Here is a 72,089-nt window from a genome sequence, read left to right as displayed (position 1 = left end):
CAATTGGCAATACGCTGCAGGCGTTGCTTTTTAAAGGAAGATTTGGTATGCAAAAACCACTGAATTATGTAAGAAACGCAGTAAATCGGGCAGCCGCAGAGTATTAACACAATATCATTGATGTGGGTTTTGTGGGCAATGACTGCAGTGTTAGTCTCTGAAAGGCAATTAATCCTTCTGATTGTTGGAGAAATCAGATGTTAGAAACAGATGAGAACTCTATGATGATTTCAGCTGGGGGAGCGTTGGATCGCTGACTTGTAAGCACAAGGCTTACCTTCCTGTTTGGATAGTCGGGGGTTTCCTAAATTGTAAATAAAACTTTGCAGCCATTCACTTCACTGCCTGATCTAAGCTAAGAAAACAAAACACAAAAAGAAATGCGCTGGGATAGTATGTAAAATATCTAAAAACATCTCAAATGCTTTATACATTTTATGTATTTCTGTTTATATAAAGTAAAAAAAAAATCACATGTTTTGATTTCTATTCGGAACATTCATAGTGATACAAACTCCAACAAATGACATCAGCTCTGGAACAAGAAGCGGTGATGGTTGGTTTGCGGATTAACTATGAGAAGACACAGGTTATGTAAATTGTACAGATAGACCACGTTTTACTGGGAATAGCAGCCTATATCTTGCAGATGAATTTAGAGAACAATGGGGAATATATCAATATATAACAATATATATCAAAACATGACGTCAATATATAACAATATCTGCCCAGCATACTTATCTTCAGTTTGCTTGCAAATCAAAAAAGTCAAAACTCAGATTACTTAAAGCAATTGTTATTTAGGCATGTGTCGCATGAGCGTATATGTATTTGCGTGTACATTTGTGTTGCGGTTTTGCGCATCGGACGTTGCATATTGCTGTCAGCCATTAAAAAGTCAGTTAGTTTAATGAGTCCAAGACGTGTTCTTTTCATGTGCAAATGCACAGAAAAATAATGCATGGTACGCTTTTTGGTGTAGCCAAAATGTTCTCGCAAAATACGTGCTTGTGAACGAACCCATTGAAATCAATGGGTTCCATTTCCTGCATATCACATGCACAGCATTTTTTTTTTGTGCAAATAGGCACACAAATACGTCTATCTGAAACAGGCCTTATGCAGTTCACTGATCTGCAAGACCTACACTGACACATGGGAATCAGGACAAAAAGCAAATGGGCACATGTGCTAATACACTCGCTGCTAGGGAGCGTATTAGTGCATGAACCGGGTCTTTTTTTTTTTTGGACTATTCAAATTCCGTGGTAGTGTGGCAAAGTTTGAAACAAAAATAGCGAGAAGATAGGTCCTGCCCTATCCTTCTCACAAGTAGTATTAATGTACACGAATCCTGAATCATATTGTTGCGCTATCAGGCCATGATTTTCAGTTAAAGGGGTTGTCCCGCGGCAGCAAGTGGGTCTATACACTTCTGTATGGCCATATTAATGCACTTTGTAATGTACATCGTGCATTAATTATGAGCCATACAGAAGTTATAAAAAGTTTTATACTTACCTGCTCCGTTGCTAGCGTCCTCTTTCCCATGGAGCCGACTAATTTTCGCCCTCCGATGGCCAAATTAGCCGCGCTTGCGCAGTCCGGGTCTTCTGCAGTCTTCTATGGGGCCGCTCGTGTAGAATGCCGGCTCCGTGTAGCTCCGCCCCGTCACGTGCCGATTCCAGCCAATCAGGAGGCTGGAATCGGCAATGGACCGCACAGAAGCCCTGCGGTCCACGGAGACAGAGGATCCCGGCGGCCATCTTCAGCAGGTAAGTATGAAGACGCCGGACCGCCGGGATTCAGGTAAGCGCTGTGCGGGTTGTTTTTTTAACCCCTGCATCGGGGTTGTCTCGCGCCGAACGGGGGGGGGGGTTAAAAAAAAAAAAAAAACCCGTTTCAGCGCGGGACAACCCCTTTAAAGAGTTGTCAATCTTTATCACAGGAAGCATTTAAGCATGAGGTCTATCCATATATGTGAATCACAGACCTGCTGCAATGCATCTGTAGGCTAAACAGACTAAATTGCTCTGTCTTCCAGACACAAATACTAAAGACACAGCACTAAAGATCGTGTGAACTAGACTGACCACAGCAGGTTTATGATCAGTGATACAGCTCCACATAGATCTGCCATATGATGGTACATAGAGCGCCCATGGTCTATTTTTTATATACAGTAGATATAAATGGTAACAAAATGCAACAGAAAATGCATTCTGTTTTTGAATTTACGCTTTATCTCTAGACAGCAAAAAAAATGGACAGTTCAAGTGAATGCTTGATGTGAACTAAGGGGTTAAAAGAAGTTGGGGGCCCCAAGATAAACTTTTGCACCCAGGCACATGAGCCTTTAGCTATGCCTCTAACTGGGCCTAAATGTAGTTCTAAAAATATCATTGGTAACTTTGCAAACCTTGGAGAAATGTCATTTTAGTAAACTCTGTTGTGGCATTCTGAGCAAATCTTGTGCTGAACCTGGGGACATACATTGCAAAAATCAAAATACTGGATCACCACTGGCTTTGGGTCATACATTCTATACTTTCCATCTTTTGCAGGTGATATAGAATTTGAATGGCTGACTAAGACTTCTCTGGTTTCCTAATGGTGCAGGCCTGATGAAGTTGGCATACCCAGCCTTGTTTCACAGTGACAATGAAGAAAGGGGATCTTGAGCTTGGGTCCAAATGCCCAATATCAGACAAATGTCAACTACAAGTGCTTGACCATACGGCATGTGCGCCCTTAATCTGTGCTGGTTTGCTCCAGAACTCCAAAAGTTGTATATTTAATTGGTAACACTTGCCTTCTAAATACTTTTTTAGGCCACTTTCAGACAAGCATATCTTAGCTTCATATTTGGGCCATGTTTTGCGGACCATAATATGGACCTACTGTAAATCTATGTATCTATTCACGTATTTTTCACGGCTGTTTTTTAACCTATTTTTTGTGGTTTTGTCTTCATATTGTTAATATTATTACTTGGGCAAATATGGATTAGTTTTTGCCCAGTAGATAATGAAATATAGGGAGGCAAATACTGATCAAATACTGATGACATACATTTGTGATGTCATCTGTAACAGGTTTGTAATACAGATCCATATTATGAACGTGCTACAATATGTTTGCCTGACACTGGTCTTAGGCAGCTTTCTGATTAGTATATTTCAAATCTGTATTTAATTCTTGTTTTGCGGCCTGTAGCATAGAACTAATGAGAAAGTATAGGGCTAGTCACATGTGCTTTACTTCATGACCATGCTCAAAATATGCAGCTACTTTGATCCAATTCCCAAAGAAATATGCCTATTAAAGTCTTATGAAAGAGATTCAAATATGGAATGCATCTATATTGCATCGTTATTTCATCTGTATTTACATTCGTTGGTGTTAATTTCTATAGGGCTGAATTTCCCTAAATCCCATTCAATCCTAAGGAACTCATGGTAGTTATGGAAATAGGATAAAACAGGCAGTTCGGATGTTCCTATAATCCAGTTCAACATTGGCAGTGGCGAATGAGCTGGTATGCTAAACTGTGTTTGGTTGGGATGGGAATAACACTTTAACGAATGGTGGTTAAGGAAGCACTTGAGTTTAGTGATCCGCTTTGCACAGCGTAAGTGTAAGGTTACAAGGGCTGAAGTGTCCTGCGCACTAAGATGACTGTCAGTTCACACTCCTTTGACCTTTAACTTTTGTGGAATTCTTTTTGGAGACAGTTAAAAGTCTGATTTACTTTTGCATACTTTACATTTGTGCTATTCAAATGCTTGGAAAAATCTCCTGCAAACTGAGGGATTTATAAGAGTCAGATGTGACAGACACTCACAGATCAAAGAATGACAGCATAGTAATTTAGAAATTAGAGAAGCTTAGCAGAAAAGCCATGGCATAGTGATTCAGTCAAATGCTCCTCGAGTACCTGGCAGCTTCATCCTAGGCTGATTTTGTGTTTATGTTGTTAAGGTGAGCATGTTAGCGAAGTTATTAACCTTTAAACTAAAACTTCACATATTTTTAAAGAATTGTGTTACACTTAAAGCAGCTTGCAAGGTGGTCTGGAAAACAATGTTATGTTCCATCTGATTTTACATGAAGAATTCTAACATACAAGACAAGATTATGGGGAGCAGAACTTGGTATCACTGACCACAGAGCATCTTCCTTTAATTGTGTTTGTGTCTATAAAATATTTAGATCTTCCATATTATTATTTTTTTTAATCTTCCCTCATTTAACGAATATTGTTGAAGAATAAAAACAGTAGGGATCAGTATCAGTACACCATCTGTGTGGTCCGACAATCTCTCCATCAGTGCAACATGAGTTCTGTTGAAGAATATGGGCCAAATTGAAACAATTCCGGGTTGGTGAAAAAGCTTATGAAATGATTTGCAAGGAATGTAACAATGAAGCCATGCCTACGTTTGCTAAAGGCCCTTTAACACGCAACGATTATCACTAGAGATGAGCACGCATACTCGGTAAGGCTATATACTCGAGAGGGCGTCGCCTATTTTGAGTACCTGCTGGCTCATCCCTAAAGATTTAGGGCAGGCCGCAGGGGTGAGTGGGGGGTTGCAGAGGGGATCTGGAGGGAGAGAGAGTGGGATCTCTCTCACTCTCCTCCCCGCTCCCCCTCGCTGCCACGTGCCGCCCCCGACCCCCACGGCTCCCTGGAATCTTCAGAGGTAAGCCAGCAGTTACTTGAAAAATCTCGAGTATATCGCCTTACCAAGTATGCTCGCTCATCTCTAATTATTACACAAAATTTGTCCAAATGGCTGAAAATGAGCTATAATCGTTTCATGTAAACTTGGGCATTGTGCAGTTTTCGTTTGACCGATGGATTTCAGTTCACTTAAAATCCATCGTTCATCTGCTGACTGACTGAGCAAATACATTCCATTTGAATGTATTTCGCTCATCCTTCAATAGACTACAGGATGGTCTCCAGGCGGCATGTATACACTAGCCACAAGGAGAACAATGGAATATTCTGGCAGCTGTTTTCACAGCCTGGCGTGTGTTTAAACACACACACTGGTACTGCAAAAAACAGCTAGAGGTCCTTTTACATGCAAATGAAGATAATAAAGTGTTAATGGCAATTAATGTTCACTAACAATTTATGCAAATAGATTGCTAAATCTGACAATCTTTCAGTTCTTTGAAAGATTATCTTCATGTGTAAAATGACCTTAAGGGCTCAAGCAGAAGTCCTGGTCGGATCGCACTGTGAGAATTCTCGCAGCGGATGCGACTTGTGCTCTAGCGGCGTCTCCTCCTCCGCTCTGCTATGTGCCGGCTCCACCCAGCTGCACATGCGCAGAGCAGAGCCTGCGCGTCAACGGTGATTGTACATGCTGCGATTGGTTTACCGCGTGAGTTTTCACGCGGTCAAATCGCGGACATCTGCATAGGATTGCATAAACTAATGCAATCCTATGGCAGCGTGCACAGGCGGAAATTTTGCAGGAAATCCCTCTGCGGAATTGCCGCCCGTGTGCATTCACACTAAGTCATTCACATGTTGGAAAAAGTGGAGCTGGACTTCATAAATATATTCAGCCTAAATGTTGTATTTCAAAATTGATTTATGCTAGAAAAGGGACATTTGTTTGTTAGAAAACCATTAGGAAATGTTTTCTTACTGTTTCTGGGTTTTTTTTCAACCAATGCACAGTGCCCAACGATCGCTGTGTATACAATAGAGGAGGCAGCAGTGCTTTTGTGCTGCTGTCTTTTTTGGACAATTAATCTACATAAATGTAATATCCATAAAACGAGAAACCAATTGCAATATTGACCCAGTTGGTCCACTTCCTGGTGGAATAGAAAAAAAGTTGAGTCAGTTTGCAAATACATGGATGGTACTATCTATCCTATATTGATACTGACTTGATGCCTGAATTATAGCTTAGTGTTGCACTCAATATTTTTCATGCTTCTCACAATTCTAATACTGTAGCTAAATCTCTAAAGTGCTTTAGTATCCACAAGATTCCTCATTCTGGTATTTATGGTATTGCGGTTATTGTGTGTGCTGATATTTTGCAAATAGTAATTGATTGCAATAAATTATATTTTACTGTTGTTTGATGTTTTGCACTCTATTTTTGTTTAGAATTCAAATAAGCAGCAAAGCAACACTAAAGTATAAAAATATTGGTGCAAGTCTCCTACATAAGGCCCGTAACAGATTTTGCCTGTGACCCCATCCGGTCACCCTGCGTACCTGGTTCATCTGTATTGCGGATGACTGCAATGGCTCCCCGCAGTCATGCGCAGTACAGGCTTTTTCATTGTTTGTATTACCCGTGCCATCGGTAAGAGATGGCTATGGATACCCGTAGTCCATACACAATGTTAATTGTATATGGGCTGTGGGTGGGATGCCTCCATTGACTTCAATGGAGGCTGTCCACGTGGCAAAATAGAACATGCTGCAATTTTTCTTTTGATTGCAGAATATGCAATTCATTTCCACGGGTGTGACGGAAAAATTGAATCTTTCAGTGCCAGCAAATTCTGTGATTAGAATCCGTTCATGTGAGAATCCCCTGTAGGTCAGATCACATAGTCCAAAAAGTAGTTGAGGTAAGGAGTAGAGATGAGCGAGCATACTCGCTAAGGACAATTGCTCGAGCGAGCATTGCCCTTAGCGAGTACCTGCCCGCTCGAGACAAAAGGTTCGGGTGCTGGCACAGGGGAGCGGTGAGTAGCGGCAGTCAGCAAGGGGGAGAGAGGGAGAGAGAGATCTCCCTTCCGTTCCTCCCCGCTCTCCCCCGTAGCTACCTGCCCGTGACTGGCACCCGAACCTTTTGTCTCAAGTGGACAGGTACTCGCTAAGGGCAATGCTCGCTCGAGCAATTGCCCTTAGCGAGTATGCTCGCTCATTGCTAGTCAGGAGAGGAAAAGCCAGGAGAGCTGTGTTGAACAAGTATTGGTCAAACCAAGAGTCAGGTACACACCTTTACATACCAAACTGGGCTAATCACCATTCAGTAGTGGAAGGCTATATATAAATATAAATAGCAAAAGAAGAATCTAGATTGGCCCGGGGATGTAAAGTTGGGTGTGCTCTTTGCCCCTATGAATAGCAGTGTGAGGAGTTGTAGCTGGCAGGAGGATGCGGCGTCTGTGGCATCTGACTGAGGACGAAAACTGCTGAATGAAACAGGTAGGAGGAGCCAGTGGGAATGTGCGCTGAGCGTGACAAAAGGATGAAAGTTTTTTTTGTCCACAAATATACTATTAGGAACATATGAAGCAGTGCTGCCCTGGTATTTCTCAAAAAAAATTCTAGCGCCTCTGGACAAGGAACGTTTCAGAGATCTCTCATTCAATTATAATTGCCATAATAATTATTTGGCATAAATACGTTCAGTAATTCTGACTTTCAACTTACATAATTGCGTTTTGCAAGCCCTATAACCCAAGATATATACAAGATATGTAAAGTTGCAATGAATATATGTTGGCAGCGTATGTAATGAGAGGAGCACAGAGTATAATCAGTAGCGAATTTGCAGCTGATTTCAAGTCAAAATTAACAACAATGGGGCAAATTTTGATTGAATTTTTGATGAGGAAACGCTGTGGATACAGTTACGCTACTCTATTAGATATTAGTTTACATAGGGCTCATGCAGACGGCCTGGTCGGCTCTAGCTGTGGGAATTCCTGCAGCAGGATGCGAACCGTGCCCCTGCAGTGACCCCCGTGGCTCACCTTCAACGGCGTCTCCTCCGCTCTGCTATGTGCCGGTAGCCGCCCAGAGCGCGTCAGAAGTGACGCTTTTTGCCATCCCGTGTGGAATAGATTTTTTACAAATCTCGTCCAGATGGACGAGATGGCAAATCCGCCCTGTGTGAACCTAGCCTCAAGGTGGCCATGCACATTAGATGTACATCAGTCAAACCTGCCTGTTCCAGCAGGTCTGGCTTATTAACTAATGCGTATTGGTTACTCCTGACTCTGCCTTGCAGGTACCTGTAATTGGGTAGTTGGATTTTAACAGCCCCATTTTTTTTCTTCAGCAGACAGGCACTGTCATTGGCTTTTTCCTCCCTCTACAATAAAGCGGCATAGGCTGAGATATCTGTCAACTGAATAAGTGTTTGGCAGACATCTATTGTGTATGGGCAGCCTAAGAAATCTCAGCTGCAAGAGTCACAGCATTTCTATGAGACTAAGACAACCATGATCCTATTCATACCAAAGTTAGTCCTCAAAGCTGTCAGATTTCTATGAAATAGGCTCTAGTGTATGTCTGCTACAGGGAAAATGGATTGTTAGCTTCATTGGTAAAGCTCCATTTACACAGGACGAATGTCAGGCAAACGATGCCCAACACTCGTCCCTGTGTCTCTGCTCTCCCATGCTTCTGCACGGGAGCTAGCAGAGCTGACTGGGTCATGGAGCAGCCAGCAGGGGGGCTGGGCAGTACAGGAGATTTCTCCCCTCTTCCTCCCCCATCCCTCTCCATTGAGATACACAGCGGCCGTTCAGTACTGAACAGCTGCTGTATAAACTGCACGATGAGCGATGAGTTTATTGCTGATCTTTTATGCTGCATAGTGGTAAACAGTCGCTGCATTATTTCAATGGAGAGGGGCGGGGGAGCGAGAGGAGAGAAATCTCCTGCACTGCCCCGCCCCCCTGCTGCCTGCTCTGTGAGCAAGGCAGCTCTGCTAGCTCCCATGCAGGAGCTAGGGAGCGAGGAAACACAGGGACGTGTGTTGGGCATCATTTGTCCGACATTCGTCCCGTGTAAATGGAGCTTAAAATTTCACACGGGCTCGTCAACATGAGATGTCCTCGTGGATGTGAGTTTTTCTTGTGTTAAAATCACTCAGCCTTTTAGCCATGGTGAAGGATCGCGGAGTGTTCCACATTGTTTTCAATAGGCAAACCTTGCATCGCACTCGCATGCACCTCACATGCCGTGCAAGGCTGTGCCGGCCCCCTTTGAAGACAAGGGCGATGTAATGTAATGAGAGACATTCCAACGGAAAACGCCCAAAGATAGGCCATGCTGCGTTTTTTTCCTGCTCCACAATGCAGGAAAATAATTTCTGCGGCAATTTCTGTACGGTGCTGTGGAAAATGTTGTTGCTGATGAAAAAGCAATAGAAAAGAAATATGGTTAAATCTAAACACTGATGTTCAAACTAGACCCAGATCCATCCAAAAACACCAGTTTAGTAATAGGTCCGGTCCAGATTTTGCAAAATCAGAATGGTTTTGAGGAAACTCCAAGCACTATAAGCTGACAGCAGATGGTTTAATTACTGAATTCAATGACCGCTTTGTAAATCAGTTTTCAGATAACTTCCACTAGTGGTTGCTGTAATTCAGAAAGCTGTATGGGCCGGCTCAGATGAGCGTATGCTTAAAACGCTGCTTGTATAATGCAGCATTTTACAGCTGTGTGTGCCGGCGGTGTGCAGGCACATTGCTGCGTAGGGCAGCAGTTTTGCGCTGAGCATGACAGCGTATCTCATGCATTCTGTCATGTGCACTCTGACTTGTTTCTTTTTTGTAAATTTCCAGCTGTGTCGCTTCACGACGTTGCATATAAACGCTGCACATATGTAATGTAACATATGCGTATGTACAGCATTTATTACGTACCCATAGAGAACAATAGGGCTCTATTGCCAGTAATACACGGTAGAATAGAACATGCTATGTTCTTTTTATGCGCCTATTTTTACGCAATAAAAAAACACTAGTGTGGGTGGGTCAATGAAAATCAATGTACTTTAGTATGGCTGCCTGCATGTTGAGGTGGTGCACATGTTTGCCCTCCTGTGTCGGTAAGTATATGGCCATTTTTAGTGATTGTTTTTATATTTCCCTTTCTATGATACATTTATATTAGTGTAGGGACTCACAAAATGTGAGGAGCCTTGACGATTGGCTTGTGAGCTCAAGTATTTTGGCCAAAATCCAACTAATACCTTGCATTTAGGGCTCAGTCAGACGGGCGTTTTTTCGCGCGATTTGCGAATGCGTCCGGCGATTTTATAAAACCATTGCTTTGCAACGGTATCGGACACATGAGCGCTTTTTATGCGCTCGTCCGATAAATTATAGAACAGAAATCGCAGATCGCACCTATCTGCGATCTGCGATTCCTGTTCTCTTCTCTATATGCGCTCAATAGGGCTGGCGGCAGCAGCACCCACCCCATTGAGAACATATAGAAGACAAATCATTCTTCTCTGCCACAGCTGTAACAGCTGTGGCAGAGAAGAACAATGTTTGCCCATTGAATTCAATGGAGCCGGCAATATAGCCGGCTCCATTGAAAGCAATGGGCTGCCGGCGATCGCGGGATGAATTGTCAGGAAGGGCTTAAATATATAAGCCCTTCCCTGCAATTCATCCAGAAATGTGTAAAAAAAAAAAAAAAATATATATACTCACCTGGTCTCGGCAGATGGAGTTCAGCGCGGCCGGCCGGCAATTCTCCTGAACTGCTCTCTCTAGTATTCAGCAGCCGGGGATTTAAAATCCCCGCCTGCTGAATGAGCTGCCTCTGATTGGTCACAGCCTGACCAATCAGAGGCAGCTCTCACTCACACCCATTCATGAATTCATGAATGACAGCTGAGAGCTGCCCCTGATTGGCTCAGCGCTGAGCCAATCAGAGGCAGCACTCACTCATCCATTCATGAATTCAATGTGCTGGACAGCTCCGGCCCGTTTCTATTGAAACGCGGCTAGGAGCAGTATTTTCGGGTGATTTTTCGGCTCCGGTCACGCGATTTGCAGATGCGCATCCGTCATGCGATCCGCAAATCGCGGGAAAAAAACGCCCGTGTGACTAAGGCCTTATTATGTATTATTCACATGCAGTGCGGCTTTAAACGCTGGGGTGCCCAGGGTGACAGTGCCAATGTGGTTCACTTTTTGAGGTGCAGGGCAACCCGCCGAACTATTATGGCGTCATTAATAGGTTACTTGTTTGCATGGTGCATTACATGTATCAGGATGGTCTGACACTTTGTATCTACTCTGTGTAGGAGTATACACCAAGCAGCCACCCCCTCTATATAGGAGGTTGTGTGAGTGGCTGTCTGATCGGTGTCCTCCACAGGTGTAACTGGCTCCCTCATTTGGCAGTATGGCTGCCTGCACGCTGAGGTGGTGCACATGTTTGCCCTCCTGTGTCAGTAAGTATATGGCCATTTTCAGTGATTGCTTGTTTTTATATTTCCCTTTCTGTGATACTTTCTTTGATTCCATTCACTGTGCGCATAATATGAGATTAAATTGCGTTTGTGTGAGCCTGCCCTAAGGCTGGGTATGGTGCAAACGTCACTGCTTTGCATATATGATCGCCCTATAACTTTTTTGTACATTGATATTTGATGTCATATTATCACAATCATAAATAATCATTAGTTATTTCAAATGTTTATATATGTTTTGTGCCAACACAGTTCTTTCTTTAATAATAAATCTTTTAATAATAAAGGGGTTGTTCAAGGTATTTATTTTTGTATATTAATGCTACCCAATAGCATAATAAGACATCCCATACTCATCTCACCTGGTTCCCTGCAGCCCCTGTACTGGTAGCTCTGATCTTCCCTGTGATGCTGTGTCTACAGGCTGTGCACAGGACATCACAGGCTGCTGCAGCCAATCACGGATTAGTGTTTGAGAACTAAGGGTTTGTGATTGGCTGCAGCAGTCTGGGATGTCCCCTTCACAGACTGCTTGTGCTACCTGTAAACAGACCCGGTAAGCTCTTCGAGCAGGACCCTCACCACTATTGTTCAATTTTTAAGTTAATTTAATACTGTATGTAATGTCTGAATATATCTCTTTACATACCCTCGATTTGTAAAGTTCTGCAGAATATGTTGGCACCATGTAAATAAAGATGAATAATAATTAGATGATATCTTAGAAGAGGGGATTAACTAAGGGCTCAAGGGCCCAGGTGCAAAAGTTCAGCTGGTCAACCCCCTTCCATCTGTGCCCATACCCAGGGGGCATAACTTGAAGATTCGGGGCCCCAATGCAAAATTTGTAGCAGGTCCCCCAACAATGATGCTTTATTCATACTACTAAGCTCCCTTTATGGAAAAGATAGGTCTTATGGGCCCCCTAAGGGTCTTGGGCCCATAAGCAGTGTTTCCCAACTCCGGTCCTCATGGCACCCCAACAGGTCATGTTTTCAGGGTTTCCTCAGTATTGCACAGCTGATGTAATTCTTCTGAATGCCTCAGACATTGGCACAGATGTTCTTACTATAGGATATCCTGAAAACATGACCTGTTGGGGTGCCTTGAGGACTGGAGTTGGGAAACACTGCCCTACAGTAATGCCCCTGTGACTTAGAACAATCATTATGTTATAAACACTACTTTGCTCTTTTGTCAGGCTTCTAGATCCCTTGGTACTGAAAATCAGATGTGTGATTAGAGCCTGGGGGCTCTATCCACAACTAGAAAGGTCCTTGATTCACCGTGTGTCACATGGTCATAATACGTGCCGAAATCACAGTCATGTGAGTCCATAGTGATCTTAAGGAGTCTGGCATATCTCCAGAAAAAAATGTATAAGGCCAAGAAATGGTTATGTAGGACAATTAATAACAAGGTTCCAGTATGCAGTTACTCATATCAAGGTGGTTACTGAGGGTACAGAATATCGTATAGTTTTGAGGGTCCAGAATAGGGACTTTTAGTGCCTGCTTGAACCAGACACTAGGATGTTCTTCAAATCCACTTAGACTTGGTAAGAATGTTCAAAATATAGAGTTCCATTGTACCTCCAATAGGTTTTATATGTAGAGATTGTTAACTTTTGAATGGATCATTAATTATATTTTAACAATCAACACTATTTTATGCAATATTGTGTGACAAGACTATGCCTCTACTTGGACTGGTTTGGAACAGTAGATGTAGTAGATTGCTTGGATCACTCTGCAACAACCAAAAGATCTGCAGCATTTACCAAAATTGCATATACAACTATTCCTGCATTCTGGAAGACAAGCTCATTGTTAAAAATACATTCAAAAGACCAGGAAATGGCAACTATTGCTTCAAAACCTCCCAGCATGTCTCATCTTGATTTCTTTCTTACACAGAAGACTTAAGTGCCTATAACTGCTTCATGCTCAGTGGCAAAGCTCTCATTCATGTCACTGGTTTTGTGTGTGGGCTATTTTTCCCTTTAGAAAGATTTTACTGACATTGCATTAGTAGCTATGCTGAAAACTGATTTCATGTCATATGAAGGATACATTGCTTCATGAAATATTTACCACTTTTCATGATTATTTCATAAAACAATGATTGTCAAGTTCAGTTTGAAGTCCTCGTTTTGAATGATTGTCAATTCAGTTTGAAATTGAAGTACAACCCCAATTTCAAAAAAGTTTGGATGCTGTATAAAATAAAATTAAATATAAAGAAAAAAAATAATGCAATGATTTTGATATAGTAGATAATATTTTACTCACAATAGACCATAGCACACACATCAGAAGTTGAAAGGGAGACATTTTTAAATTTCAGTTTTAAAAAATTAACTAATTTAGAAATCGATGGCAACAACACATCTCAAAAAATGTTGGGACGGGTCTATGTGTTCCATTGTGTAGCTTCCAATCTTTTTACAACAGTCTGTAAATGTCTAGGAAGTGAGCAGACCCATTGCTGGAGTTTTGGCAGAGAGGAATGTTGTCCCATTCTAGTCTCATGTAGGATTCTAGCTGCTCAACAGTTCTGGGTCGTCTTTGCAGGATTTTTCCTTTGATAATGCAAAAAATGTTTTCTATTGGTGAAAGGTGTGGACAGCAGGTAGATCAGTTCTGCACCCGGACTCTTCTGCAAAGCCATGTGTGATGGATGCTGTATGTGGTTTAGCATTGTCTTGCTGAAATATGCATGGCCTTCTCTAAAAGAGACATTGTCTAGATGGCAGTATATGTTGTTCTATAACCTCTATATACTGCTCTGTATTGATAGTGCTTTTCAAAGAGGCCCATGCCATAAACACTAATGCAACCCCATACTACCAGAGAGGCAGGCTTTTGCTGATGATAACTCTTCCCTCTGTAGGATGTGGCATCAATGATTTTCAAAAAGAATTTAAAATTTTGATTAATCTAACCACAGAACAGTTTGCCATTTTTGCCTTAGTCCATTTTAAATTAGCTTTGGCCTAAAGAAGATTGTGTTGGTATATGGGCCCTTTTTTGCATGATACAGCTTTAACTTGCATTTGTGGATTGCACGTCAAACTGTGTTCACAGACAATGATTCCTGAGCTCATGCAGTGATTTGCATTACACAATCATGCCTGCTTTTAATGCTTTTAATCCAATACTACCTAAGGACCTGTAGATCTCGAGCATCCAATATTGACCGTCAGTCTTGTCCCTTGTGATTCTCTGAATCTTTTGATGATATTATGTACTGTAGATGCTGCGGTATTCAAAATCTTCACAATTTTACGTTGAGGAACATTTTTCTATAATTGCGCCACAATTTTTAAATTCAATGAATGGCTGAGGGCTGCCTCTGATTGGCTGAGCGATGTGACCAATCTCAGGCAGCGCTCAGCTGTCATTCAAATCTCCGGGCAGCAGAAAGTGCTTCAGAGCAGTGCTGGGAAGCCAGTGAGAGAGGTGATGTATATATATTTTTTAATCTTTACAGCAGGTAGGGATGTTTTTCAGGGAAGGGCTTATATTTCAAGCCCTTCCCTGAATATCACTGTGGGGGTTGCCTGCATCCCATTGCTTTCAACGGGGTGGTTTCAGCGCCAGTCCCATTGAAAGCAATGGGCACGGAGCTATGGTCAGGTGCATTTTGCACACCCGCGCAGTGCATATTTTTTTGGGCACATAGGTGTGGAAAAAAACCCCAAAACACTCATCTGACTGAGCCCTTATTTCTTTTGGTCTGTCTAGCAATATCATGTGAGTGTTCAAATGCCCAAATTTTTAATCTTCTAGATGATTAACCTCTATATGACAGTTGACATGTCTCACGTGATATTGTAGATCACATATTTCGTATTACAATTAGTGTAATTTTTAACAGAAAAAAAATGTTACCAGACAAGTTTGTAAAGGTACGGGCAAGGCTTGCATAGCTACATGTTCTACAAGTTTGTGCCCCATACCTATAGAAACCAGTATGTTGTAACCATGTACCTTGTTGATGTTTTTTAGAACAATATTAAGTTCACTTCCAAAAGAAAAAAAGACATTGCAGTTCTTACTAAAAATCTTTAAAACACCCTTCTTTATTCCATCAGTTTCAAATCACGACCTGGTGGATATAATCATGGGACATGGGCAGCAGCTATTTTACGTTAGCACTTCTTGTTAACCATAAGAATTTTTGGGTGACTACTGCAATGTATTTTCTTATCTTGGAAACTGACTTTAATACTTGGGTTACTTGTAGCCGAGCACCTTCGTTTACCTTCTGGGATCGTTGGAACAGTGCTTGAGTGCACTGATATAGTTCTGTTTCCTATTTTGACTCGTAGTAAGCTCCCAAAATTACCACCTACAGTTAAATCTAAAAATGATACTTGATGGTTTGGATATCTACACCAGCTTTCTTGTCTCATGAGAATGGTGGCATAAGAGAGAGCCATGGAAAATGACATGGGGTGTTGGTAGCAGAATGTCAAGAGTTAGTGAATAGCAAGTGGTGTGAGATTGGAACGATATATTTTGACAATAGGATGAGTGGAAAAAGGAGGCAGGAAACATTTGAGAGAATCAGGAAGAGTCTAATGAAGAGAAGAGTAGCAGGAGGTGATTGAAAAGAGAAAGTTCATGAGGGTGTATTAATCTATTAACCCTGAGCAATATAAGATCATCTCAATAACTATAACAGGCTGGGTATGGTCTGAATATAAAAGTACAGCATTGCACCTAAATGTAAAAAGATAATACAAACCTCTACAGAGTAATTGACATTCATTACCAGTTTTAGCCCCAGCTACATACCGCTAAACGTTTAGAGCAGATCTCTAAAAAATTGGATTTGCAATTAACCTTTAATTATATTACCTATGGGGAAAATAATTACAATTGACCACCATGGCATTGATGATTTTCCCACGCTCTACCCCGCTTACAGCAGGATTGGTGTATTTTGGTAGTGCGTGTTGTTATGCTTACAATAAACATCATAAAAAGCATAATACAGCATGTTTCACTCAATGCATACCCATTTTTCCAGCTTGTAATTTGTGCAGAACTGTACTTATTTTCATAAGTCTAGTCTTTATTGATGATTCTTGTCCTGTTTCCTAACACAAGTGTGGTGATCATCAGGGGGAAGCACCTGCTGGCGTGCAGTTTGCATTTCCAGAAAAGGTAGGGCTCATTTATCAAAACTGTCTTAACTGTAAAACTTTTCTTGTTGCCCATAGCAACAAACAACACTACATCCCATAAAAGATGGTATGCAGTGCACATTGTTCTCCTGCTGCATCATCAGCCCTATCTTCTTCAATTATACCATCAACACGGAACGCTATTTGACAAGATACACAGAATTTGCGAACCAGCTGGATGATAAAGAGCTGCAGAATGGTTATTTCCATCAAGATGGGGCAACTTGTCACACATTCAACCACAGCATAGCAAAAATGTGTTCTTTCATGGATAGGATCATCTTGAAGCGTCTGTGGCCACCAAGATCACATCAGCTTACACCGGCAGACTTTTCCTGTGGGGTCATTTAGAGAGTAAATTGTTTGCAAGATAAACCCCTCACTCTTGCTGCATTGAAGAATAATATTAGATGTGAAATTACCTCAATCAATGTGGGCATGTTGGAGCAAACTTTTGACACAAATTTACGGTTTGCCAAGTTTTTTCCATTTTCTAATGACTGACTTTTACAGACCATGGATGATCATTAACAGCCTGAACACTTATAAAAAAAATCTTAGTTTCAATTAACAGAAATGTGCCCCATTATCTGGAGCACCTATAATCCTTACTTCTGACATGTCAACATTTTCCTTGGTCTTTAGTGGTAAATGATGAGATCATAGCATTTACTTTGCTGTCATCAATGTGTGTTGGGCAATACAATGGCAAGATATTTCCAACTGCATCTTTAGATGGGCTAAAAAAATCATACTTCTCATTATGTCATAGGGAAGTCTTTACATTTATGGTCTGCAGAAACTGTAATACAAGGGATATTCTGCAATTTGGAAATTTTCTTCAATGTATTTCTTCCCTAGAGATTTCAAGTATCTTATTCTTGGGTTCTATGGAGTCTCGTTGTTCTTTATGGTGTTTGTGTGTTATTGAATATTGGCTCATTAGCAGTTGTATCCTCCAGATATACAGGTTACTTTTATACTACAATCAGTTGAAACCAATGGACCCCAATTATGTTGCTGGGTTCTGCCACCTACGACACAAGAGTGTAGTTTTGTTTTCCCCTACTAACCTTTAGAACAATTTCTCACTTTGTGGCTTGATAACATTGCAGTTCCTCTGGTAGTGGGAGCCCTGCACAGGGTCTGCAAAATAAATGGAGCAAAACAGTATTGAGCCTCCTCTCTCTGAGATTCACTCAAGCTACATTTTCTATCTCTATTGAATGTATATCCTTGCTTGAAACTGTTTCGCTGCACACAGAGGTAGAGTTATAGCTTAGCTTTTCTTTTTAAACTGAGGGAAATATTATTTTTTCTTCTTTACTTTTGAATCTAAATCCCTTGGCCAAGTCAGAGTGGCTTGTTGCCATCTCCTCTCCCAGTACCCAGCACTTGGGTCACATGCCCTGCCACCCTCCTCCCCAGCTATATTCCTGCACAGATATTTTCCATTTCATTACATAGATTCCAAAATTAAAGGGTTATTACAGCTTTTATAAGTGATGACCTATCTTCTGGATAGTTGCTTAGGATTCCTGCCAATCAGGTGGTCGTCCAGCCCGCTGTTGGTGCAGTGGGCTAGATGTCGTCATTAGGAGAGGAAGTGTAATAGGTAGGCTTCACTTCCATTAAAATCAATGGGTGTGCTGTCTCCTATTACACTTCTGGCTACTCATTGTGGTCAGAGTTGGACCTTTGATGACGATGTCTGGCCAACTGCACTGTCAGTTGGCCAGACAATCAGCTGATCGATGGGATCCAGTGTGGCAGTTCCCTGCCAATCAATTAAGTGAGACTTCACATCCAGAGAATAGGTCATCACTTATAAAAGCCTGGGATACCCCTTTTAATGACTGCACCAATGATGATTTAAATGTGTGATAGACATGACCAATTATAAAGAGTTCTGCATACATTCATGACTAAAAGAGTCATATTCGTTGTTATATAATCAACAACTCTAGGTTGTGTAACACATGAAAATGGAAAGTTTACCTGAAAGTAATCTAGAACATACATTGTACACTTTTTTCTTCCCAGACATAGATTGTATTCCATTATATGTTTTGTTCTGGGCACCTGAATGCTGAACAATGTGCCACTTATCAGTGTAACAAAAGATTCCTTCATTGCAAAAATGACAGCTGCAAATTCACAGCCTATAACCATGAGAAGCAGGAAATAGGCTATTTAAGTTGGCATTAAAATCAAGTCTTCTTTAATTCAAAATTTAGGTCACTAAATCTGAGATTACTTGGAATATTTTTTCACAAAAATAAGAGTAAATCTGAAATACATTTTCAAAATGTGAAAAACTAAGATTTTTAATATTAAAACAAGTAAATGTATCGAACTGTTCAAGTATTTGATTTAAAATGACATTGACAGCTGTTTTTCATGATTTGAAATATTTGTGTAATGGGCCTATTAGATATCATTTTAGCTTAAAAAAATCTAAAAAGTTTTTTTTTTTCAAAGATAGCTCTAAAATAGAAAAAAATGTACATGGTTTATGTATTTTGTTAAATGCAACATGATCAGGAATATTTAGTTACTACAGAATAAAACAAAAGATTAACATGATACCTACTACATATCTTAGTATTTGTATACCTATGAGGAGTATTGGACTAATACAGTATTTGTAAAATTAATAAAACTGGGGGAGTTCTCTGCTATTTCTTATGAACATGTCATTGAAGAGACCAAACCTTCTTCTTTAAGAAGCACTGCAGTTTTTTCTTTACTTGAGAAGTTCCTCAGAATATCACTGACCTCTGCTGTTAAGAATATAATTCTGTAGCTCATCACTTCCAGGCTGTGCATTCTGCACTTCTGGCCTTCAGGGTAAATGACCAGCACTCTGACTCTGCTCTGTGCCCTGCAGTTAATGGGTCAGCTTTATGTCAACTACCACAAAGAAAATCTTACTCTTCTTTCCCAAAGCAGCTAATCACAAAACAACTCTCATTTTGCAGAGAAGAATTTAAAATGAAAGCTGTTCTGTGATTGGTTGTTATGGACAAGAAGAAAATGTTTTTCTCTATGACAACTGACATTTAGCTGACCCATTAACCGCAGGGCACAGGATTCTGGTCATTTAGGCTGGAAGTGCAGAATACACATTTTGGAGTGAATGAGCTACAGAACTGGATTCTTCACAGCACAGGTCACTGATACCATAGAATCATAGAATAGTAGAGTTGGAAGGGATCGCCAAGGTCATCTGGTCCAACCCCCTGCTCAGTGCAGGATTCACTAAGTCATCCCAGACAGATACCGTGTTTCCCCAAAAATAAGGCACCCCCTGAAATTTTCAGAAGTCCCAAATATAAGGCACCCCCGATAGTAAGGCATAGTAAAGTGTGCAGGCAAGTCAAGAGGCCTGTCCCCTGCTGCCATCCCTGTTGTCTCCTACCTCCAGATGTATAGGTAGATCTGCAGACAGTCTGCTGTTATCCTGTCCCTGCTGTGCTATACGAGTATGCTGTTGTCAGCTCCCCTTGCTGGCTGGAAAAGTCCATACTGTACGTTCTGTTCCTGCTGTACATGTCTGCTGTGATGCAATACCATCCCCGCTTACAAGTGGTACAGGAACTTCTGTCTGCAGACAGGTATGTTACTTTACAGGCCTTATTTTTTGGCAGTTTGGCCACAGCGATAAACAGCGAGATTTCCGCCGAGAAAGCGCTGCTTCAAAACCCACGGCACTCAGACGCTTGTTTTGAAGCGACCTGGCTGCACGCTTTTCCGTTTCTGTGGCCGGTGAATCCGCACCACAACACCGGCTTCTCCCAGCTTTGCCATGACAGATTTGCTGTCCCATGGGGACGAGATTTCTGAGAAATTTTGTCCACAAAGCTGGCCAATTGAGGGATTAGCGGCCACAGACGGATTTGCCGCGGTGAAATAAGACACCCCTGAAAATAAGACGTAGCGCATATTTGGGAGCAAAAATTAATATAAGACGCGTCTTATTTTCGGGGAAACAGGGTATTTGTCCAGCCTTTGTTTGAAGACTTCCATTGAAGGAGAACTCACCACCTCCCATGGTAACCTGTTCCACTCATTGATCACCCTCACTGTCAGAATGTTTTTTCTACTATCTAATCTGTGTCTCCTCCCTTTCAGTTTCATCTTATTGCTTCTAGTCTTTCCTTGTGCAAATGAGAATAGAATGAAACTATTTTAATAGATTTCTTAAAAAACTGGAGTGCTTCTTTGAGTATAATCAATCAATCTTATAGCAATGGTGGATGCTTACATGGCTGTTATGGCTGACTCATTCTTCCTGCTCTATTACTGCTTTCACTGTAGTTACTGCTTTTTTCCTACAGTATGTGGGCTCTGTTCTGGGTCTATGGCTGAGCATCTTTGATTATTTAAACCTGTCTCTGATACCTGATCCTTGCCTGAGCAACAAAGTTCCAGTTTGAGTATAAAAGTGGGATTTTGCCTTCTATGTTTAGATTGATTCAGAGTGTTTTTAACTTTGCCTCCTGATTGTTTTCTGCCTTGCATCTTAATTTTCATATTACATAAACTGTATCAGTCCTGCCCTCTGATATGTGAGACCACCCTAATACACTCTATGTAAGACACACAGTATTTTGTACCCTTGCATGCTGTCAGCTCTTTCTGTCTGTGATTACTCTGGGGATGTAACCTAGGGATTCTTTGTGCACTGTTTATACCCTTTTGAGTGGTGTTTTATACCTAAAATCTGATACTTTCACAGCGGGTTTCCTCCTTGTCCGAGGGTCTGTGACATCTATCTATCTACTGTAACTTTCTCATCTCTCTCTTTTTCTCTCTCCATTTCTACCTATATATGTAATAATTGATCCAGTTGCATGCTTAAATTATGTTTATTACACAGGAAATCAGCCACTGGAACCGTGCCATCTATTGAAGCTTTCAGTGAATGGTCTAATCACCAAATGTTATTATTCAGGGATTAAGAAGCTTATGTGATTTTTTTTCTACAAATGGTTTTGAAAAAAACAGAAAGTCAATGGTGACTTGGAGAAAGATGCTGTCATTGTATTACAGGTCATCCTATACTTTCAGGAAATAGAACAATTTGCTTTACATAGGTTTTGCAGTCTTTATTCTTTCAATAATGGACTTTCATGGAATATTTAAATCTTACGGTCATTTTGATACTTGATACTAGAATTTTGCTAGATATTGTTATTTTGTTTCCATTCCGCTTCAACCTCCGTCTGGGAACCTTACTTATGCATATTACAAAGTTTGTGGACAGAGTTTAAACAATAACAGTTCTCATTGTCAACTTTAGAATTTGGGTGAAGTTACTCTTTAAGACTTAGTTAAAACAATGATTATATGTGTTTTGTAATGGTATTTTGATGGAAATTGACAGTACTAAAATTGTGTATCATTTTGTTAAAAAGTAGCTTTTAAAGGAGTCAGGGTTGGTGTCAGGAGGGGCCAAATTGGGCAGTTGCCTAGAACCCCCCATTCCTCTCTTCAGTGCCGTTACTTCTCTTCAGCTGCGGTGATGCTCTTCCTTGATAGAGACTGATTGGGCAGAGGCAGCATTGCAGCTGAAGAGTAAGCACAGTGACAGCGGAGCCCAGACGCGGATCGTCAGGGAGGAGGACAATGACTTACAAGTAACAAAGCTGGGCCTTTCTTCAGGTCCATGTCAAGAGTTCTTCATTTGGCTCCAGCTCCAGCCCATACATGTATCAGGTCATAGAAAGACATGCAGGGTGGATGACTTAGGAAGCCCAAGAAGGAGGCTCGCAGAGGACATTGTTAAAGCTTTGCCACACCAACCAGGATGTGGACGGTGAACAGCTGCCTGCAGCCAGCCGGGTCGTCATCATCATGTAGCAGACGCGAGCTGGGCTAGCAGTTTTGTTTTTTAGAATTATATTGCTCTTCCTTAAGGATCATGGTCTAAGGACTGGGGTATGCAGCCCCTAAGCTATGTCAACATGGGGTTGAATTTGCTGCTGAGTGTCTCGACTAGACATTTCCCAGCAGATCTGCAGCACAAAATCTGCACCATTTGATGCAGATTTTGTCACAGTTTTTGCCACGGATTTAGTGTGGATTTCACTCCCTTATTTGAAGAGGTGGAATCCACACCGCAAATCCAAGATAGCTAATTGATGGACTGCATATTTAAATTGCATGCTAATTTCCTCACAGATTTTAGGTGGATTTTTTCCACAGCGTATAAATGAGATTTTGAAAATCTCATTCACCTTGCTGTCACTGTAAATGCTGTGGGATTTTCTATATGGAAAATCCATGGCAAATTTGTTAGGTCAGTTACAAAATTAGTTTTGTGAACAGGGCCAAATAAAATTTAAATTCAGAACTAAGGGCAAAGACACATGGGCGCATGAATATGTAGGGGGAGACAAGGGTGTTATGCCATTTTTCGTCAGCTCTGAGTGGGATGGGCAAACAGATGACTGGTTCATCCATCATGACAATGCACCTGCCCACACAGCAGTGAGTGTCTTTAAGAATGGCTTTGAAAAGACTATTTTATGGTGAAAATATTGTATCCTGAAATGACTGTAACACACACACACACATATATATATTTTTTAAATTTTTTTTAAACATTCAATTTTTATTAGATTTTCAACAAAGTAAGTAACAAGTTAGTATTAATAAGCCAGAAAGAACATTGGTACAATTCTAGGCAACAGTATGAGCTTGAACCATTATATAGCGAGCAAAATTGGTAATCTGGAAGTTAGATATAATATTATATATATAATATCAGTCAAATTTTCGACACACTTTTTCATTCTATTTTTTGCAATATATTGTAGATTCATATTAAGGAGATGAAAATTATGAACAAACGCATAAGGAATTAAGTACTAAACAAACCAAAATATGTTTTATATTTTGAATTATTTCTAGTAGCCCCCTTTTGCTTTGATGACAGCTTTACACACTTTTCTCAATCAGCTTTATAAGGTAATTACCTGGAATTGTTTTCAATTAACAGGTTTGACTTTTCAATAGTTATTTTGTGGAATTTCCTGCCTTCCTAATGTGTTTGGGATCATCAGTTGTATTTTGCAGAGGTAGGGTTGGTACTAGAGATGAGCGAGCACCAAAATGCTCGGGTGCTTGTTACTCTAGACGAATTTTTCGCGATGCTCGAGGGTTCGTTTCGAGTAACGAACCCCATTGAAGTCAATGGGCGACCCGAGCATTTTTGTATATCGCCGATGCTCGCTAAGGTTTTCATTTGTGAAAATCTGGGCAATTCTACAAAGTGATGGGAACGACACAGCAACGGATAGGGCAGGCGAGGGGCTACATGTTGGGCTGCATCTCAAGTTCCCAGGTCCCACTATTAAGCCACAATAGTGGCAAGAGTGGGCCCCCCCCCTCCCAACAACTTTTACTTCTGAAAAGCCCTCATTAGCAATGGATACCTTAGCTAAGCACCACACTACCTCCAACAAAGCACAATCACTGCCTGCATGACACTCCGCTGCCACTTCTCCTGGGTTACATGCTGCCAATTCCCCCCCCCCCCCCCCCACGACCCAGTGTCCACAGCGCACACCAAACTGTCCCTGCGCAGCCTTCAGCTGCCCTCATGCCACGCCACACTCATGTCTATTTATAAGTGCGTCTGCCAGAGGAACCGCAGGCACACACTGCAGAGGGTTGGCACGGCTAGGCAGCGACCCTCTTTAAAAGGGGCGGGGCGATAGCCCACAATGCTGTACAGAAGCAATGAGAAATCCAATCCTGTGCCACCTCCATCTGGAGCTGCACACGTGGGCATAGCAATGGGGAACCTATGTGCCACACACTATTCATTCTGTCAAGGTGTCTGCACGCCCCAGTCAGACCGCGTTTTTTTATAAATAGTCACAGGCAGGTACAACTCCGCAATGGGAATTCCGTGTGCACCCACAGCATGGGTGGCTCCCTGGAACCCACCGGCGGTACATAAAAATATCCCATTGCATTGCCCAACACAGCTGAGGTAGTAATGTCGTGCTTAATGCAGGTGGGCTTCGGCCCACACTGCATGCCCCAGTCAGACTGGGGTTCTTTAGTAGTGGAAGCAGAGGCATTTACAACTCCCTGTGGACCGACAGCATGGGTGGGTGCCAGGAAGCCACCGGCGGTACATAAAAATATCCCATTGCATTGCCCAACACAGCTGAGGTAGTAATGTCGTGCTTAATGCAGGTGGGCTTCGGCCCACACTGCATGCCCCAGTCAGACTGGGGTTCTTTAGAAGTGGAAACAGATGCATTTACAACTCCCTGTGGACCGACAGCATGGGTGGGTGCCAGGAAGCCACCGGCGGTACATAAAAATATCCCATTGCATTGCCCAACACAGCTGAGGTAGTAATGTCGTGCTTAATGCAGGTGGGCTTCGGCCCACACTGCATGCCCCAGTCAGACTGGAGTTCTTTAGAAGTGGAAACAGATGCATTTACAACTCCCTGTGGACCGACAGCATGGCTGGGTGCCAGGAAGCCACCGGCGGTACATAAAAATATCCCATTGCATTGCCCAACATAGCTGAGGTAGTAATGTCGTGCTTAATGCAGGTGGGCTTCGGCCCACACTGCATGCCCCAGTCAGACTGGGGTTCTTTAGACGTGGAAACAGATGCATTTACAACTCCCTGTGGACCGACAGCATGGGTGGGTGCCAGGAAGCCACCGGCGGTACATAAAAATATCCCATTGCATTGCCCAACACAGCTGAGGTAGTAATGTCGTGCTTAATGCAGGTGGGCTTCGGCCCACACTGCATGCCCCAGTCAGACTGGGGTTCTTTAGAAGTGGAAACAGATGCATTTACAACTCCCTGTGGACCGACAGCATGGGTGGGTGCCAGGAAGCCACCGGCGGTACATAAAAATATCCTATTGCATTGCCCAACACAGCTGAGGTAGTAATGTCGTGCTTAATGCAGGTGGGCTTCGGCCCACACTGCATGCCCCAGCCAGACTGGGGTTCTTTAGAAGTGGACACAGATGCATTTACAACTCCCTGTGGACCGACAGCATGGGTGGCTCCCTGGAACCCACCGGCGGTACATAAAAAAAATCCCATTGCATTGCCCAACACAGCTGAGGTAGTAATGTCGTGCTTAATGCAGGTGGGCTTCGGCCCACACTGCATGCCCCAGTCAGACTGGAGTTCTTTAGAAGTGGAAACAGATGCATTTACAACTCCCTGTGGACCGACAGCATGGCTGGGTGCCAGGAAGCCACCGGCGGTACATAAAAATATCCCATTGTATTGCCCAACATAGCTGAGGTAGTAATGTCGTGCTTAATGCAGGTGGGCTTCGGCCCACACTGCATGCCCCAGTCAGACTGGGGTTCTTTAGAAGTGGAAACAGATGCATTTACAACTCCCTGTGGACCGACAGCATGGGTGGGTGCCAGGAAGCCACCGGCGGTACATAAAAATATCCCATTGCATTGCCCAACACAGCTGAGGTAGTAATGTCGTGCTTAATGCAGGTGGGCTTCGGCCCACACTGCATGCCCCAGTCAGACTGGGGTTCTTTAGAAGTGGACACAGATGCATTTACAACTCCCTGTGGACCGACAGCATGGGTGGCTCCCTGGAACCCACCGGTGGTACATAAAAATATCCCATTGCATTGCCCAACACAGCTGAGGTAGTAATGTCGTGCTTAATGCAGGTGGGCTTCGGCCCACACTGCATGCCCCAGTCAGACTGGGGTTCTTTAGAAGTGGACACAGATGCATTTACAACTCCCTGTGGACCGACAGCATGGGTGGCTCCCTGGAACCCACCGGCGGTACATAAAAATATCCCATTGCATTGCCCAACACAGCTGAGGTAGTAATGTCGTGCTTAATGCAGGTGGGCTTCGGCCCACACTGCATGCCCCAGTCTGACTGGGGTTCTTTAGAAGTGGAAACAGATGCATTTACAACTCCCTGTGGACCGACAGCATGGGTGGGTGCCAGGAAGCCACCGGCGGTACATAAAAATATCCCATTGCATTGCCCAACACAGCTGAGGTAGTAATGTCGTGCTTAATGCAGGTGGGCTTCGGCCCACACTGCATGCCCCAGTCAGACTGGGGTTCTTTAGAAGTGGAAACAGATGCATTTACAACTCCCTGTGGACCGACAGCATGGGTGGGTGCCAGGAAGCCACCGGCGGTACATAAAAATATCCCATTGCATTGCCCAACACAGCGGATGTAACGTCAGCTGTAATGCAGGTGGGCTAAAAATTCATTTGATTACACTGTAGGCGAGGGCCCACAAAAATTGCTGTATCAACAGTACTAATGTACATCAGAAAAATTGGCCATGGCCAACCAAGAGGGCAGGTGAAACCCATTAATCGCTTTGGTTAATGTGGCTTAATTGGTAACTAGGCCAGGAGGCAGCCCAGTTGAAATAAAAATTGTTGGAGGTGAAAGTTTCAACGCTTTAATGAGCATTGAAACGTATAAAAATTGTTTAGAAAAATTATATGACTGAGCCTTGTGGGCCTAAGAAAAATTGCCCGTTCGGCCTGATTATGTGAGGTTTCAGGAGGAGGAGCAGGAGGAGGAGGAGGAGGAATATTATACACAGATTGATGAAGCAAAAAGGTCCCCCGTTTTTGATGGTGATAAAGAACGATGCTTCCATCCGCGGGTGCAGCCTATGTATTGCTTAGGTATCGCTGCTGTCCGCTGGTGGAGAAGAGAAGTCTGGGGAAATCCAAGCTTTGTTCATCTTGATGAGTGTTAGCCTGTCGGCACTGTCGGTTGACAGGCGGGTACGCTTATCTGTGATGATTCCCCCAGCCGCACTAAACACCCTCTCTGACAAGACGCTAGCCGCAGGACAAGCAAGCACCTCCAGGGCATACAGCACGAGTTCAGGCCACGTGTCCAGCTTCGACACCCAGTAGTTGTAGGGGGCAGAGGCATCACGGAGGACGGTCATGTGATCGGCTACGTACTCCCTCACCATCCTTTTACAGTGCTCCCGCCGACTCAGCCGTGACTGGGGAGCAGTGACACAGTCTTGCTGGGGAGCCATAAAGGTGTCAAGGGCCTTAAAGAGTGTTGGCCTGCCTGTGCTGTACATCCTGCCTGATCTCCGCGCCTCCCCTGCTACCTGGCCCTCGGAACTGCGCCTTCGGCCACTAGCGCTGTCGTATGGGAATTTTACCATCAGTTTGACCGCCAGGGTCCTGTGGTATAGCAACACTCTCGAACCCCTTTCCTCTTCGGGTATGAGAGTGGAAAGGTTCTCCTTATACCGTGGGTCGAGCAGTGTGTACACCCAGTAATCCGTAGTGGCCAGAATGCGTGTAACGCGAGGGTCACGAGAAAGGCATCCTAACATGAAGTCAGCCATGTGTGCCAGGGTACCTGTACGCAACACATGGCTGTCCTCACTAGGAAGATCACTTTCAGGATCCTCCTCCTCCTCCTCCTCCTCAGGCCATACACGCTGAAAGGATGACAGGCCACCAGCATGTCTACCCTCACCAGTGGGCCAAGCTGTGTCTTCCCCTCCCTCCTCATCTTCCTCCTCCTCCTCCTCCTCACCGCGCTGAGATATAGACAGGAGGGTGCTCTGACTATCCAGCGACATACTGTCTTCCCCCGGCTCTGTTTCCGAGTGCAAAGCGTCTGCCTTTATGCTTTGCAGGGAACTTCTCAAGAGGCATAGCAGAGGAATGGTGACGCTAATGATTGCAGCTTCGCCACTCACCACCTGGGTAGACTCCTCAAAGTTTCCAAGGACCTGGCAGGTGTCTGCCAACCAGGCCCACTCTTCTGTAAATAATTGAGGAGGCTGACTCCCACTGCGCCGCCCATGTTGGAGTTGGTATTCCACTATAGCTCTACGCTGCTCATAGAGCCTGGCCAACATGTGGAGCGTAGAGTTCCACCGTGTGGGCACGTCGCACAGCAGTCGGTGCACTGGCAGATTAAAGCGATGTTGCAGGGTGCGCAGGGTGGCAGCGTCCGTGTGGGACTTGCGGAAATGTGCGCAGAGCCGGCGCACCTTTCCGAGCAGGTCTGACAAGCGTTGGTAGCTTTTCAGAAAGCGCTGAACCACCAAATTAAAGACGTGGGCCAGGCATGGCACGTGCGTGAGGCTGCCGAGCTGCAGAGCCGCCACCAGGTTACGGCCGTTGTCACACACGACCATGCCCGGTTGGAGGCTCAGCGGCGCAAGCCAGCGGTCGGTCTGCTCTGTCAGACCCTGCAGCAGTTCGTGGGCCGTGTGCCTCTTATCTCCTAAGCTGAGTAGTTTCAGCACGGCCTGCTGACGCTTGCCCACCGCTGTGCTGCCACGCCGCGCGACACCGACTGCTGGCGACGTGCTGCTGCTGCTGACACATCTTGATTGCGAGACAGAGGTTGCGGAGGAGGAGGAGGGTGGTTTAGTGGAGGAAGCATACACCGCCGCAGATACCAGCACCGAGCTGGGGCCCGCAATTCTGGGGGTGGGTAGGACGTGAGCGGTCCCAGGCTCTGACTCGGTCCCAGCCTCCACTAAATTCACCCAATGTGCCGTCAGGGAGATATAGTGGCCCTGCCCGCCTGTGCTTGTCCACGTGTCCGTTGTTAAGTGGACCTTGGCAGTAACCGCGTTGGTGAGGGCGCGTACAATGTTGCGGGAGACGTGGTTGTGCAGGGCTGGTACGGCACATCGGGAAAAGTAGTGGCGACTGGGAACTGAGTAGCGCGGGGCCGCCGCCGCCATCATACTTTTGAAAGACTCCGTTTCCACAACCCTAAACGGCACCATCTCCAGGCTGATAAATTTTGCTATATGCACGTTTAACGCTTGAGCGTGCGGGTGCGTGGCGGCGTACTTGCGCTTGCGCTCCAACACTTGCGCTAGCGACGGCTGGACAGTGCGCTGAGAGACATTGGTGGATGGGGCTGAGGACAGCGGAGGTGAGGGTGTGGGTGCAGGCCAGGAGACGGTAGTGCCTGTGTCCTCAGAGCGGGGTTGGATCTCAGTGGCAGGTTGGGGCACAGGGGGAGAGGCAGCGGTGCAAACCGGAGGCGGTGAACGGCCTTCGTCCCACCTTGTGGGGTGCTTGGCCATCATATGTCTGCGCATGCTGGTGGTGGTGAGGCTGGTGGTGGTGGCTCCCCGGCTGATCTTGGCGCAACAAAGGTTGCACACCACTGTTCGTCGGTCGTCTGCACTCTCAGTGAAAAACTGCCAGACCTTTGAGCACCTCGGCCTCTGCAGGGTGGCATGGCGTGAGGGGGCGCTTTGGGAAACAGTTGGTGGATTATTCGGTCTGGCCCTGCCTCTACCCCTGGCCACCGCACTGCCTCTTGCAACCTGCCCTGCTGCTGCCCTTGCCTCCCCCTCTGAAGACCTGTCCTCAGTAGGCGTAGCAAACCAGGTGGGGTCAGTCACCTCATCGTCCTGCTGCTCTTCCTCAGAATCCTCGGTGCGCTCCTCCCTCGGACTTAATGCCCTTACTACTACCTCACTGATAGACAACTGTGTCTCATCGTCATCGGCCTCCTCACCCACTGAAAGGTCTTGAGACAGTTGCCGGAAGTCCCCAGCCTCATCCCCCGGACCCCGGGAACTTTGCAATGGTTGGGCATCAGTCACGATAAACTCCTCTGGTGGGAGAGGAACCACTGCTGCCCAATCTGAGCAGGGGCCCGAGAACAGTTCCTGGGAGTCTGCCTGCTCCTCAGAATGTCTCATTTTCATGGAGTGAGGAGGCTGGGAGGAAGGAGGAGCAGCAGTCAGAGGATTCTGAGTTGCAGCAGTGGACGGCGCAGAACTCTGGGTGGACGATAGGTTGCTGGAAGCACTTTCTGCCATCCACGACAGGACCTGCTCACACTGCTCATTTTCTAATAAGGGTCTACCGCGTGGACCCATTAAATGTGCTATGAATGTGGGGACGCCAGAAACGTGCCTCTCTCCTAATCCCACAGCAGTCGGCTGCGCTACACCAGGATCAGGAGCTCGGCCTGTGCCCACACCCGGACTAGGGCCTCCGCGTCCTCGGCCGCGCCCACGTCCTCTAGGCCTACCCCTACCCCTCAGCATGCTGTATTACCAGGAATGCAGAAACACAACACTGTAATTAAATGTGCCGCTTATTGGCCTGTGGTTTGAGGCTGAGTTCGCTTAGGGAACGCCAGGAAATAATTTTGCGCAAGCCTGCTGTAACACTTAGCTGGCTGCGTATTTATTTGGAGAAATTTTACCCCCAGCACACACGGACCCACAACACTGAGCAGAGTGACAGGCAGGCCAAATAGATTTTTTTCTAATCTTTTTTTGCACAAGGACCACTGCGTATATTCAATCTATATATGTCTTCTGGCCCTGCTTACGCAATTCTGTCCCTGATGTGTGTGTGACGGAACTGCAGTGTTGCACTGTTATTAACTGCAACAGAGCGGTGATTTCAGAGGCAGGAAATAATTTTGCGCAAGCCTGCTGTAACACTTAGCTGGCTGCGTATTTATTTGGAGAAATTTTACCCCCAACACACACGGACCCACAACACTAAGCAGAGTGACAGGCAGGCCAAATAGATTTTTTTCTAATCTTTTTTGCACAAGGACCACTGCGTATATTCAATCTATAAGATGTCTTCTGGCCCTGCCTACACAATTCTGTCCCTGTAGTATTACTGCAGGGCGCAATGCTCTGCACGGCCGATATAGCAAAAAAAAAAAAAAGTGCAACACTGCTAAAAGCAGCCTCCACACTACTGCACACGGTTAGATGTGGCCCTAAAAAGCACCGTTGGGGTTCTTGAAGCCTACACTAACTCCTAGCACTCTCCCTGCCTAACCACCACTTCTGTCCCTGTAGTATTACTGCAGGGCGCAATGCTCTGCACGGCCGATATAGCAAAAAAAAAAAAAAATGTGCAACACTGCAAAAAGCAGCCTCCACACTACTGCACACTGTTAGATGTGGCCCTAAGAAGGACCGTTGGGGTTCTTGAAGCCTACACTAACTCCTAACGCTCTCCCTACAGCAGCTCCAACACTATAGCACTGTCCCTCAGCTATCTCACAACGCATCTGAGGCGAGCCGCGGGAGGGGCCGATTTTTATACTCGGGTGACACCTGATCTCCCCAGCCACTCACAGCAGGGGGGTGGTATAGGGCTTGAACGACGCAGGGGGAAGTTGTAATGCCTTCCCTGTCTTTCAATTGGCCAGAAAAGCGCGCTAACGTCTCTGAGAGGAAACTGAAAGTAACTCGAACATCGCGTGGTACTCGTTACGAGTAACGAGCATCTCGAACACGCTAATACTCGAACGAGTATCAAGCTCGGACGAGTACGTTCGCTCATCTCTAGTTGGTACTTAATTCCAGACAGTGTTTCAATGTTCAGACATGCCCAACCCTTGGATACTCTGTAGCCCAGTCCTCTCCATGCCTCTACACTCTCTAAGACTGCTTTCAATTGCTTGATGTATACAGTGTTTAGCCTTATTTAACTACTGTACTAATCCACATTATGGCAATTAGCATTCAACTAAGTAAAGTAAAACGACAGTCCATCATTACTTTAAAGGGGTTGTCCCGCGGCAGCAAGTGGGGTTATACACTTCTGTATGGCCATATTAATGCACTTTGTAATGTACATCGTGCATTAATTATGAGCCATACAGAAGTTATTCACTTACCTGCTCCGTTGCTAGCGTCCCCGTCGCCATGGTGCCGTCTAATTTCGATGTCTTCTGGCGTTTTTAGACGCGCTTGCGCAGTCCGGTCTTCTGGCTGGTGAATGGGGCCGCTCGTGCCGGAGAGCTGGTCACCGCGTCGTCATCGTAGCTCTGCCCCGTCACGTGTGCCCATTCCAGCCAATCAGGAGGCTGGAATCGGCAATGGAACGCAAGGAAGGAGAAGAAAATCCATAGTGCACCATGGGAGAAGACCCGCGGTGCACCGTGGGAGAAGACCAGCGGCACCATCTTTAACCCCTTCATGACATGGCCTATTTTGGCGTTGAGGACCAAGCGATTTTTTGGTATTTTTCCATCTCCATTTTTCAAAAGCCATAACTTTTTTATTTTTCCGTGGACGCGGCCGTATAAGGGCTTGTTTTTTGTGTGGCGAACTGTAGTTTTTATCGATGCCAATTTTGGGTACATAGACTATATTGTAAAATTTTTTTTTTTTTTTTAATGATAGCAGAGAGAGAAAACGCATCAATTCTGCCATAGATTTTTTTATTTTTTTTTTACACCGTTAATCATGCAGCATAAATGAGACTTTCCATTTTTTCTGCAGACCGGTACGGTTACAACGATACCAAAATTCTAACATTTTTTTTAGGTTTTCCCACTTTTCTGCAATAAAAACCCTTTTTTTTGGAAATCTTTTTTCTATTCTAAATTGCTGCATTCAAAGTCACGTAACTTTTTTATTTTTTGATGTACAGAGCTCTATGAGGGCTTATTTTTTGCGAGACGAGCTGTAGATTTTATTGGTACCATTTTGGCGTACATACGACTTTTTTGATCACTTTTATTGCGTTTTTAGTGAGACAAAATGCTAAAAATGAGCATTTTGCTTCAGTTTTTTAGCATTTTTTTTTGCGTTTTTTTCGGTGCACAGTCAAAAGCATGTGCAACTTATTGTACGCATCGTTACGGACGCGACAATACCAAATATGTGGGGTTTTATTTTTTTTTTACCTTTTTTTATGCTAATCTGAGAAAAAGCATAAAAAATGTTTTTTTTACTCTTTTTTTTTACATTTTTTTAATTCATTTTTTAAATCTTTCTTTTTTTTATACTGTTTGTGTCCCTCTGAGGGACTTTAACCACTGCCCTGATGATCGCTGTCATAAGGCATGGCAGAGCTACTGCTCTCCCATGCCTTATCGCTCATACAGCGATCTCAGGCATAGGCAATACAGGACGCCAGTGTCTGGCGTCCTGTTGCCATGGTGACAGGCCGGGCTCTCGCGATGACATCGCGAGAGCCGGCCGGAGACACAGAGGGAGCCGCGCTCCCGCTGTGAACTCTTCCCCTGCCGCGATCTACTTAGATCGCGGCAGGGAAGGGGTTAAAAGTGGCGGGCGCATCTCCGATGTCCCCCCGCTGCTGCAGCGAGACGCCGGCTGTGACTGACAGCCGGCTCCCGCTGCGGGATAGCGCTGGATCACATATGATCCAGCGCTATCTCCAGGACGTAAGTTTACGCCCTGTTGCGGGAAGTACCACGCTCCCAGGACGTAAACTTACGCCCTGCAGCGGGAATGGGTTAAAAGAAGAAAAGAAGAAGCTGCAGAACGCTAATGCAGGTAAGCGCAATGCCATTTTTAAAAACTAACCTATGCTTTCTTTTTAACAGGGCAGAATGCGGGGGTAAGTGAAAAAAAATAAATTTCGCTTTCGCCGCGGGACAACCCCTTTAAGACATGTAGGTCAGTCAATCCAGAAAATTTCAAGAACTTTGAAGGCATCCTCAAGTGCAGTCATGAAAACCATCAAACGCTATGATAAAACTGGCTCTCAAGAGGACTTCCCCAGGAATGGAAGACAAATATTGACTGCTGCTGCAGAAAATAAGTTCACTAGAGTTACCATCCTGAGAAACCACAAATTAATAGCACCTCGGATTAGAGACCACATAAATTCTTTACAGATATCAAGTAACAGACGCATCTCACCTGAGAATCAGGCCTTTGTGGTCAAATTACTGCAAAGAAGCCACTACTGAGGAACATCAATAAGTAGAGAATTGTTTGGGCCAAGAAACCCATAGAATGAACATTAGACCAATGGAAATCTACGTCAGGTGGCCAACGAACCCTACGCAAGTGGAAAAAGAGTTCGACTACACACAGCCTCTGAGATGTAACTGCATGCCTAGTTTTGCAGCAAAATGACAACTTCTTTTAGGTACTTAATTTTCTCTTTTTTAAGAGTGTATAACTTATTGTTTAGGTTTTAATTTCCTGCTTATTCAGGTTCCTCTTACATGAGAAACTCTTTAAATAATATAGATACACACTGATTATAAATTTGCATTTTTTGGGGTTTACCAACTGTTTCATAATAGCAATTGTTACAGTTACCTACATTTTTAGCTTTAGAATAATCAGAATGCCTAACAGAAACTGGGTTCCAACATGCCCTTTACCTCTAATGTACAGAGGGTTACTAAGGAGGAAAATCTGGCAGGCTACACAAATCTATTGAAGGATACAGCATGATATTCGTTGTCTGCAATTGATCCTGACTGAGAATATGTCTTAGAGAAATAGCACAAAATATAAAGTATTATGGAGGCTATGGACAGTCTCTCTTAGAAAGAAGGAACTAAAATATGCGGCTATACAGACTGCAATAAATGTGTTGAAATGTTTTGTTTCTTACTTCTAGCTCAATAGATCAAAAAGAACCATGGAGTATTTTTGAGAAACACACTCTTTTTGCTTTAGTTAGCTTTACTTCGACATATTGACAAGTGAATCTGACAGTTCTCCAACTGTAATAGAAATGTAAAGTGCGTAAACTGATCTGGACACCTGTTCCCAAAATAAAGGCCCCTTTAGATGAGCTGATGATTGGCAAAAATGTTAAGAAGAACATTCGTTTGCCTGGTTATTGTACCATGTGAAGGTGCATCCAATCAGCTGATAAACAAGCAAACACTCATCAGCTGATTGGATCTTTTATATGGCTGAAAAAATGATCATTGTTGGCAGCATATCTTTCTGCTTTAGTTGGGGATGTGCTGCTGAGAGCGATGAAACTGTGTTGCGGAAGTATGATCATTTATCTCCCATACATTAGAATCATAGAATGGTAGAATTGGAAGGGACCTCCATGGTCATCTGCTCCAACCCCCTCTCAATGCAGGATTCACTAAGTCATGCCAGACAGATGTCTGTCCAGCCTTTGTTTGAACACTTCCATTGAAGGAGAACTCACTACCTCCCGTCATAACCTGTTCCACTCATTGATCACCCTTCACATTCTGAATTGGCCTGTATGGAGCCAGGTAAATGAGTGCTGCTCTTGTTGATCGGTGCTCCTCATTCTTTGTACAATAACGCTAAATCATCTAATCTGCATCATGTTACCCTCGCTAAGCTGGTCAGTGTATTTAACTGTACAATTTAATATAGCCCAAAAGAAAAAACATCGTGTTTAAGTGATACTGTTAGTGCTCCTTAACAGAGTTGTTCACTTTAGAAGTTATTAGAGGGGAGAACCTTTATTCAGTACCCTCATGTCTTAGACAGAGTGGATAGCAGTTACATAGCGAGTGTCTTGCTATGAAGGACCTGTCTTGTGGAGCATTATACATACATCTTATAGATTTGCATAGACACTGTGCAATGCTTACTTTCTCCTCTCGAGGTGCTGTAGGGTTTCCCCACAGATTCACAGATCACTGAGTGTACCAGCATGGGGACACTTTGTGATATTGATACTGTCAAGATAATCTTCTAGCAAGAAGGGATTATGCAAAGTGGAGAACCATTTTAAAGCAGATTTTTCAGCATCTATTTGTATAATTTTAGCATAGAACTCAAAATTACTCCTATTTCTATATTAAATCAGAAATAAGTATAATGACATGACACTATAAATTTATATCTGTTTGGCTTCTGCTGTTGAATTATATTCTAAAGAGCTTTTTCTTCAGTAAAATTAGAGTTGAGCATTCCCTAATCAGAGCGCTTTTCATCACTCACCTATCAGGGTTATAATCGAGAAGGGTACACAGAGCTCTCATTCAGACCGCAGTACACTAACCAATCTTAACAATTCCCCATCACTGTGGAGGAATTAATAAATTGACAGATTAAAGCTGAATATGTTCCTATTGATTAAAATTTAGAGGAAAGCACCTGAGGGGGAATAGAATCAACCATCTGTCAAGAGCAAGAAGTATTTTCAATTAGTTTGGTAGCGGTAAAACAGGTGGCTAAATAACAGGCTGTTAATGCTGTATGATGAGAGTAGATACACATTCCACATACAGTGTATTTTTACATAAGTGTAATAATGCTGAAAATGTTGGATTCAGTTTACTCTAGGATATCCTATTCATTGGGAGAATTTTCGAGTCTTCTAATGTCATCACACTACAGCCTTACGGATTTAATGTGTCAAACTCCAGATAGGAATTACTAGCATTACTGGATTCACCAAGATAGTAGAAATTAAACTATCTTAACCAATTTGAACTGGCTAAGGAGTCTAAGGAACTGTTCTTTCCTTCGTCCTTAACCCAAATCATGGATCTAAGGACCTTCCACAGACAATAGCACCCAGGGAAGTTGGCAGTAAGTCACTGATGCACTGCCAAGGATCACAGGCATGAGTATAGCAATAAATGCAAATGCTAAGGGAAGGATAGACAAGCTATCAGGAAAATAATCAAGGATAGGCAGAAGTGCCAGGGATAATATGAGACATTGAAGAATGAGCCAAGGGCATTATTAGGGAATGAGATGAGATGAAGAAACTAGGTATAAATCCAAAAGGTGAGATCAAGCAAAACAATAGAAATGTCAGCTTACCATCAGAAAAATAAGAAGCATGGGAACACAGCCAGCCAATGCCAAACCTCAGGTGAAAATGTGAGATACGTGAAACAGGAGGTCCTCCAGTGTCAGCAGGAATTAAAATCCCAAACTTTAAACTCTTGGAGCAAGCCATTGGAAAACCTGGAATTGACCAAATCCACAAACATAAACATAGATATTTCTATAATGGTTATAAATATTGCAAAAAGAGAATTATTGAAATGAAACTGAGGTTAAATAAGCACAAAAATAATTGAAAAACCCATAATGGATCAAATCAAATATCTCTATAACCATTATGAATATCACAAAAAGAAAATTATAAAAATGAAACTGAAGGCCCTTGATCCATTCCGGGTTTTCTGATCACTTGTTCCAAGGGTATAAATAGTTGCATATTTTCATGCTAAGTTATGCTATGATTCAGAACTGCAATGGCTTGAAACATGTAAGAGAACTATTTTATTCTGGATGAACATCCTATTTCTTATCCTATTTCTAGTTTGGGATTTTAATTCCTGGAGGACTTCCTGTTTCACTTATCTCACATAAATCCAAAATGGCAAAGCAGGAATGAGATAAGGATGTAGCAAAGTTCATAACCAGGATCAGAAGATAAATATAAAAGGAGAATCCAAGCATAAACATTAAACACTAACCTGAGGTTCTGGCAAAATCTGGATGATCATATCACTTAAATATGACACCTGTAGTGACATTACTAGGTTAAAGGATGCAGCCAAGCACAGTGATCTGAAGAATGCCAGCAGGCAAAACAAGTAGGTGGGTGATACCTAACCTTCCTACCCTTTGGGGTAGTCACACGGGGAGGGGTCACAAACTGAGGGCAAAATAGTATAGAATGTCATCTACAGTGGATAATTAGGGCATAGCAGGACACTATAGCAAATATAGACTGAAAATAATCAGGGACAACACATATTTAACAGTTAACCCTTTCCAATCCACTGTCTGACCTCTGAAGACATTATGATTTAAGGCTGTACAGCTCCGATGTTGGAAGACGTCCGTTGGGGTTCTCTTACTGTATATTGCCAGCCTCTCTGCTGTCGGAGCCTATCCAATGTGTCACCTCATGCAGTACTGGCTTTAGCATATAGCACAGTTGTATAACAGCAGAAAAAGAGTGAACTCCCTAGGAAAACCAGGATACAAATTGGATTGGAAAGGGTTAAAGAGTATATGCGGAGCAGGCCTTTCATTAATGTTACATGAGAAAAGATCAGCAGGGCTGTCCAAGTTGGTAGGTCCATGGGTATTGGATGCAAGATTACTAGAAGAGGCTCACTTGGTTTATACATATAAAATTGCTTTGAATTATTTTTTTATTAAAGTCTTGTGTAGTAATAAAATCCCTTAAAGGGGTTGTCCCGCGCCGAAACATTTTATTTTTTTTTTTCAATAGCCCCCCCGTTCGGCGCGAGACAAACCCGATGCAGGGGCTTTAAAAAAAACCGCACAGTACTTACCCGAATCCCCGCGCTCCGGTGACTTCTTACTTACCTTGTGAAGATGGCCGCCGGGATCTTCACCCTCGGTGGACCGCAGGGCTTCTGTGCGGTCCATTGCCGATTCCAGCCTCCTGATTGGCTGGAATCGGCACACGTGACGGGGCGGAGCTACGAGGGCAGATCTCCAGCACGAGCAGCCCCATTGAAAACGGAGAAGACCGGACTGCGCAAGCGCGTCTAATCGGGCGATTAGACGCTGAAAATTAGACGGCACCATGGAAACGAGGACGCCAGCAACGGAACAGGTAAGTGAATAACTTCTGTTTGGCTCATATTTAATGCACGATGTATATTACAAAGTGCATTAATATGGCCATACAGAAGTGTATACCCCCACTTGCTTTCGCGGGACAACCCCTTTAAATACAATGCTGGTCGAACCTTCACTCAATCAGTGGTTTTCATATTTGCATCTGGTAACAACTGATTCCCAGGAGTCTGAAGAAAGACCCTTTTGCACAAAAGCAGAAGCTTATCTTCTCTTGTTATCAAGAACAAAATTATTAGTATGCTCAAGGGGAACAGGGGAAAGTGCATCAATAATAATAGACATTTGAAAATGCATGTATCACTTATCTTGAATACTTTAAAGGATATTGTTACATTTCTTCTTTTTACACATTTCCACTTTGAAATGTGAGAAAGATTTTGTAAGGATTAGATATTCTTAGTTTTATACCTGCAAATGTGATTCATGGTGATTTTCTTGTTTAACAATTCTTAATCCTATAATAAGTTAGATTTGGAGATACACTAAATCCCACTGCGCCAGCACTTTAAGGTCTGAATTTTCAATCCATGCCTGTAAGTTAAAAGAACTGTAGACTGTAAATTCTTTAAGACAACAAGACAATGGAGTCAATTGGTCTACAGTATGTGTCAAACGCAAAGTCCACTTTTCTCCTCCTTCCCCCTGTCCTCTGCTCACATAGACTTCAATGAGCATGTCCTGTTCTGCCATCTTGCAATGGGTAGTAACAGAGATAACATAGCTTGACAGTAGGCACTAGACAGCAAGTTAGGGGGAAGGGAGACCCCAAGTGGTCAGCAGTTTAGAGTGATATTTCAGCACAAAAATGTCATTTTAGCTAAAGTAAATTGTACTTTTACTAATTATCACATTGGCTATCCTATACACACGTGCTTAGTGATCCATTAAATCTATAGCATATGAAATTACACACATGATTTTCAATATGGATTTCATCCCTTCAAATGAGGGGTGAAATCTGCACCAAGTTCTGCATGACACAGAAAAGCACCAAAATCTGCACTTAATTTCGTGCAGCAGAAATTATATGTGTGAATTGACTCTAAAGACATGTATCTTTAGGGTGCATCCACACATTAATATACTACACCCACCATGTCCAGTAAACGCCAGTTCTGGTTAACCCTGCGGTGACTGTATTATTTTCGGGGCTATCTTTGAGTGGGGTCCAAATCAAACATTCTGGACTAAAACTAGTCAGAATTGACCCTCTTCCAAACTAATATGTCCTATCTAGAGATGAGTGAACGTACTTGGTTCGGGTGTTTTTGGACTCGAGCACCGCTTTTTCCGGGTAACTGACTACTCGGACGAAAAGATTCGGGGGGCGGGGGGCGGTGTGGTGGAGCGGGGGGTAGCAGTGGGGAACAGGGGGGAGCTCTCTCTCCCCCTCCCACTCCCCTCTGCAACCCCCCCACGCCCCCCGAATCTTTTCGTCCGAGTAGTCAGTTACTCGGAAAAAGCGGTGCTCGAGTCCAAAAACACCCGAACCGAGTACGTTCGCTCATCTCTAGTCCTATCCCTTGTAGCAAGATAATCTATGTTATTAACTTCACCTGCCAGTAGTTTATGTTATGGCCGATCAGTGTATACTCTGCTGCAATAAAATCTCCAATGTGTGGTTGTTATGGTAGATTTGCAGTGTCTTGCACATCATACAGCACACAGATGGGGTCTCCGTGTGCTGTGTGATGCAAGTTGCGCTTAAGATGCCCGGATGAGACTCACTGTCAACCATATAAATATGGCCTACAGGAAAGTAAAGAGTCTCTACCTACTCTTCCTATATTAAAATAAATGTAGAAGGAGACTTAAACAGCTTGCAGTCCTCATTTTTTATTTCTAGGTTAGAAATTTAAATGTAGACAGTAAGGTGCATACCCTAAGGGGTCCTTCACGTGAGTGTATTTGTGTACTTTTTTTTTTTTGTACATGCAACTTTTTTCGGCCCTGATGTGGGCAGATGAAAATTGCAATGTTCATGTGAAAGAGGCCTAAAGATGAGCCTAGAAGTAATTTCAACAGATATTTAAAAAAAATATATATTATTATCATTATTATTCAAATTGTGCCACAATACATGATCAATCACTCAATGAATGAATGTATCAATCAATCAAGCAGTCATTTTTCCCATAGTCTTCAACAAACATGTCTTCAATGAAGGAGTGTTAACATATATCCTCTGCCCCTCTATTGGTCTGAATTTATCCCTAGGTCATGGGGTTGCCATCTTTCCCACCCAAAAATACCAGCCAAGGTTAAAAAGGGGTGAGAATTTAGGGCTTCAGCTTAACATGTAGTGTGATTTGACTTTATATCAGCACACAATCCTCCTGCACAACTATCCTAAATATTGTACATATGTAATTTAGATCAGAGGTGTAACCTGAAGCTCCCGGGCCCCAATGCAAAACCTGTAACAGGGCCCCCAACTATAATGCTTTATTCATAGTATTGGGCTCCTTATATGGAGAAGAGAGGCCTCATGGGCCCCCTAAGGCTTCTGGGCCCGGGTGCAACCGCATCCCCTGCATCCTCTATAGTTATGCCCCTGATTTAGATCTCAACAGATAAACTATACAACATCTGCTTTATATACGTTATAGAGTTTTTACTGGTAATAGCCTCCTGGTAAAAATACTGGTAATTTACCGGCCTGGTAGCAAGCCTACTAGACTGGAGTGTCCATAATGGCATGATATTACACCAGCCTACACTGGCTCCTACAGGCCTTCTGTGTGAACCACTGAATGACACGGTCATTAGGGCCAAAATATCACTGGAGCCAGTCAATATTGAGGTGGGGGTCGAAGGCAGAGTTTTAACAATGAGTATATTAGGAAGCCATATATTTTAATTTTCTGCAAGTTCCCTGGATTGAGATGAAACACACAAAGTCTAGTACAAGTTGTTAAGTCTGGTAAATGAAGCACAATGTGACATTAGAAGTACACATAAAACCTAAATGTTCTTTGTCTCCATAACTTGTCTATATAGTTGATTTAGTTTAATAAAGCCATTTCCAATGTTCGGCTTCCCCCCGTCAGAGCAAAGGATGAGGCCTGCCCCCTTTCACAATCTCTAAGACAAATTAGGAATGTAGAAAGCTTTCTCTCATGACAAAACAATGATTATCGCAGGTAACAAGACCTCACATTAATCAGTGTTTTTCAAAGGAAAGGCCTCGGCCTGTATCCTTTGTCTGCCTTACTGGTAGGTAGTTTTTACAGGCTCTTTCAATGTGACAGACTTCTTTCTCTTTGCATTGCATTCTCTCAGAAAATGTTTCCCTTTCAGAAGGCCTTTTTGAATTGATCAAAACCTTCTAGAAAGTGACTGTAGAAATCTGAACTTATAATGATACTCTTTTATTTTTCCTAACAATGAACAATAGACCCCTCAATACTAATGGCAACAGCACATAGCAGGTACAAAGTGAAGGAATCAAGACAGAGTGGGGACCAATGAGAGGAGAAAAAGAAATCCATTATCTCGAGACATGCTGTATCATGTCATCAACAAAATCCTGTTTTCTGCAGCCAAATTTTTGCTGTCTTTTGATGAAAATATTGAAGTGCTCTGGAAATGCATGACTAGATGAGCTCAGTTAGCAGTGGAATGACATTCTGTCTGCTATTAGAGAAGACCAGAGATGATGACTATGCATGTACTTTTCTGTGTCTTTAAAGGTAAAAAAAAACCAAGTTTTTGATTCCTTTGTGGAAACTTGAAATAAATAATGATTTTATAGGTTTAAAACATGAACAACTGTGGACTGTGCCACTTACCAGACCCCCATTTCTATAAGAAAACCCGTCTTATGTGCAAGCAATGTATGATAAAACCATACAATATTTCATATCTAAAGTGAACCTCTAGTTTCTGGATCCCATTTTTGGCTGTCCGAGATGGCCTTTGCAATTTTCTATCTAATGAATGCATGCTGTGCACTACTTTTTGATTGTCTTAAACAAGTTATGGACTTTGTTCACATTGGCTGCATTTATTGAAACTATTTGGATAAAGCATTTAAATATATGAAGATTAGATGCTTGTTGCACTTTATAACTTTAAGGGTTGAGAAGTGGGTTTTACGAACATGAGCGTATATTCAGTTCATGCGCCATCCTTGTATTTTATGAATGGCACACAGACGCTTTATAGTTAATGAGGCTATACACACAGGTGATGGTACATGTGAAAAAAAATCACAGCATTCTGGTCCGTATCACATGCAATGTCCAGTGCCCGCCAGTCTCGTACAGCATACAGACATGTGTCTGTGTGCTGTGCAATACGACTTGCGTCCGAGAATGTCAAGTGCAACTCGGATACGTCCATGTGTCTGAGACCGTAAACCATAACAGTGGTCCTATCATTATCAGGATCACCCCTTAAATCTTTAATCACCTTCTACTTTAAGGTGAATCACCACTTCTCAACACTAAGTTGTTTTTAAGTCCAAAATTTTGTACTGATTAATATTTTTAGAGTGGATGAAATGTTGTTTTTTGAATACAGAGTCGTAAAACACTATACATGCTTAGGTTTAAAACACAACATTCTGATTACCTACAGCTGCCACTAGAGGGAGTATGGAAGCTTACTGCATGCTGTGTCATATGATGCTCAATGTTACTTTAATAGAGACATTTATCCAGTAGCACATTGAACCACCTTTGGCCTTTGGAACTGCAGCAATTGATCATGGTTTAGATTCTAAAAGGTGTTGAAATCATTTTACAGGAATATTGACCTATGTGCACAGCATAACTTTTTGCAGTTGTTGCAAGTTAGATGGAGGTACTGGCATGCTCTAAACAGGTAATAGGAAGAGATCATTGCTGGACAAGCAGTAGATATGGATAAATTTTTACTACATCAGATGGCCAAGATCTCAAAAAAGCACAACATAGTGATCATGGGAGATTTTAACTATCCAGACATTTGTTGAGAATCTCTCTTTGGCAAAATTAATGGGTCCAACAAATTTTTATCTGCTCTTGCTGAAGACTTTATCTTCCAAATGGTAGAAGAGAAAACAAGGGGATCTGCTATCTTGGACCCAATTCTTACCAACAGGGAGGAAGTGCAAGTGTCAGAAAATCTAAAGCTAATAATGAATTGAGGATTGCAACAGAGGCCAAAAGCAGTAAAAAAAAGAATTTTGGAGGTACGTTAAGAGCAAAAGAAAAGTAAAAAATGCTATAGGATATTTACAGGATGAAAGTGGTATATTGGTTAAAATGGTGTTAAGGAGGCCAAACCTTCCTATTCTTTATCTGTTTTCTCTCAGAAAGTAAATGTAACATGAATTGATCTTCCCTGCGATATTGAAGGAATAAAAGAATGCAGGCTATCTATAAGCAGAGAAATGGTTTGGGAACACTTAGCTAACCTAAATGAGTTCAGGTCTCCAGGTTTAGATGAATTACATCCTAAGATTCTAAAGGAAGCAGTAGAGGTAATTGCTGACCTGCTCGCCGGAATCTTTAAAAATTCCTGAAGAACAGAAGTCCTAGAAAATTGGAGAAGGGTAAATGTTATCCCTATCTTCAAAAAAGGGAAGAAGGTGGATCCAGGAAACTACAGACCTGTGAGCCTGACCTCTATACCGCGAAAGATCTTTGAATAAATTATTAAACAGCATGTATGCAAGTACTTGGATAAAAATGGAGTAATTAACCAGAGCCAGCATGGGTTTGTAACAAAGAAGTCATGCCAGACAAATATAGTATATCTTGACTTTAGTAAAGCATTTGACAAAGTGTCTCATACCATCCTTATTGAAAAAATGACCAAATATGGGATTGGCAAGGCAACTGTTAGGTGGATTCACAACTGGCTGAGTGATCGTACTCAAAGAGCGGTCATAAATGGCTGCACATCCAAGTGGAAGAATGCGTCAAGTTGGGTACCACAAGGCTCTGTCTTGGGCCCAGTGTTGTTGAATATTTTGACAAATGATCTGGAGGAGGGAAATGAGGGAAAACTGATCAAATTTGCCGATGACACAAAGCTAGGAGGGATAGCTAACACTAGGGAAGAGAGAGAGAGTATTCAAAAACATCTAGATAAGCTTGTCCAGTGGGCAGCGACTAACAGAATGGTATTTAACAAGGAGAAATGCAAAGTCTTACATCTGGGCAAGAAAAATGAAAAAGGCACATGTGAAAAAGACTTGGGTATACTAATAGATCACAGACTGAGCATGAGTTTACAGTGGGATGTATTAAGAGAAGCATAGAGTCTAGATCACATGAGGTAATTATTCCACTCTACTCTTCCTTAGTCTACTCTTCCTGTGTCCAGTTCTGGGCATCACAATTTAAAAAAGACGTAGACAAATTGGAGCAAGTTCTTTATGTAAAGATTTGGCTTTGAAATTACCTAGTGTGTTGCTAATATTAGAGACAACCTCCTCTAGATTAGGGGTCGTAGAGGATTTCCGGTGGTGGGTTAGGGCCATTTTTTCTATTATTAGAATCCTGCATATCAAGGATCTCAAGTAAGAAAGAAATAATGTTCTTTCCTATAAAAATAGAGCAAGTCGAGGGGGTTGATTTAGGCAGAAGTGTAAAAATATCTGATATATCAGGCAAAAGATAGAGTCAGTCGTAGAACGGTTTAATATGTAGGTATTGCCTGAGGGTATGGTATAGATTTGAAGAGTCTGGATATATTATATGTAGGCAGTCGGGAGTGAGATACCATCATAGTAAAGTTTTCATTGCTGACTCGTAGTGAAAGCTGCATCTGAGGGAATTATTAATAGTGCTTGAGACCACTGCACAACACTGAAGAAATGATTTAGATCTCTTTCCCATGGTCAAAATGGTAGAATTTTTGAATATGCTTATAGTATTTAGCCATATACTAACTACAATGTACACTTTATATAATCTGTGGATCCTGTAGTGTGTAATGCTAATGCATTAACATTGGTTTATATGAAAGGGGTAATCAATAGAGATGAGCGAGCGTACTCGGAAAAGCACTACTCGCTCGAGTAATTTGCTTTATCCGAGTATCGCTGTGCTCGGGTCTGAAGATTCGGGTGCCGGCACGGAGCGGGGAGCTGCAGGGGAGAGCGGGGAGAAACGGAGGTAAGATCTTTCTCTCCCTCTCTCCCGCCCGCTCTCCCCTGCTCCCTGCTGCGACTCACCTGTCAGCCGCAGCGGCACCCGAATCTTCAGACCCGAGCACAGAGATACTCGGATAAAGCAAATTACTCGAGCGAGTAGTGCTTTTCCGAGTACGCTCGCTCATCTCTAGTAATCAACCTACTATAGTTCTATTAGCCCTTACTGAGGTGTAGAATAGTTCACACAACTTGTTAGAAGTGCAGACTTATGTGTTTTGATCAGTGATAGCATATAGCTAGGTATTCAGCTTTTTCATTAATGTAGAGGCTTTTTATCCCGAAGAGAGGTGTCTACAGAGCTAGGAAACCATCCGTTAAGGTTCACCTAGATGCGGCGGATGGGCTCATATATGTTGATCAAAATGTATTCTCAGAACCTTGCATTTTAATCCAGTTAGTATAAGCAACAGTTGTGTGGTTTTATGCAGATATTAAATATGTATTGAATGTTGAAGCATGTGTTTGTTACTGTAGTTCACACAAGTAGACAGTGGTTCTTCAAGTTAAAATGGCCCCAGGGTACATATTTTAAAAGTACAATGGTCTTTCTAAGGCCATTGTAACTTGAAACCAGATTCAACATACAATGTCACAGACAGTCCAGATCAGCGGCACAAGCACTTGAAAATTCAGCCAATCAGCATGGATGTTACATTGATAAAACATCTATAATACTGATTGACTTTCTACACCACAGTGCAGTATGTTCGTGACGCCACAAAGTGCTATGGTGAGCGTTTTTTTTATTGTGGGCGATTATGATTTGTTTTCTCTTTTTGTTTTAGTTAAGACGCCAGTGCCCTTGGACACAATTTGTAGTCGTAAGTGGCGAGGTGCTGAATAATACACAGTGTCAGATATTTTGCTTAAAGGGGTTGTCCCGCGAAACAAAGTGGGGGTATACACTTCTGAATGGCCATATTAATGCACTTTGTAATGTACATTGTGCATTAATTATGAGCCATACAGAAGTTATTCACTTACCTGTTCCGTTGCTAGCGTCCTCGTCTCCATGGTGCCGTCTAATTTTCAGCGTCTAATCGCCGGATTAGACGCGCTTGCGCAGTCCGGTCTTCTTCTTTTCTGAATGGGGCTGCTCGTGCCGGAGAGCGGCTCCTCGTAGCTCCGCCCCGTCACGTGCCGATTCCAGCCAATCAGGAGGCTGGAATCGGCAATGGACCGCACAGAAGCCCTGCGGTCCACCGAGGGTGAAGATCCCGGCGGCCATCTTCAGCAGGTAAGTAAGAAGTCACCGGAGCGCGGGGATTCAGGTAAGCACTATCCGGTTTTCTTTTTTAACCCCTGCATCGGGTTTGTCTCGCGCCGAACAGGGGGGGCTATTGAAAAAAAACAAAAAACGTTTTGGCGCGGGACAACCCCTTTAACTTGCTGTAAACATGGTATTATTAAATAAAGCAGGGAGATGACACAATTTTCCTTATGGCTGGGTTCACACAGGGCGGATTTGCCGCAGAAATTCTGTCCGGAATTTCACCACGGCAAGTCTGCCTGCAGCCACTAATCCCGGAATTAGCCTGCCATGTGGATGAGATTTCTCAGAAATCTCGTCCACACGGGATGGCGAATCCATTGCGGCAAAGCCAGTAGAAGCCGGCGTTGCGGCGCGGTTTCGCCGCCCGCAGCATGTCCAATTTTTTGTTACTCTGCTGTGGCCGCACTCTCCTCTAAGGGAGTGCATGCCGCAATGGAAAAGCGTGCAGCCAGGCCGCTTCAAAACCCGCGGTTCTGCTCTCTCTGTCCCTGCTGCTCTCTCCTGCCGGGCGCTTCTCTTCTTGTCACTACTCTTTCTGGCGCTCCTCCCCTTGGCACTGCCCTTTTCTCACTACTCCACCTCCTGCGACTGTTGTATAGCTATTTATCGCCTCTGTCACTTGCCCAGTTTGTCTTTAGCCAATCACAACCTATCTGGTTGCTAGGCTACCTGCCTCATCTGAGTCTCTAAGCATTTTTTCTAACCTGTGCAGCTGAATGAAACGATTAACGGGTTGCTAGGATACCTGCATTTGCTGTGCAAAATGACTCAGATTAAACCCCCAAGGGCCGGTTATTATATTACTGGTCCCCACAGCTAAACAGCGCTATGTAGTCCCTTTTTTCAGGCCACCACAAATACTACAAGTCCTCTATTGCCCTCTACCTTTGTCAGAATGAGCATCTCTATTGGACACCAGTTGAGGGCGGCTCAGTGTTATTTTTTTTGTACACTGTGTGTTCTGTACATACCCCAAATAAGCTCTTGTCCTCTACATATAAAGTGATTTACAGCTTCCAGCAGCACTTTCTGACCTTTTATATCACAGGTGTCAAACACAAGGCCCGCGGGCCGAATCCGGCCCGCCGCCTCATTTTCTGTGGCCCGCAGGCTATGCAGTAAGTTTCCTCACTCCTCCGTGCTGCTGTCAGTAGGCAGTCTGCTCTCGGCTTGTTCTGTCTACTGCAGACAGTAATAGGGGAGTGCCGATAGCAGACTGACAACGGCCGCAGAGGAGGGCCACTGTGGGGTTTACTTTTACTTTACTGTCTTACAATTAGAATCGGCCCTTTGAAGGCAACCATAAGGCTGATGTGGCCCTCGGTGAAAATGAGTTTGACACCCCTGTTTTATATGTTTGGACTTGCTTTATCTGAACTAGTTATCTACTTAATTTTCTTTAATCTTTCTTTTGTGTTACTTTTGGTTCACATTTTAAGGACTTCGGAACCAATTACCAATTTTCCCATAGAGTTATAGTTTCAACATACAATATTAACTGGTTGTGGAATGACCATTCTGGGTTGAAAATATTGTATGATGAAGGACCACTGCTTATAATTTGTAATTAGAGATGAGTGAGCGTACTCGCTAAGGCAAACTACTCGAGCGAGTAGTGCCTTATGCGAGTATCTGCCTGCTCGTCTCAAAAGATTTGGGAGCCAGCGGGGGGCGGGGGAGAGCGAGGAGGAACGGGGAGGAGATCTCTCTCTCACTCTCTCCCCCCCGCTCCCCCTGCTCACTCCCGCAACTCACCGCTCTCCCCCGCCGGCACCCGAATCTTTTGAGACGAGCAGGCAGGTACTTGCATAAGGCACTACTCACTCGAGTAGTGTGCCTTAGCAAGTACGCTCGCTCATCTCTATTTGTAATACTTTTTCATGACTTTAGGCTCACATTTGGTTCAGTTGGAAGCCTCCATTGCAAATTCCATCATGTTCATCAGAAAATTAATGCTACAGGTAGTGCTATATTTCCCATCAAAGCAATGGACAGCAGTGTCTGAACCCAACAGACCCCATTATAAGTCAGTGGGGTTCACAGGCAGCCATGGTATATGCTAATCAGTGGATCTGCTAGAGCTTCCATATTGGCTTCTGTTTATAATGGAATCCACAACACAATTGTAAGCATATCCGAAAAATTAACAAATAAGAGCAAGACCAATGCATGTTTAGATTTAGAACAAAATTATTATGTAATAGGTTGGGTGGAGGATTTTCCCTGTGAAATAATGTAGACTTTTTGTAGTTGAGCAAAAGTTATTTTCCCAAATGGTGGCGCAACCAAATCTGAGTTGCACTTATACTAGGGCTGGGGACTATAAAATATTTCAACAGGTCCACCACAGTCAGCTAGCTCTAGAAGTGACAGTCAGCTTTCACCCATTCTATAGTGCTACTGGGGATTTCTGGGTGGCAATTCCCTGCTACAATCTGCACTGCCTTAGAGTTTCACAAGGCATTGCACAAATTACTGTGTGGATCTGTACTGCGCCTCTCTGAGTCTTCATGGCAGCTACACAATTACCTTACCCAAATTACCTTCTGACCCACAGCTGTGAATGTGTGGCACGCTCATCATACCATACTTCAGTAGACAATACACAAAAATTCAGATCTAAGTCCTTGCTAGAGACCTGGTATCCTTTCTTGAAGGACCATTCAGTTCCATTTGTGCTGCAGGAATAACAGTAGTAACTTCACATACGTTAAAGGCCCTTTTACACAGAACAATTATAATTCAAAAAAACGTTAAAGCAAGCAAAAATGAATGTTAATTGTCCAGTGTAAGCCTAGCTAAGAATCGAATGACCAATGATAAATTGTTCACTTTTCATTCATTGCTCATTTTATGCAGGCATAACAATGATTAGTGAACGTTGGCTCCTTCACTAATCATTCAGTTTAAATACCGATCATTCAGTCGTTCTCATTCACTTATACAATGAATATGAATGACTGAACGATTTTTCATTTGAACGAGCCAACGATGTATCTTCCTGTCTAAACAGGCTGCATGAGCGAATGATAAATCGTTTAGTGTAAATGGACCCTTACTTGTAGTCTAAAGTGCAACACTTGAACTTTACTTGTACACAGAAGGTGGGATCACTGGCTAAGGGCTTCTTCAGATGGTGTGTTTCGCAACATGGTCACTCGTGCACAATTTGTCTGCGTGTCATTATAGTGTCTAGAAGCAAAAGCATATTATATATTAACCTGAACAATTGAAAACTCAAAATGGTCTGACAAGTGTCTGGATTCCTGAATTGATCTAAAAGGGGCATGCAATGGGTAAAGGGAGAACATGGAAAGCTCTTTAGTATACATATACACTCAATGACAAAAGAAAAATACTGCACCCAGTCAGAAATGTTGTATTGCTGCAAAACTCTGCATGTAGCTATGTGTCAGGCAAACATGTAAATGAATACGGTTGTGGTGTGATTAGAAACTGGGTTTTGCCAACAGAGGCCATAAAAAAGTGTTGACCCCTGTTGCCCTATAAAAAAATTCTCAGAGGGTACTTTTGTGTAGTGGTCCTCTTGTTAAGAGATCGCTAACTGCTAGACATGCCTCTATGTTGGACTCAAAGACATTTTACCCAGTTAATAGACTTTAAGAGGGGGCATATCATTGGAATGGTGGTTTTGACGCATTGTCTGCCATCTAGGCCATTCTGACCAGGCCGTTAGGGGAGGGCACGCACACATGGCAAACAGGCTCCGCACAGCTTAGACAGATCACCAGTACTGAGGATAGTTTGTTCTGCTGACAAGCACAATCAAATCCAACAGTGTTGTTGTCCACCAACCAGACATGGCTGGCACCTTCATTACAGCCCCCTGTCTTTGCTCGGACCATTTTCAGGTACTTAGCAGAAGGAAATTTGGTGTCATGGCACCCATTATATGTTTAGCCATTAACACCTCAACGCCGTCGCCTTCATTTGCAGTAGTGTTGTGAACAAGGAACCTGGACTGCTATGGGCTGGAACTGTAGAGTCTTTAGTGGCGATTCTGTTTTGGCGCTGATGATAGACATGTTTAAGTATTGAGGCCTCATGGTGAGTGTTGCAATAAGGGCCAGCCTTAGGTTAGATGGCGCCCTGTGCAAAATGTTTTTTGGTGCCTCCTCCACCGGTCATAGTAAGAAAAACTAGGTAAAACAGTTTAGGACGTCACCTCAGGCAACAGAGGTGAGTTGGAACTATTCCAGATGAGTGCAGAATACCACAGGGACTGGCTGGCAAATTTTAGCATGGGGGCAAGTACAAAACACTGGCCCATGAATAACAGCCCATCCTTAAGGCATGTTTAAATGTGGTGAATTTACTATGGATTTTCTGAAGTGGAAAAAATCCACACCAAAATTTGCTCTATTTTGTGTGGACTTTGACATGTATTTCAGTGTGAACCTAAAACAGATTTCACCCCTTCAGCCGAAGGGGTGAAATCAGCTGCAAATCCAAACCAAAATCAATGTGTGCGGCTATTGACCACTGCCGGCGGGCATGGTTTGGCCATGGGTAGCCAGCCCCAATATGTCCTTCCATCCTTAATAGAGATGAGCGAACCCACTTGGCCACGCCCCTTTTTCACCCGAGCGATGCGATTTTCGAGTATTTCCGTACTCGGGCGAAAAGATTCGGGGGGCGCCGTGGGTGAGTGGGGGGTTGCAGCGGGGAGTGGGGGGGAGAGGGCTCCCCCTTGTTCCCCGCTGCTACCCCCCGCTCCGCCACGCCTTCCCCCGCCCCCCCTGAATCTTTTCACCCGAGTACGGAAGTACTCGAAAATCGTGGTGCTCGATCGAGTAATTACTCGAAACGAGTAGGTTCGCTCATCTCTAATCCTTAACACATTTAAAAATACGGCACCAGGACTAACTTCAGTACAAGAACCAAGTTCAATATGTAGATACAATACTAGAACCAAGCTTAGTACAGAAATATAGCACCAGAACCAAGCTCATAACATGAATACAGCATTAGATCCCCTCCACAAATCCTATATATTCCAGAGTAGTTTTTCTACTTTATTATACCTCAAAATAATAGTTACTTACATATATAATGTACTAAAATACTGGTTCTACACAGTGATAGTGATTACAGTTCAGGTACCTCCAGTGATCACAGGTTATGTTGTCTCTTTTTGGAGTCACCCATATTCTGTTTTCTACTTCCGGGACCCAGGTTACAAGTGTGATGTCTTTCAGACACGACTCCTCTCTGCAGACTCTCCCCATCTCTTTGCTGCAACCCCAATTTAACTTTTCAGTGTCCCCCATAATAATAATGTGATCACTGTAGTCCTACTTAATGCTAGTGTATGCCCCCACTTAGTGATAAGACCCCCTGTGTTCCCCAATTAAGAATAAGACTTATGTGGCTTCAAATAAAGGCGTTGTCTCTTGACGGACTTTTATTACCCATCTATAGTATAGGTGATAATAGTCTGATTTGTGAGGGTCTCACCATTGAGACTGCCACTAATCTTGAGACTGAGGGTCCCTTGTCTGCCACTTCTTGTCACAACAGGATTGCTGAACTGACCTGGAGGGATGTCACATTTTTAAAGGAGCCATGGTCGCATATGGACAGTACCGCTCCATTCATTTCAGTGAAACTGACAGAAATGGCCGACCATCAGCCCCACTGAAAAAAGGAATGGAATGGCTGAGCACATGCATATCCATGGCTCCATTCAATGTGATGTCACTTGGGGTCATTTCAGCAATCCTGCAGTATCGAGAAGAGGGTGACAAGGGACCCCCGTTCTCAGGATCAGTAGGGGTCTTAGTGTATAGGTGATTAAAAATTTGTTGTGAAGCAGCCTTTTTAATAGTAAGACCCCCTCTGGCCCCTCTTCTCAGTAGAAGCCCCTGAGTGCCCTTACTTACTAATAGGACCAGAGCCAGGCTGGGATTAAAAAGCAGCCCTGGCACACAAGCGCCACCAGCCCACTAACAGTATTGCCAGCCTCATATTGCAGAATAATTGCAGCATGCAGTGCACACTGCAGCAAATTGTGCTTGAGGGTAGTCTCAGACAAGTGTATTGCCTGTAATATGGATGGGTGTCCCAGCTTGCCTAAAAATCATAGTATCATGGTTTACTGTAGGACCCAAATACGAGCCCAGGAGCGAGGATGTTGTTATTTTCTGCCATGCGTTGGTTTAATCCAATAGATCGAGGTTTCTCAAACCTTTCGGTGTAGGTCTCACCAGTCAATCCTTAGTGATGATAGGACCTCATCAGCACACAAATACTACGACAGAGTGTCAAATACCATCATGTAGCACCCATATTACCCCCAGGAGAGCCAAAGAAATGCCACCATGCCGCGTGCAGACTACTAGCCTCTAGCTATTTTGAATATTCCAGTGCAGCAGAAAATATCACTCCAGCAGTGCAAATATCACTCCAGGGATATGTGCCAGCAATCCTGCAGCCACATGAGTTGCCTCTCATGGCATTTTTCAGCGGAATAATTCTCTGCCGCACACATTAATGGTCTCCTATGAATGCTTCTGCCAGACTGACACAATTTCTTGGCCTGCCTGGTTGGCAGATTTATCACTGATCGAGCATTTATGGGACCCACTGGCACACCAGCTTCAGCAGCCTATGAGTGTGCAAGATGTAGAGGGCCAACTGCAACATCTGTGGGCACTTGTGCCGCAGGATAACATACAGAGCCAGTAGGTATTCTTGTATCTTGTTGCCACCAGAACTATGGGTGGTGACAAGATTCAAGATATTTGAGAGGCCAGCCACACCCACCTCTCAGGTCCTGGAAGTCACTAAAAAGTTACAGCGGCGTAACTGGTGCTCCAGCGGCTCACCCCTTGGCACAGCGCCTTCTTCTGGGCAACGATGGTGGAACAGCAGCTTCCCCAGTGGCCTCCATGCACTGGGCAACAGTGGAGGAAGAGCGGCTTCTCTGGCAGCCTCCCTGCACTGGGCTGTGACGCAGGACACTGTGGGATCGGCGGCAGGGCGCCTTCCCTGAGCACCTCTCTACGCTGGCCAGTAGCCGGGAACACTGAGGGAGTGGGGAAGAGGCGGCAGCAGCGGCGGCACAGCGCTGCTATTGCACTGAGTGATGGAGGGAGGGGGACAGGGAGGCTGCATGGGAATGGGGACACAGCTATCTAAGTGTAGGACAGGAAGGCTGCAGGGGAGCGTGCACGCTGCTAGGACCTTCAATGCTTGACCCAATCGGGAGCTAGGGGTGTGGGAGGGGCGTTCCTCCTGTCAAACCCCTAGCTTCCGTTGTCGTCAAGATACAATAAATACCGAGCTGGTATGCCTCCATGCCCAAATGTATTTCTCCATGCATCCAGGTTAAAGGTGCCCCAACCGGTGTACTAGAGCCTCCTCTGAATTGTACAGTTATCCCCAATAAACTTATCCTTTCACTCTAATATTGTAATCACTTCCATATATCATCATTACCTTCACATATGTAAAGTTTCATTTGATTCCAACAACTCCTTTTTGGTGCAGTATTTTTTGTTGTTGAGTGTATGAGTAAATCACACATATGCAGATATCAAGTAACAATTACCTAACTAAATAAAGGTCTGTTTTGTGTAAGTCAGGGAAGAATTGGAAAACTGAATAGAAATTGTGCTTCCACAGTGCGGTCTTCTACTCCCCCTAGTGGCCTATTAGTAAAGAGTCATCAGAAATAATGTTAAAAAGTAAACCTTGGTTACGTAGAAGAGTGAAGCCAACGTAAGCCAAAATTGTTTTGGGGTTATTTGGTAATTACTGTTATTAATGCTAATTGAAATTAATAACATCAAAATGAAAGTAATAATCCTCAGGATCCCACCTTTCATACAGAATATGTGCACCTCAACTTTTAATTAAGTTATTATAACCTTTATTGTTATTGTGCACACAGGACATTTCATCATTAGGCCGCTAAACAGGGGAGTACCTAAGATTTTGTAAAGGTGGGGGTTTATAGCCATAACTATTGACACACTTGTATAGTACACTTATGCGTACATACAGATCTAAAAACTGTGACACACATACACACAAAAAAATCAAACTCGGAGATCAGTTTTAAAGTCTGGTTAACCCTTGAAATATAAATATTTTACCATGTGAAATTACTATTCCCATTATTAACAAAGCAACTGCTGGGAGTTTTTGTTTCACAAACAGGAATGGTACCACCCATCACCACACCATCATATGAGTAAATACACTACTGATGAGATGTAGCCATAAGCAATATAAAATGACATTCAGTGACTCACAGGTGATGACTACTCTTATGGGAGTCATTCTCTTTCTGTCTTTTCTCCATTTGGCCCAGACTCCAATGATGGCTACTCCCATTCATGAATTTGCTGCCCAGATGTCTTTGTCTTTTTACTTTTGCACATCCCCACCTTCTGTAATAAGACAAGCTCCTAATATTGCCACACACTATGCCCCTTAAAATAATACTGCCACATACTTTGCCCCCTGAATGTAATAGAGCCATTTATTGTGCACCCTGAATATGTGTGTAAGTATGTGTACAGATGTGTCCTTTCTCACCTCTCCACCTATTTTGAGGTATCCAGAAAAAATGGCACAATAACCAGCTTTGAACAAAAATCTTGCTTTACTGACAGCGCCTGACAGAGTAACGCAGATTATTTTCAAGACTTGTTATCTTCCGCCATTTATCTGGGAATGTCTTGAAACAAGCAAAAAGGTAAGGAAGGACACATCTGTACATGTGGTAGTGCAACTGCTGACGTGGCACATTAGTATCATTGCAGTGTCATACTTCAGGCAGCCATGGTGTGTGTAGTAGAGAAACACATTTCTCTGAGAATTGAGTTGAGTCTAAACCTTGGAATATTGCCTGGTTGTTGGAGTTGGGGGAGAGAAGAGGGATTCTACTTCATCCATTTCACTCATCTTTCAAGTTAATTAAGCGCTGTATGTGTCACCTAAGAGAGTTCCTTTCTCCCATTTGTATTCTGTGATGTACATGTATCTCACAGAGGTGTGGGGTGGGGTCTATAATAAACCTATACTTCAGCACCCAACAATATAACCCCACGGTGAAAGAGTTAAGAAAGTTTATTATTTAGGATTAGTACAAAGTAATTTAAATTGAGAAATAAGAAATAAAAGGACAAGAAATAAAAGTACATGGTCATGGAGATTCTTGCTAGGAGGTAGCAACAGAACCTTCCACTACCATATTTCCCTGAAAATAAGGTACTGTCTTATATTAAATTTTGCCCCAAAAGAGCCATAGTGTCTTATTTTCGGGGTGGGGGGAGGCTGGGGGGAGTGTTGGGGCGTATACTCACCTTGCAGCCGACGTCCGTGTCCCCTGTGATGATCTCCCAGGCTCTGCGGCAGGCTGTTGTGTAATCCTACCCGCTGTCATAGGTTTCTCTCTCTGGTAAACGGGGCTTTGAATTCTCCCAGCTTCAGCAAGTGAACACTGTGATTGGATCGAGCACCAGCCAATCACAGCCGACGCACGACGAACCAATCACAGCCATTTAGTAATGTCATTCACTGAATGGCTGTGAACGATTGAGCGCTGGCTCTGATTGGCTGGCGCTCGATGCAATCACAGCACTCACTTACTGAAGCCGGAGGAATTCAAAGCCCCATTTACCAGAGAGAGAAACCTCTGACAGCGGGGAGGATTACACAGCAGCCTGCTGCAGCGCCTGGGAGATCATTGCAGGGGACACAGACGCCGGCTGCAAGGTGAGTATTGTGGGGCTTTTTTTCACCTAGTGTAGCTAGGGCTTATTTTTTGGGGAGGGCTTATATTTCAAGACCCTCCCAGAAATCAGGGTAGGGCTTATTATCGGGGTGGGTCTTATTGCCAGGGAAACACAGTAAACCATGGTGACTGCTTAAAAGAAGGAAATTATGGCTAACTGCCAGCAAAAACCACCTCACATATTGTTTGACCTATTTCTGATACAGTATTTAATATAGTTAATATAAGGAATACATTTTTAGTCACATTTCATTATTTTGGTTAGAGTGGTTTCAAACTAGACACAAAATCTTGAATTTCTTTCCAAAGAGATGCAAATAAGGAAGATGGAACAATACTTCTGCAGCGCCACCTATTGGATGGCAGCATTCTTGCAAATCAATGTCCAACACTTTATACAGGTCTTTGCAACAATGATTGGAAATTGAAAATCAAGCCAGAATCCATACACAGACAGCTGTTTTGAGGTATTTGCCCCTTATCAGTGTGCAGTGGGATTCTGGCTTGGCTAGTGAAAGGCCTATGATGTGGCTCTGGAGGGGTATCATCACTCCTTAAGGAGAGCAATTAACGGCCCTCCTAGGATGTGATCGCAGGGCATTGATGGTTGTTATTACCCTCACAGCCTTGAGTATTGTGAAGGCTCCGCAATCTATCATGTATTTAAATCTATTAAGCCCTGCCTGTGCTATCAAGATATTACTCATCACTAGGAAGGTGTAAAAGAGACCAGTGTTGTCATCTTGCTTTTTGCCTTTTTTATATTGTCCTGATTAATCCTCTTACTTAATAAAGAGGGGGAAATGTGATGGGATGCTCTTTGTTATATCTGACATAGAGTGTGATAAGCTCACAAAAGCAGAGAGTCATCAGTGAGCAAGGACTCCCTTAATAACGTGAGCGCCCTGCAGTTAGGCAGGTACAGTACTGAGTCATTGTAGTGATGGTATATATATATATATATATATATATATATTTTGTGGTCACATTCAGTTTTTTATGGAAGTATCACTATTTACAAGTATCACTAAGGCGCTTTTACACGGAGCGATGATCGCTCAAAAATTGCTAAAAAGCAATTGCTTGAGTGATAATCGTTGCTTCAAACGGGCAGCCATCGTGCACTTTTCATGCACTGCTAGCTGATCGTTAAATTCAAGCCGGCCTAAAAATCATTGTGCAGTCTTATCAAGACCGCACACTAAGTTCTCTGCGGGTAGTGCTGATCACATTGTTTCAGCTATTTAACCCGTCGGAGAACAAAGGAGCTGAAAGCAGATAAGAGACCTCCTGCTATTAACTGCATTCAGCTAAAGGCTTCATTTGCATGCTAATAAGCTATTAAGTAGCTGAGTAGCTACTTAATAGTTTATGCAAAATGATCGCTCAAAGCTGTCACTCAAATTGTCATTTGAGCGATCTTTGAGCGATCATCGCTTCGTGTAAATGGGCCTTTATTAAGTACAATCCACCCACTGGGGCTGCCTTTTTTTAACCTTTCCTGTTAATGTTTTGCCATAATTGAATATATTATTGCATTAATTATCTACTGTTTCGCCTGTCTTTAATATAATTTAATGAAGTGTATTTTTATGAGAGGTAATTTTTGGGCAGTGATTGGGGCCCTATGGCTTCTACATACAATCCTATCTGAAGGTTATTAGTAAGACTTTTCTAGCCTTTAAAAACATGTTTTTCTTTTTACTCCACTTACTGCACCTTACTCTGATCGGCTGATGGCCTTTCATTGACCCATTAAATATAAGCTTTTTACCTAAAATGTTCAGAAATGGAAAGGAAGCACCATTGAGCAATTTCCTGCTTAACTAGCATCAGGACAGTTTTTGTAAACTAATGATCCGTCCTGAATTTAGAAAGAACGCCAAAATGTCCCCTGTATGTCACAATACAACATTCTAGTATCACAAGAAGCAACACAACCAATATAAAGATTACATATAAGCACACATTTCTGTCATTTATAAATGTGCAGATTATGCATCCTTGCGCCTTTCTAATGTATAAGCATGGTCTTCCTACATTTTTATGTGCCTGCGGCTTTGGAGCTATCAGTTTCTAGTTTTATATAATATGCAGAAAAATTGTCGTCTTTAATGTTTCTAACTCATTTCCTAATATGTTGCAGGGGCGTAACTATAGAGGATGCAGGGGATGCGGTTGAACCCGGGCCCAGGAGCCTTAGGGGGCCCATAAGGCCTCTCTTCTCCATATAGGGAGCCCAGTACTATGAATAAAGTATTATAGTTGGGGGCCCTGTTACAATTTTTGCATCGGGGCCCGGGAGTTTCAAGTTACGCCTCTGATATGTTGCATATACTTACTTGGGACAGGCACCAGAGGTCACACCTTCAATGCCAGCTGCCTGAACATGGATCTTCCAAACTTAAAAGGACATTTATTTTCTTTGAAGGGGTATTCTCTTAATGCCAAGTAGCTGTCAAATGAATGATAATAAAATGTTAGTAAAGTTTGCACTGTGGTTCTGCTTTGGATTTTGTGTCTTTAAACCATCACCTTCTCCCGACACTTCAGAAGGGTTTATTCCCAGATTGCCTCTGCTACCGGTCGGGCTTGCTAAGTAGGAACAACCAGGGACAGTTTTTTTTTCCTTCAGCTCTCAGGACCGGTCTGCTGACCAATAGCAGGGCAGATCTTAACAGGGAAACAGGAGGAAAGAACAGACTAGAGAACTGTGTGAAATATAGTTTCAAGCTACATATCTGCATGAATGCGGCGGCCATCTTGAAAAATAGGGGTGCACTTAAACATCAGAAACTAAGGGTAGGATAAGAAGGTAATGGCTGCTTGATTTATACTCATAACCAGCTGTGAAAAAGCATGGTGCAAATACCTTTTATATCTGCAATTTTTGAAAATTCACTTCACAACTGGAATGCCCCTTTAACTTGAGATGGAGCTATACAGACATCAGCCACTTTTCGTATTAACACAAAATAAAAATGTACCTGTCCGGCTTCAGCTTTACATAAAGCAGCCCTAACTGCCGACTGGTGGGCTACCTCCTCCCAGCCTACTCATATAAGTGATGTAAGTCCAGTTATAAATTCTGTACTCCCACCAGTATTCACAATATAACAGCTCCCACGGTTTTGGGTGTCTATATCTCTAGACGAGAGAGACTGCACGAGTCCTCTCATTTTAACACACATCCACTGGAGCTGGCCATTAATTAACTCGCCGATGAGCCTGCTCCCCGCTGCTTTACAGGTTGACAGGAGTTTGGGACAAATATACCTCTCATCCACTACAACTCCTGTCATCTTGTCACCTACCTAATGTAAATAATTCATATGGACATGGTGTTGAGTCAATGGCCATTCACAACTGAATGTGCCTGCCCTTGTCAGATTGCAGATGTTACACAACTTGAAGTCTAGTAGGTACCAGCATGGAAGACTGGCTGGGAATCCTAGTTCGCAGTTAGGTGCATATATATTACCTATAATATTCTTCCAGGTCATGTGACTAGTGTTACATTCTAACTTTAATTCTATTTCAACACAGCAAAAGACCAGCTCACTTCTCTCTTAGGATGTGCTGTGCAGGCATATTTGACAAACACCCTCAGCATTGCAGGAAAAAGAAGGAGACAGCATTCTTTTAGAGGGAAAAGTCAAATTCAAGTTTAATTTGGCAACTTCATAAAATCAATACCAGAAGAGAAAGCAACTTACATGTTTCAGGTGTCTGTTGCACCCCTATCCATAGTATGTTGGTCATAGGCATACAGGTGGTATATATAGATAGAACAATCATGTGTCACATGACTCAACACCATTAGCAATTGAACAAATATTCAACATTATGAACACAATTAGGAAGGAAAACTCCTTATATATAGATAACATCCATTAGTAATAGAGGATTAGATTATAACAGCGATTTAACTCATTAGGTATACATATGTCAAAACGAAAAATCCAGTAACTTTCCCCACTGAGGATTTTGCAGGAATAATCGCCACCCTCTTCATGAGACATTAACTGTTCATATACCCTGAAATTTTAGAAGGGTAGTATAGTATCCCCATTGTGGATATTCTAGAAATTTTGTGAGACAGCCAAACTATTGGAATTCTGAGTTTTACATATTTCAGAAGGTGCTGCCGCACTCTCACTGCCAGAAAATCCATTGATAGAGAAGTTTTAGGCTGGGTTCACACAGGGCGGATTCCCATCGGAAATCTCGCGGTTTGGCTGCAGAAAAAAACGCAAGATTTCCGCCGGGAGAACCGTCGCGGTCTAAGCCGCCGCGGCTTTGAAGCAGCCCGGCCGCTTGTTTTTCCGTTGCTGCCGGCGCTCCCATAGAGGAGAGCGCGGCCGCGACAAAAATAAACAAAAAAGAAAAGGTAAATAGACATGTTGCTTCTCTTGAAACCGCGGCTGCGGCGGCCGCAGCCACGGTTTCAGCCGGATTTACCGCAGCGGATTAGCCGTCCCGTGTGGACGAGATTTTTGAGAAATCTCGTCCACATGGCTGGCTAATCCTGAGATTAGCGGGCGGATGTGCAGCGGCAAAACCGCCCTGTGTGAACCCAGCCTAAGAGGGGACTAGACGTCTTTTTAGAGCGCTATGATATTACAGAATATAGACATTAAATAACCAGTAGGGTTGTTCATCCGGGTCTTAGAAATAGGTAGGAACTTTCAAATGTTGATCCAGGGATTATTCTGACTGCCATTATGGAGTTGGGAAGGAATTTTTTCCCCCCAAAATGGGCTAAATTGGCTTCTGCCTCATTTGTGTTTTTTGCCTTCCTCTGGATCAACAAGGGGAGGCTGGAAACAAGCTGAACTAGATGGAAATTGTCTTCTTTCAGCCTAACATATTGCTAGTTGCAGGCATAAGACGTTTCTAAATAGATTACATGGGTTGTATTACAGTTTCTATGTTATTGCATATCATAACTACATATTTAATAACCTAGAAAAAGTTTCTGGATACTTCAAACTTGGATTGGAGTTTTCACTTTGAGAGGATGCTGGTGTCCTATTTTGTCATTTTTTTAGGTGTTAGCACTTATGTACAATACCTACTTTCTAAATAGTACTCCTATGCCATAGATCTGGATTATGCATTCGCTTTATATACGTGCCAGTTCTGAAATGTTCAGTATTGATTTGAGCGCATTATATTTTAATATTGATATTGTGACAGGATTGTATATACATGGGCAACTCTGTTCATGCATTCTGTGTGGACTCATCTTGTTACACCCCTTCTTTTGATTGTTGTGCAGTGCCCATCACAATAATTATAATTAAAAATGGTAACTGACTATAATTTGGGGATTGCATCATTTAGAGGTATACTAGACCTGAGCCTTTGCTCTCTCCAATATAATTTTATAATTTTTTTTGTTGGGGTGGGGAAGGGCAACTCAGAGTTTTCCCTATGGGGTGCCATGAGTTCTATGTATACCCGTCTGCAAATTATTAGTAGAGCTTTTCCAACTTTGAAAAACGTGTTTTTCTTTTTCCTTTACTTACTGTATTCTTCTGTAATCAGGCACTGACCTTCCACCGACCCATTAAATATATGCATTATACTTAAAATGTTCAGAGATTGAAAGGAAGAACCATTGAGCAATTTCCTGCTGAACAATATCAGGACAGTTTTTGTGAGATGTCAGAAAAGCAGAAATTTCAGAACATCTTCTTCTGAACTAATGAACTGTCCTAAATTCAGAAAGGACAAAAAAATGTCCGCTGCACATCACAAAACAATATTATAGAATTACAAGTGCCACAATCAATCCGAAGATTACATGCGACCACACATTTCTGGGTCATTTATAAATGTGCAGGTTGCCTGCTCTTGCACCTTTCTACTGAATTAGCATGGTTTTCCTACATTTTTACTCTAGACATGCTTCCTTACTTGTAGATTATTTTTTCGTATTTACTTTGCTTCAACATTTTACTTGCAGTCATTTTCCTCTGGATGGCAAAAGAGCTACAGAATTGTGTCTGGTCCTGTGAGTACAAAATGCATTTCACAAGTTCTTTTTTTCATGAATGGCTAAACTTCAGCCCTGCTGGCATGAAGCATGCTTAAGGCTGTAGTTAGATTATGGATATTTTATAAGCTTTGACAAAGCAGTATTCACAAGAGGAAGACAGACATCTGTGAAGCCGGGAACAATATTTCAGGTTCTTTATACTTTTTGTTACTCAAACATGAATGCATTTAAATTGTGCTCTCGATGAAGAAAATAGTCCGGCTTAGAAGGCGAAATTCAAGGCTATACAACGTACTAATCTGGAAACAGATTCATATTCTATGACAGTAGTAAGAAATTATCATAAGGCGTTCTTGGAATCTGAAAAAAAAAACCCTGAAACGTTAAAGGGTGCACAAGGACGTGCTCGTGACACTCAGGTTATCTACAAAAATGTCATGAAATGGATTAGGTGTTGATAGGTGAAGCAGAACCTCAACCTCTGTAATCTAAATGGTAATTTATAAATGTATGATATAATTAACTTTTCATTTTTGCTGAAGCTTGACATGTAAATGGTGGGTACATTTCAAGAAAATTTTTATGTCACTAATAGTATTTATTGTAGGGTAGGAAATAAATGACCAAGTGCTCTTGACTCTTGAGACACTAGACAAGGGTAATAATGTAAGTGATTAAAAAGAGGATCTGTAACAAAAACTTTCAACGTTTGTACATTTCTATGCAATTAGGCACATGTTATTGTCAATGTATCACGTTTTTTTAATTGATCAAACATAGCAATGAAATGGTCTTCATGATGGAATTTGCTGTGATTCTTCAACCTTGAAAATTGATACTACAGAGGCATAAAATGAAACTCCTGGGCCCTTAAACTTAATCTGTAATAGGGCCCCCAACTATCACATTACATTTATAGAACTAGTACCTTCATATAGGGTGGAGGGAATTTCGGGGGCCCACTGTGATTCCAGGACCCAAGTGTGACAGCAAGCTTTACAAGTTGATTCTATAATTTAGTTTTGCCCTTGATTCTACGATCTCTTGACTAACCGCCTTGGGGATCCACAGTGTTGAACTCATTTATTTGCATGATGTTAAGATGCCCTTGTTTTTGCTTTCTTTTACTTAGATGTTTCAATGAATCTGGTTGAAAGAAACCAGGTGGCAGTCTTGAGGCTTCTCTGGGTCTCCAGGTAGGTGCCGACTTGGTGGGCAACAAGCAGATATGGATTCGGGACAGGTTGCGCAAGACCAAGCTCCATGAAGGAACTCATGGTCCCCTTATCCTCCTGTGTACGCATAGGGGACATTATGATTTCATGACCCAGTTTCGGCCATATCGGTTTGGGAGAGGGTTGGGTCTTATAGTAGGCCTTGTTAGTGGAGACTGCTCAGAAGCTTCATGGGTGACGCACGTAGGTCTCTGGAGAGGTCATTGCTGCACTCAACAGTAACGTTACTGTAACTGTAACAAATAGTTTCAACCTGGCTTCCGGTGACCAGAATAACTCAGTCTCTTGAGCACAATAACTGGCACAGTCCTGAAAGATCCACCTCAGTGGAGGTATATCAGAACGTTAATAACCAGTTACAGGTATTAACTTCAAAGGAGAAAAGCCAATATCGGAAAGGAGCTAGCAGAAGAGCAGTTGACTCTGAGTCCACTATCCAGTTCCCTGTCTCCTGTTCACCAGGGCAGAGACTGCTTGTAGGGCAAGTACTGTAATGTCTGAAGGCTAAATCAGGAGAGACTCCTCTTTTTCTGCCTCAGTCCACAATATAGCTATGCCACACATCACCACCGCTTAGAGTAACGATTCTCTGCTTCCGTTTCCTCTTAAAGCAACAGTTTTATAAGAACAAACATCAAACCATGAAACAATGACCACTAATATAACGTACCTGTCTTACATGGTCACCTATTTCTAAGAAAAGCTAAACTTCATTGTTGGGGTTGCAATGGTGCAAGGTGGAGGAGTGGTATATCGCAACTGCCATAAAGCAAAGCTTCTACATAAGGATCTTTTCATATTCCTTTACAAAGACTGAACCTTTTCTTTTGTTTCTTTCTCACTGCTAATAGTTTGCTTCTTACCTACTGCTGCATGTTATTTTCTTGCATCCCCTGCACCCTTAACACATATAATTGAAAAGCCTAACAGACATACTGTACAGTACATATAGTTTTGCAGGAATTTTTACCTAAGGCTTTCTAAAAGTAGAACAGGGAAAGACCAGCTATGCCATTATTATACAGTTTGAATTCAGTGTCTAACCTCTTCGGAGAGCTCGTGTTAATAATGAATATGTTGTTATTTTTACACTGGTATATAAATCTGCAGCTTTTATCAAGATTAAAAAAAGATGCTGCTCTATTAAAATGTAGCTTTTCCATTAAATCTCTAAATAGTGTTTGGCTCATGCATATCAAGGCTTTCCAACATAATTATTTAATTGATATGGCTTGCCTTTGACTATTTTTAGTATTTTAGATGATAACACTGTAAAGTGTGGCCATCATATACATCAGAAAGAAGGAAAACAAAATGCTACAATTGTTACAGCCACCAGGTCCTAACTTGGGTGATTTGGGGTCAATTCACATGCTATTTCTGCGACTGTTCCTTTCATCTGGATAGGATATGCACAAGCCGCCGAAACATCATCATTCCGATGCATAGAACTATTCAGCCAAAGACATTTCTCTTACAAGTCTGCCTTATGTGAACATTCCATTAACCGTCCCATACACATTAGTACTTTGTTGGCACTGACGAATCCTCAGCATCCCTGTGCCTTACTCTTCATTTCTTATGTGTGAATTCAGATCCGTAAGAGCAAAAAAAAAAAAAAAACAGGAAACAATAATTAGAATGCACTCACATTCACATATGCCTTCAGCTTACTATAGTGGGTCTTAATGGTTGATATTGCAGAATAGTCTGGTATAAAGAAGCTATATGCCACATTACATTATAGAGGCTCAGCTAAGGATGGGTTGGATGACGAAGTTGTCAGTGGCATCCATCAGAAATGTACATTTATACATTATCACAACTTTTAATTCTGAATATACTGTATATGTATATATAAACTGTAGATGAGTAGTATTAAAGCTAAAGGCATATATCACTTATTATGGTAATCATTTATTTTTGGGTCTCTGCTTTGTCTGTAAAAATGATTTGTGTGACCAAGATAAATTTATCAGGGAAGCAAGGAATTATATTGAAGAAGAATGGGTACTTGTGGGTTAACTGTCTCCACTTTTTTAGTTAATTTCATAAATGTTTCATCAATATATGGAAAAAAAAAACGCTATTTATTTTTTTAACTCATTTTATTTCTCCAAAACATAAATATATATAACATTACTCAGTCTGCAATAGCCTGCAAGATAGCGTTGATTGGCATATATTAAAAAAAGTGGTGACAGATAACCCACAAGTACCGAAGAATGCATAAAGTTGTAGCTAGTCTTTCCTTCATCTCTGCCCCAGGCATGTATTTAACCCTTAATAACCAGCAATTGTTTTATTTTTTTCTGTTCCTATCTTTCAATTCTCATGGTCCAAGAGCTATAGATTCTTCATTTTTACATCAACAGAGCTGTATGAGAGCTTGAGTTTGGCGCGACAAGTTGTATTTTTTTTTAATTAGCATCATTTAATGTAACACATAATGTATTGAAAAATGTTTCAGAAATTTTTAAATCTAAAAATTAAACAGCGCTGCAAGTACTATTTATTTTTTATTGTTTTAATAATTTTTAATGTAAAAAAATGGAAAAATGTTTTTTGAACTTTTAGGTTTTTATTTTGGGAAATTTTAATTTTTAAATTAAACTTTATTTTTAGTTCCAATAGGGGACTTAAATTTGTGATGATCGGATTGCTTGTACAGTATAATGAAATACTTAACTATACTCCACAATATACTGCAATTCTTCAGTATACCAATATATTGTGATTTTCAAGACAACCTATTAAGCCATGCTACAGGCAGAGCTTAATAGGCTGAAATGTATGGCATACCTGGGAGCCTTAACAAGCTCCCAGAGTGCCATAGCTACATCACTTGGGAGCCAATTGTGCACCACAGAGGGCCTCCCTGCCTTGGCAAGCTGCTTAGGCATCACCAGCATTTAAGAAGTTAAACGGCCACGATCCTCCCTGACTACACCTCTTGCTGTCAGCTGTAAGAACCAGTTGATAGGCATTGGGTATGGAGCATGTTCGGCTCCTGAGCCCACTCAATACCTCCCACCAATGACCATGGTGGATATATCTGTCATGAGTTGTTAAGAGGATAATTTAAATAATCTGCCCTAGACAAAATGGCTTGTTGGTTCTCCCCTACCTTCCCTAGAGATGTCTTCTGCATCACTGCTACACCCCTAGTTTACATGAACAATATGCTTTGTTTTCTAATATTTTGGTAATCAAATCACACAGGACAAAATCCGTACACTGCATTTTTGCTTGTGCTTAGAGTAACATATTAACATAGTAAATTAGACTGAAAAAAGACAATTCCCCCAATTTTGATCCAGAGGAAGGCAAAAAAACAGAATGAGGTACAAGCCAATTTTCTTCATTTAAGGGAAAAAATTCTGTCCTGACTCTAATCTGGCAAACAGTATAATTCCTGGATCACGAGCCTCCCTAAGGTAATTAGTGACTATAACATGTAATATTGTATCGCTCAAGAAAGGTGTCCAGGCCCCTCTTAAACTCTTTATCAAATTCGCCATCACCACATCCTCAAGCAGAGAGTTTCATAATTTCACTGCTCTTACAGGAAAGAACCCCCTTCTATGTTGGTGTAGAAACCTTCTTTCCTCTAGACGTAGAGGATGCCTCCTTGTTGCAATTACAGTCTTGGTATACATAGATGATGGGAGAGATCTCTGTATTGTCCCCTGATATACTTATGTTTGATATGTTTTTATTGAAATTTTAACATATTTATACATATAGACAAAGAAAAAAACAAACTACAGCAGATTGCGCAGGACTGCAATATTGGCTCAAAAAATTTTGGAAAGGCAAATATCTTAATAATCAGAGCAGCTGGAGCCTCTGCTAAAAAATGTTGCCGCGACATTCTTAACGACTGTATGTATAGAATGCTATAAAATGACACCAGTGCCTCTGAATTAGCACTTCCTCCTACTTTCAATTGATTCTACAATTACAAATAACTGAGGTCATAAAACATAAACTAAGCCTTCTACGGAAACTAGGAAAGGTAAAGAACACAGAGACACACATATGATGCAGAGGAAAAGAAAGAAGGGGGGGGGGGGTGCCCGAGGTTGCACGGGCAGACAGGAACACTCTGTGGAGAGGTAGCGAATATCTTTGTCACAGCCCATCTGTCGCTGCTCGGTACCCCACCTCACTCCGACCACAACACCACCCCAGTCCCGCACCTCCCGGGCGTCCACCCCCCTACCATACCACGGCATTCTGGAACTTGGGAAAGTCGCGAAACGTGTTCCACAGAACCGAGGCACGCCTGCTCAAGCATAGCCCTTCGACGCCCAACTCCTCCATATACATTAGCTGATTCAACACATGTACACACTCCAGGATTGAGGGAGCAATTGTGGGGAAGTGTCGCAGAGGACCTTTTTTGATAGCAGCATACGTTCCTGGGATGACAGACAGCAATTCCAACTGTGGGGTGGCCTCCACCGTCTCATGCAACACCCCCTGATATATTTATGCATAGTTATTAGGTTGCCCCTCAGCAGTCTTTTTTCTAAACTAAATAATCCCAATTTTGATAATCTCTCTGGGTATTGTAGTCCGCCCATTCCATTTACTACTTTAATAGCCAGCCTTTGAACCTGCTCAGGTTTTGATATGTTCTTCTTAAGTACCGGTGCCCCAATGGCCGCCCCCAGGGTGCCACAAGAGAGAATTCCAGATGACTATATGGTTTATTGAACTACAGTTGCACTTGTCTCTTATAATTAATCCTCTTGCCTTGGCCCTGCGTGGCTCGATACAAACAGATGTTTTCATTCTCTTTATCCGTGTTTATGTTATGTATGTGATTAATATGTAAAATCTTAATAAAAACATATTAAACATAAGTACCGGTGCCCCGAACTGTGCTTAATATTCCATGTCTGGTCTAACCAGAGACTTGTAAAGAGGAAGAACAATGTTTTCGTCATGTGCCCCTAGACCTCTTTTGATGCACTCCATTATCCTGTCTGCCTTGGCAGCAGCTGCCTGACACTAGTTGCTCCAGTTAAGTTTAAAATCCCCAAGTCCTTTTCCATGTTGGTTTTGACCAATGGTTTCCCATTTAGTGTGTAATAGTGACATGTATTTCCCCTGCCTATGTGCAAAACCTTACATTTATCATTGTTGAGCCTCATTTGTCACTATTTTGCCCAAGCCCCCAATTATCCAGTTCCATTTGAAACTCTGTCCTCTTGTATTCTTGTAACTTTGTATTCTGTCCTCTCTTGTGTTAATTACTTAACATAGTTTTGTATCATCTGCAAATGTTATGTTACTGTGAAATCCTTCTACCAGGTCATTAATACATTTATTAACTTTTTTTCCCCATTTTCGTTTTTTCCTTCCACCTTTAAAAAAATCGTAACTCCTTTATTTATCCATTAACGTAGCTGTATGAGGGCTTTATTTTTTGCAGGACGAGTTGTGTTTTTCAATGGTATTATTTAATATACCATATAATGTACTTTTAAAAATTCTAACAGGAGTAAAATTAAAAAAAACCCAACATTCCAAGATCTTTTGGTGCATCTTGTTTCTACGACGCACAAGCTGCAACAAAAATGACATGATAACTTTATTCTATAGGTCAGTACGATTACTACCATACCAAACGTATATAGCTTTTTTTTTTGCTGTACTACTTTTATTTTTTTTCAAAGACATTTGCAGGATGTAAATGTACGCCCTGCAGCTGGAAGGGGTTAATAAGAATAGTGCCAAATACTGACCGTTGTGACAGTGACCCAATCAGAGTACGTATCATTTATAGCCACCCTCTGCTTTCTATCACTAAGCCAGTTATTTACCCACTTACACACATTCTCACCCAGACCAAGCATTCTCATTTTTTATATCAACCCTTTATGTGGCACAGTATCAACGCTTTGAAAAAGTCCAGATACACAGGATCCAGTGACTCTTCCCGCTCCAGTCTAGAGCTTACAACCTCATAGAAGCTGATCAGATTGTTTTGACAGGAGTTATCCCTCATAAACCCATGCTGATATGGAGTTATACAGCTATTTTCCTTGAGGTGCTCCAGGATAGCATCTCTTAGAAACCCTTCAAACATTTTACCCACAATAGAAGTAAGACTTACTGGCCTGTAGTTTCTAAGGTTCACTGTTTGACCCGTTTTTGAATATTGGCACCACATTGGCCATGTACCAATCGAGTAGAACAGATGCCATCACTATAGAGTCCTTAAATATAAGAAACAACGGTCTGTCTATGACATTACTTAGACATACCCTTAGAACTCGGGGGTGTATGCCACCGGGACCTGGCGATTTGTCTATTTTAATCTTTTTAAAGCAGCTCTTCACTTCTTCCTGGGTTAAACGGGTGACATGTAGTGATGAGTTTACTTTATCACTCTGCATCTCATCTGATATTTCATTTTTCTCTATGAATACACTGGGGAAAAAAACTATTTAATACAATTTTTCCTACATTATTTATTAAAGGGCCAACACTTTCAGTATTAATCTTTATTAGTTATGTAATTGAAAAACAGTTTAGTGTTAGTTTTACTCTATTTGGCAATGGGTTTCTCTGTTTCCATTTTTGCGGCTTTTTATTATTTTTTCCTTACAGGTTATTAGCACTTCTTTGCTGCCTTCTTGTTTTAGTAGTTTAAACACTTTCTTTATTCAGCCACACTGGTTTTCTCCTATTTCTAAATGTTTATTATTGACTATCATATTGTAACCAATGAATCTACACAGGGCTAGCACAACTAAAGTTCCTCCACCCTATCTTGTGGTTTCATTATGAGACTAAAGTTTCTCAGGCAACACAGTTTCAATAGTCTATATATAAAGTGAACTTTCAGAGGAGAAAATAGAACTAAATATCTAAAATGATCGAACATATGAGACTGGTGTATGTTAAAAACTTTATGGGGAAATGAGCAAAGTCACAAAAATGTAGGATCTAGGACATTCGAATATTGTGCTCATCCAAGATGACTGCTATATATTTTTTTAATTCAAATGTTTAAAGAAAACCCTATCCACAAAAAAAATAAAATGTCCTTTTTTTCTCTTTAAACAAAGCATCACTCACAGCTTAATTTAAAAGTCAACACATTAAAATTTATTGGTAATTGCTGTCTTTAACAACTAGGGGCCTAAGGCAATTTCCTCAATTGCTTTGACCTTAAGTCTTGAATCAAGAATCAGTAAATCTTGTCGCAGGGTATTGGCATTATTAAACCACTGATACACCAAATCCTTTCATACTACTTGTGTTGAGGTGCACAGAAAAGTTTATATATTGAGGAGTGTTAATGTACATTTAATAGAATGTGCATTGAATGGTGAGTATAATTTATATGCTCAATACAAATACAGAAATAATGGGATAATGGTGGAACAGGTTATTCTCTCTACCACGCATGCCAGAAATCAACGGAAAGTTGCTCAAATGGAGACCTTCTTGGTTTCCATTTCAATGATGAAATATATGACTCTGTGTTGGATTTACATCTGAATCCCATTTTTAGGGATTCAGGTATAACCCTGGGACAGAACCCCAAGGTCATAGGGAAAAGCAAAATGTGAATGGTCCCTGATACATGTTGTATGTTAGATATGTGAGTCTTGGATGCTGCTGCCTTCACTAGCTCTCTTGTATCAGTACAGCTTCATTGCTATACTAATTTCTCTTTCAACAGCCCATGAAGGATCTCCTCTATTCTGTATATTTATAAGCTGACATGATGCTGAGGAGCGTACAAGATCCATTTCTGATGCTTCCTGTGTGATTTCTCTTGCCTTTCTGCGCAGATTCTGCTGTGAACTATTCTTTCTTCTTCTGCAAACCATTGGTCCTCTAAGGGCTTGAACAGACGGGCATGTTTTTGTCCC

Source organism: Eleutherodactylus coqui, chromosome 7 (assembly GCF_035609145.1).
Source record: "Eleutherodactylus coqui strain aEleCoq1 chromosome 7, aEleCoq1.hap1, whole genome shotgun sequence".
Classification (NCBI taxonomy): Eukaryota; Metazoa; Chordata; class Amphibia; order Anura; family Eleutherodactylidae; genus Eleutherodactylus; species Eleutherodactylus coqui.
This window is presented reverse-complemented; position numbering follows the sequence as displayed.